At 39.3% G+C, this 62,636-nt stretch overlaps 3 protein-coding genes across 4 annotated transcripts; 2 read left to right on the top strand and 1 right to left on the bottom strand.

The window, feature by feature from the left end:
* Nucleotides 1-8,805: 8,805 nt before the first annotated feature.
* Nucleotides 8,806-29,723, top strand: lamb3 (laminin subunit beta 3). Its single transcript, XM_008303587.1, has 23 exons — nucleotides 8,806-8,851; nucleotides 8,926-8,974; nucleotides 11,195-11,349; nucleotides 15,734-15,848; nucleotides 16,072-16,145; nucleotides 16,449-16,640; nucleotides 16,830-16,893; nucleotides 16,989-17,179; nucleotides 17,693-17,813; nucleotides 19,631-19,819; nucleotides 19,949-20,104; nucleotides 21,234-21,427; nucleotides 21,837-21,933; nucleotides 22,923-23,292; nucleotides 23,503-23,663; nucleotides 23,895-24,106; nucleotides 24,927-25,133; nucleotides 25,284-25,428; nucleotides 25,549-25,756; nucleotides 26,680-26,821; nucleotides 26,914-27,090; nucleotides 27,905-28,064; nucleotides 28,530-29,723. The coding sequence occupies exons 2-23, from the start codon at nucleotides 8,950-8,952 to the stop codon at nucleotides 28,667-28,669; spliced, it is 3,495 nt and encodes a 1,164-aa protein (XP_008301809.1). The 5' UTR covers nucleotides 8,806-8,851; nucleotides 8,926-8,949; the 3' UTR covers nucleotides 28,670-29,723.
* LOC103373651 (calcium/calmodulin-dependent protein kinase type 1D-like) lies at nucleotides 29,432-44,538 on the bottom strand. Its single transcript, XM_008303588.1, has 12 exons — nucleotides 44,453-44,538; nucleotides 38,338-38,463; nucleotides 37,994-38,068; nucleotides 37,551-37,689; nucleotides 37,090-37,213; nucleotides 35,364-35,439; nucleotides 34,836-34,948; nucleotides 32,332-32,410; nucleotides 32,141-32,228; nucleotides 31,266-31,603; nucleotides 30,769-30,865; nucleotides 29,432-30,656 (listed from the first exon to the last, which is right to left on the bottom strand). The coding sequence occupies exons 1-11, from the start codon at nucleotides 44,536-44,538 to the stop codon at nucleotides 30,802-30,804; spliced, it is 1,308 nt and encodes a 435-aa protein (XP_008301810.1). The 3' UTR covers nucleotides 29,432-30,656; nucleotides 30,769-30,801.
* A 4,831-nt stretch (nucleotides 44,539-49,369) lies between these two features.
* On the top strand, nucleotides 49,370-62,294 carry LOC103373649 (ubiquitin carboxyl-terminal hydrolase 48-like). 2 transcript variants are annotated; one of them, XM_008303585.1, is made up of 17 exons: nucleotides 49,370-49,500; nucleotides 49,978-50,115; nucleotides 50,592-50,712; nucleotides 50,887-51,028; nucleotides 52,076-52,203; nucleotides 52,546-52,670; nucleotides 54,150-54,258; nucleotides 54,640-54,773; nucleotides 54,990-55,075; nucleotides 55,317-55,496; nucleotides 55,812-55,949; nucleotides 56,117-56,266; nucleotides 56,659-56,859; nucleotides 58,097-58,208; nucleotides 58,327-58,469; nucleotides 61,858-61,932; nucleotides 62,152-62,294. In XM_008303585.1, the coding sequence occupies exons 2-17, from the start codon at nucleotides 49,982-49,984 to the stop codon at nucleotides 62,289-62,291; spliced, it is 2,118 nt and encodes a 705-aa protein (XP_008301807.1). In that variant the 5' UTR covers nucleotides 49,370-49,500; nucleotides 49,978-49,981; the 3' UTR covers nucleotides 62,292-62,294. The 2 variants fall into 2 exon arrangements, with proteins under 2 accessions (XP_008301807.1, XP_008301808.1); XM_008303586.1 differs by lacking the exon at nucleotides 49,370-49,500 and having other exon boundaries at nucleotides 49,545-50,115.
* The last annotated feature ends 342 nt before the right edge of the window (nucleotides 62,295-62,636 follow it).

The following is a 62,636-nucleotide window of genomic DNA, read 5'->3' as shown; positions in this document are numbered from 1 at the left end:
AAAGAGCCTTTAAAGTCTTCCAAAAGAATAAGCTGGCGAAGTGACTCAAAATTGTTCTTTACATCATTGGCAGCACACCATTTATCAAAAAGAATGCCCTTCTCCCGTGCAAATTCAACAAAAGTTTGACCATTAGCTTTCCTGTGGTTCCTAAATTTCTGCCTATAGGCCTCAGGAACAAGCTCATAAGCACGCAAAATGGCCTCCTTTAACACATCATATTGCATACTGTCTTCTAAAGAAAGGGCAGCTACTACCTCCTGTGCCTTGCCTACCAGTTTACATTGGAGGAGGATAGGCCACATGTCTTTTGGCCAGTTCAGTGCTGAGGCAATTCGCTCAAAAGCATTGAAATATGAATCAACCTCTGCTTCTCTAAATACTGGTACCAACGAAATATTTTTACTCACATCAAAACCTTGTTTACTGGACACTGTTTCAAGAGCTGCAGACTTGTCAGATATGGTTACAGTGTTACTGGAAGAGATTTTCAGAGCTTGAATTTCAAGTTCCTTTAGTCTTATTTCCTTTTCAATTTCCAACTTTCGTATCTGTAAACGGAGATCATACTCTGCTTTACGCTCTGATTCCCTTTCCTGGGCCTCCAGCTGAAGGCGGACTAAGCGAATCTTGAGCTTAGCATCGGGACTGGACCCCGGAGACTGTGGAGAGAAAGGGTCGAAACGAGGTAAAGTAGCGGGAGCAGGTCTCCCAGCCTGTTCTACAGGAGGCGTGGCTGGTGCAGCTGGCTCAGCTGGCTCCTCCACACCTTGAGATGAAACACCTGCTGTAGTAGAACTAGCCTCGTCAACCTCAGCCACAGGCTGAACAAGAGTAACAAGGATGCCCAATTCAATAAGCTTGTCTACAACCTGTTTCTTGACTTCATCCTTAAGCCCATACTTTTGAACAGGTATATCAAAGTGTGCTGCAATGCACAACAAGTCATCTTTGCGACACACATCAAGCTTCTCAAAAGAGGGAGCATCCACAAAGTCCTGCAAGTTGAAACTCATTTTGTTTTTGTTTTTTTATCTCACATGCCAAACAAACACTAGGAGCAACTTCCTATCGTCAGAAGGAAAGCACAGGAATATATCCCGGATGAGCCCCCACTTGTTACGTTCCTGCTTACAGTACGTAACCCTTCTGTCAACAGGGAAGAACTCACAAGAGAGTGAATGGCAGTGAATAAGTTATTTATTTATAATTGTTGAATAAATTTAATAAACAACAAAATGAAGGTTTTGAGGAAAGTGTGGGGGAAGGGTCAGCTGTGGGGTCGTGCCAAACCAAAGAAATAAATATAATAAAACAGGGCCTAACTCAAATCTTTCTGAATGAAAATGAAAATGAAAACAAAAGGCCTGGCTGTTTTCTCTAAAAGTGACAGCAAAACAAAACTTACACAGTGGCAACAACCCATAACCTAGTGAATGTAACAAAGTGAACTACGTGTGTGCATGTATAGGGTACCCAATCTTACCTCTGCTGACCACCTTCCTACCACAAACCTTCAACTACTGACAGCAATATGTGAAATGACAGCAAACAGGAGGCAGAGAGTGAACCATGGAGCATGAGGGCTTATAAAGGAGAATCCTCCAACTGATTGGATAACCAGCCAAAGCACAGGCCAATCAGCCACTCCTCAGGAGCTCACAGGTGGCAGCAACAGGAAATCCACAGGTTCTACCCATCTTCCAATAATTACCTGTAGGAGAGAGGTGAGAGGGAGACACACATGCACACACACACAAATCCTCCACTCTGCACGTAACAGCAACATTTGAAATTTCTCTGTAGATGAGAGACAGTTGACAGAGTTTTAAAATATAATAACTCCTTGTGTCCACCTGCAAAAATGACATTTTCACGTTACAATTCTAAATTATTGAGTAAAGAGTGGCCTTATCAAAAAGAGTCAGTGATACTGATGTTACAGAACCTGCTCTTACATTTCTCTCTACTGTAACAATGTTGCATCTTTTTTAGTCATAGTTGAGCCTAATGCACAAAACTGATTTTACAAAGCTGTACAACGAAGAAAGAAGGAAGTGAGGCCAACTTTTCTAATAATCATAACTCACTGTTTAACTGAGTTTGGTTGACAACATGTAACTAAACGCCTACTTGAGAAATGAATTACAAGCATCAAGGGTTGCAGACTCGCAGTTTTTGAATTGAATTGAATTGAATTGAATTGAATTGAACTGTTGCGCTTTAAAGCTGCTACATGTGGGATATTCTCTTTCATACTATACACTATTTTAAATGTACTCAGCCTACCTCAGTAACCCTCCCACTTTGCACGCACACTGTAAATGCTGCTATATGTGGGTGTTTATATTGCTGTTATTTTTACTGTTCTAATTTACTTCTTTACTCATCAGCTTTAACCTTATTTTAGTACTTAGTTTTTTCTCATGACTGTACACACAGAGCTAAGATTCACTGGAGACAAGTTCCTTATTTGCATGTATAAACTTGGCCAAAAAAGTTTATTTTGATTCTGATTCTGATACATACTCTAAGACAGTTCACATCCACATGCATGAACAAGATACATGAAAAGTAAACACAGTAACACACACACTAGCTGTCAGTTTTATTTCACGGAAAATACATTTCATGAGATACAAGACAAGACACAATCTGATTCAATGTTGGCCCAACACCTTAGCCAACCTGTGCATTTTGCTAACTTCATTTAACTGTACTATTATGTCTATTAGTTCATTTGCTAAATAACAACTGATGCGCTAGAAGAAACTATGTTGGCTTTTATGGTTTGTATCGCTGTTATCTGACATAATGACACAGCTGTTTAAAGTGCATCACCCCTTTAAGTTGTAACTGTTGTGTGAATATTTTAAGTATTTACAGTATTTCTGATGGTTTCAGAGGTTGGAATATTTTGAGAGCATCTATCAAATATTAGCGACCTTTTCCTTTTCTGTATTATTCACTATGTCGTGTTTTTCTATTTGTGATGCTAGTCAATGTACTTTACCATCATGAACACAGGTTAAATGTGAGTGTACATGTTGGGAGTTTCAGGGGTTTCACATTTCTTCCTGTATTTAAAGTCTCCTCACACGATAGCTGTGTCACACGCAGCACATCTTCCATCAGTGGCCAGAGAGTTGTGGGTGAAATGCTCTTTTTTTTAAACATTTATTTTTATCTCATTTTTTTATCTCTTCTTTGAGAGTGTGTGTGAGAAAAAGTTTGTAAACCCTTTAGAATGACCTGGTTTTCTGCATTATTTGTCATAAAATTGGATCTGATCATGGTTTAGGTACAGACAAACACAGTGTGGTCAAAGTGATAACACACAAAGAGTTATAATAACCAGTGGCACCTGGTGTACCTCCGCTGTCTGCCTCTGATTGGGCAGGAAACAATAAAATGAGTTCGGTGAGTGGGGAGGTGCTGATGATTTTCTATGTGAGGCTAGAGAGACACAAGGCCTCAGTCTTGTGTGTGGCAGCACAGTTTTTCTGGGGACACAGATTTCCTGCTGCGTGTGAGATGCCATCGAAGCAGTGACCGTTCATCGTGTCTACACTGTGTTCCGCTGTCCTTTGCTTTTGTTTTTCCGCTGGTTCTTGCAGGATGGGGAGGGCTGGGGGTGCATTGTGTGAGAGCGGACTAACTCCTTTTATTTTTAATTGCTCCGTTTGTTTTGTTTGTTTTACTTACTTCCCTGTAGTGATCAGTGATCTTTCTAACTATCAGTTTTAATCCCTACAAGTCCTGAGACCCGACTAATGTGTGCTGGTTGTAGTAACATGGGAATTGTCTGCGGTGCTATTAAATATGTAGTGGTGTTTTAAGCATGCAGTGATTTCAGCCCTGGTTTATTGGTCTCATGTGCAATAGGCATTAATGTTATAGATGATCAGACCCGCTTTTGGATGAACAGGATAGTGATTTTATGATATACACTGTAAATAATAAATATTAACATTTATTTACCTTCCTTCTATGTCCTCTGATTTATTTAATGCTTGCCCTGTGGTGCCAGGTTCAACAATATTTAGAGTCTTTACTAAACATGCAAATTAAACATCCCAAGTGCTGGAGGAAAAAGTACATGAACCTTGGATTTAATAACAGGCAGCAACAGCCTCAAACCGTGTTTCTTTTAGCTGCACATTAGACCTGTACAGCATTCACAAAGAATTCAAAACTATTCTTCCTCACAGGACTGCTTCAGCTCAGCTAGATAACGATGTCTAGTGTGAGTGTCTCTTATTCCACAGCATCTCCGCTGAGTTGAGGTCTGGACTGGGCATCTACAAAAGCAGGATTTTTTTGATGTCATTCCATAGTGGATTTATTTTTTATGTATAGTGTGATTGTCCTACTGCATCACCCAACTTCTACTGAGCTCCAGCTGGACATTCATCCACTTTATCTTGGAGGATACCTTGATAAACATTTGAATTTATTTTTCTTTAGATGAGGGTGATCTGGCTAGAACCAGAGGCAGCAAAGCAGCCCCTAATCATGATGCTGCCTCCAGCATACTAAACCTTTGGAATAACAGTCTCATGTTGGTACGCGAAATGCAAGGTGGACAGTGGTTAGCACCGTTGCCTCGCAGCAAGAAGGTCGCCAGTTCCCATCCTCGCGTGGAGTTTGCATGTTCTCCCCGTGCAGCGTGGGTTCTCTCCAGGTTCTCCGGCTTCCTCCCACAGTCCAAAAACATGTTGAGGTTAATTGGTGANTGTCTCTAAGTGTAGCCCTGTGATAGACTGGTGACCTGTCCAGGGTGTCCCCTGCCTTCACCCTAAGTCAGCTGGGATAGACTCCAGCCCCCCGCGACCCTAGTGAGGATTAAGCGGTGTATAGATAATGGATGGATGGATGTTGACACGCTGTGTCCTTTTTACACTAAAACAGTAGTCATCTTTACTTTCATCAGTTGTTTCTTTTCTTTTTAGAGGAGTGACTGAAGAATACTTAGGAACCTGGGACACACTGGTTGAAGATATTTGTCAACTTCGTGGCATGTCATTTAGGACAGATGAGCACATGCAGGGTCAGACGCAAGAAAAGAATAAAGCACGACAAAATTGCAGTGCAATTCCTAAATTCAAAATAATGGTCCAACATAGGTCATTTAACTTCCAACCCAATCACTGTCAAACTAGCTTAAAATAACTTAGAATAAATGTATTTAAATCAAAGAACGTTCAGGTGTTATACAGTCAATTCAAACTATTCAGAGACAGCACAAGGCATCAACGTGCTCCTTTGTGCTGCCACATGTAGGCAGGCTGTTCCTTATCGACTTTGGGCTACACCCATCCAGGAAAAGAGAGGCAGGTATGAGTGACTGTAAATTTTCCATCCTGGGAGATTAAGACAGGTAGACAAATGTTTGAGGATTTTCCACAGCAGCAGCAACTTCCTCAGTCGTGTGCCACTGAAATCATGCTTGTTCAACGATCTGGGTATGGCAGAGTCATGAACAGCTCCTCCTTTTAATATTAAACTGATTTTTTTTTTTTTTTTTACCTCAGCAAACAAAATGTGAGAAGTCATTGTGATTATGTTTTACCGTTTCCAGTTCCATGCAACACAATACACACTTGATTCTTGTTCAACAGTTAATGATTGCGTCGATAACAAACTCCAATATGGTTGAGTTTTGATTAAAAGTTATACAAAACTGGCATTGTAAGGAATCTTTCCCAGACATGCTTTAGATTGTAGACATGATAAATGTGTGTGTGTGTGTGTGTGTGTGTGTGTGTGTGTGTGTATTGTCTGATTGTGTTGTAGTCATGCATAACTTCCTGTCTTCACTGTCTCAGGTGTTCCCAGTTGGTCTGCTCTACAGTGATGTCTAACACCTTATGATACCAATAACCAACAAATAAACCCGGCTCCAGGAAAACACCAGGCTGTTATCAAGACAGAAATCACAACTACTATCCAGAGCGGCTGAAGGCGAGACAATACTTGTCTAAAGTTCTGTGTGTACAGTAGCGTGTGCGTGTGTGTGTGTGTGTGTGTCTGCATTGAGTCAGAAGACACACCCTGTTCTTGGTCTTAGTCAGTGTGTCTGTGGCAAAAACATAATGTGTGTGTTCAGCTGGCCCTTGGGCTACTATTTCTTTACACGTAGGTGATGATCAGCAGCGGGCTGACACACAGCCTGGCAAAGTTGAAACACTGCCTGCAGGGCATGTATTGTTCTGGGGAGTTACTTCTTCTGTGTGACAGTGTTTCCTCTCCAGAGCACTGTGGTACTTTCCAGATGGAATAAAAAAAACACAAAAAATTGTAATACATACATTGTCTTGATAAAGAAGTAACACAATGATTGCAGATCAGTACTCCAGCATCACATCTTTGGACATATGTGGAGAATATGGCAGGTTTACTCTTTGTTGAGGCATGCTAGTGGAGCATTCTGGCATTTAGGGAATTCAGCAGTTTCATTCTTCCAGCTTCTGTCATTTTCTGCAAAAAAGAATCTCACCAAGACATAGACTGTGTTCACTTAAGTGAACAGATGCTATAAAACATGCTCCATGTACAAACTTAGACACATTTGGCAGATAGCACAAAAGAAATTAATGGACCATGCCACTGTGACAAAATGATTTAAGAAGTGATTTAAGAGTTGACTACTGCCCCTTTGGTTGTATACCATCATTGGATTACATTGAATCTTAAACGACAGACTTTTGTCTGCAAAATCCTTTTAATTAACTCTTGTCAGTTTATTAATATAAACTTTAAAAACAGGGTTACTGGAATTATTTGTGTAGAACACAAAGTCATTTAAGTAATTTGTATTTTTTTTCAGTTTCTATTAGAATTTCTGTTAATATTTCATTCAGCTTTTAGATTGTTTGTTACCAGGTAATGATAATGATTATGACCTTGTTTTGAATGTAGTTATATTGGTTTTACTGAAAAGTTTCTTGTTCTTACTTTTAAAAATATTGCATTAGCATTTATTAAGTTTGAGATGTTTAGATAGTTTTGTGGTTGGACTATCTTACAGAGACATCTATGGAAATGTGTTCATTTCCAAGTAAATATAACGTACACACACACTTTTGGTCTATGTAGTTTTCACAACATATCCAGCTTTTATGCCTTTTAAAGCTCTAAACAAATTCACAGACACTATTGTAGCGGTTTATTTTGCAAACTAAAAGTCTACAGTCATGTAGTGTCTCTGTGAGACTGTCACCATTTAGGGCACACTAAAAACCTGAGGGATAAAACTGACCAAATGTGGGTCAGCATAGTTTATTCTGTTATAGCTTGTTTGTATTTCTGTTAATCAGTCACAGTCATTGTGGGCAGGATTAAATAAAGGATCCCCTCAAATTATTGACAGGGGAATTGTTTGTGTGAAACATTTGCACACAAAGAGTTGAACACTGTGATTAAATTTAATTATCCAGCACAAAAAACAGCAGAGCAGCATCACTGTTCAATCCCAATCCTCAGCAAAACTTTCAGTTCTTGTTTCATTTTCAGGTTGTAGGTGTTGTTTCCTGTGGTGAACAAAACTGTAACGTGCAGATAATGGAAGGCGGAGAGAGTGCCGACTGAGACGATCAACCAGTGGGAGGTTTATACCTGCAATCTCCATCCAGTGAGTCAGGCTAGTGTAGTTCAAAACAGGGTTACCTTTACCTACTGCCAATGTATATACACCACCCTGTGTTGGTGTCATCTCTTTATGATGCTGTTGGGATATTTAGCCAGACAACAATGGTATGGTTACAACTTGATGCAGCATTCATACATTTAACCTCTGGTGCATCAGATTTGGTAGAACAAGTTCAATACCATCAGCGTCAGTAACTTGTTGTTATGGGATCTCTGACTTACAGTTTTAAATAAGCAGAAGTAAAAAAGTCAATATTCACTGGGGTTTTTAAAATATCCATCTGGGGACATGAAGATGTATTGTGTTCCAAAAACCCCCAATTTGGCAAAATTGTCTCTGATCCATGGAGCCCAAGGTTGTTATTTTGTGGAGCTGTTACTGACTGAATGCGTTTTCAGGTGAAGATGTAAAAAATAAATAAAAAAATAGACTAGGGCTGAAATGGTTAAGGTAAAATCTGAGTTTGTAATATCTAACTTAAGTTTAAAATGATCACTTTTTTATTGAGGAAAATTATCTAAAAAATAGTTAGGCATACTTACACTGGGTTACAATAACCCTACTAAATAAAGTGAAGTTGTGTGCCAGAGCTATGTCGATCCAAACTATTGAAGTTTTCAACCTGCTATAATGTTTGTGATGTGTATCATCTGAGTTTATCCTGTTTAGCCATGCTCATATTTGGAGCACAAACCACAGCGGAGACTGAAGAAAATTTTTGTTTTGTGGGTTTTGGGGAGAAACTAAAAGTAATCTAAGTATTCAAATTCAAACGTTGACCTGATGCAGGATCTACAAGTCACATGTTGACGGTTTTAGCATTCATCCTCATGGACGCTGGAAATCTGGACAAAAAACTGTGCAAACGTCTTTAAGAACACAAAACAAATCTATCAACAATTAATATTTTTAGCTGCTTCAACAAGTAAATAAAATCTTTCTTTTTTTTAACATAATTATAGTTTTCATTAGGATTCGTAACAGAATTTCCTTTTTGGTCTTGCGTTATTTTCTTGGCTCCTTGGTGTCTTTGTGTTGACTCTGTGTCTACGTCTGGTGTGTGTGTTGATTCATGAGTGCAGGGAGTGGTGGTGAAGGGTGGGACTCTGACACATACTGTATCACATCAGCCAGGTGAGACAGTGTTTATAAAGCAGCAGCCAGGCAACAGTCCACATTTTCATAAAGCAAATAACGGAGGTGTGTGTTCCCGCAAGAAATCCAATTAACCAGCTTTGATTTTTTTTTCTCTGAAAACTGCTGTGTTTTCTCAGACTGTCTTAGAGGAGGAACACAACATGAGATTACTTCTACTTCTAACTGGTAAGATTTCCCTTGTTTTTTTTCTTTTGCTTTAGTGTTTTATTTTCTTGCCTTTCTTCTTCATCAAGTGTGTCCTGCTAGTTTCCAACTTGAACTTTCCACACCAGATTTTTACATTCTTAAATCACTGTCAGCTAACTGCTTGAAGCTTTTCATCCATCAAAACACTGCAGCAGCTGATCACAGTTACACTCCATTTTCTAACAGAAAGGAGGAAGTAGCCTCACATGAACTGCTGCAGTGACTGGTTGTCATGAAAATTGCCACAATCTCAGTTTTTGATAGCACATGGTTACAGAGCTGTTAACAATGAAAGGATTCAATTAGTGTGGTTCTGCTCTGCAGGCGGTTCCACCCAAACAAGGACTCGGGGAAATCTAATTTCTTTCTTGAAAGGATTTCAATTTTTCCTTAAATGCCAACACACTGTCAGTGTCAGTTTTCAAATTGTTTATAGAAAAACACAGAGACAGCCCATAGCTAGTCAGACTGAGATATTAACGGACTCTACGGTCTCTGCTGCTCCTAATAAGTGGGTAAGGTTTACTTTAACCAAATTCAAATAATAGAGTTTATTTTTATAGTAAAGAACAAAGCTCAAGAATACAACAATGTATGTACTATATGTACCTTATACAGCAGAAGAGTGCACCTCTGCGCAATATCACATAATTGTCAAATTATTTAAAATATCACATTATATCTAAGTGGAGAAGTTTGGCATTTGCTTCAATGGCAAATGAAAAACTAGCAGTTGAGACATGTATTCACTTCTGTTATATACTGTCTATGGTTTCATTTTGAACAACAAAAGACCAGTGTTCCCCATGACATTAGTTAAATCTTTTAGAATTGGAATCAGCAGATGTATGGCATTTAGCAATACAAATTCAACAATTATCCAAACAGTTGCCAATTAAATTTCTGTTGATTAAGTGACTAAATAAATAATCAACTAATCTTTTCAATCTAGTTATATTACTACATAACCTATCGTCATTACAGTTATTTATGGCGTGTAGCTACAGTAGTGGAGAATGACTAGAGACAAATGGGCTTTTATTGCCAGAGACTAATAGGATAATGAGCATTTCTAAAACCATGGGCCACAACAATGTGTAATGCAGACAAACTGAGGACTGTTAAACTAGAAATGATAAATATGAACACAATGACTTTGTTTTAATCTGAGGTCTTGTTCAAACATCAGATTCTATGTGACATGCAAAACTATCCTCAAATCCTTATAAATGTTAAAAGAGAAATTATTATTAATTACTTGTTTAAGCTGCTCACAGATTTCACCCCTCTGATGCTTACATACATTTCCTTAGTATTTGGTAGCATTGCCTTCATGCAGTTTGACTTGGGTCAAACATTTTGAGTTTCCTTCCACAAGCTTCTCACAATAGTTTGCTGGAATTCTGACACATTCCTCCTGACAGAACTGGTGTAACTGAATCAGGTTTGTTGGCTGCCTTGTACCACATGCCTTTTCAGCTCTGCCCACAAATGTTCTACAGGATTCAGATTAGGACTTTGTGATGGCCACTCCAGAACACTAACTTTGTTGTCCTTATGCCTCCTTATAACTAATTTGGCGGTATGTTTCGGGTCAATGTCCATATGGAAGACCCATTTGCACCCAGTCTTTAACTTCCTGGCTGAGGTCTTGAGATGTTGCTTCAATATTTCCACATAATGCTCTTTCCTCAGGATGCCATCTATTTGTGAAGTGCACCAGTCCCTCCTGCAGCAAAACATCCCCACAGCATGATGCTGCCACCCCCGTACTTCACAGTTGTAATGGTGTTCTCAGGATTGCAAGCTTCCTCCTTTTTCCTCCAAATGTAACGATGGTCATTATGGCCAAATAGTTCAAATTTAGTTTCATCAGACCACAGAACATGTCTCCAAAAGTTAAGGTCTTTGTCCCTGTGTGCATTTGCAAACTGTAAATCTGGCGTTTTCATGTTGCTTTTGGAGGAATGGCTTCTTCCTCTCTGAGTAACCTTTCAGTCCATGTTGGTACAGGACTCCTTTCACTGTGGATAATGTCTATCTCTTACCAGCTTCAGCAGCATCTTCACAAGGTCTTTTGCTTTTGTTCTGGGATGGATATGCAGATTTCGCACCAAAACACTTCATCTCTGGGACACGGAACCCATTATGGCCCACTGTGACCTTGCATTTCTGTTTGTACTGCCTTTCTCCTGACAGCTATAGCAGCAGCATCACAGGCCCAGGAGGACTGCTCAAGGGGGGCATGTTACCCACCCAGCGATGACCTGCTCCTGGGAAGGGTTGACCAGCTCCAAGCATCCTCCACCTGCGGTCTTACCGGCTCCGAGATCTTCTGCACACCCTACCAACAGGTAGGAGCACAGTCCTGCGTTTAAAGGACATTTCATCTCTGTGGATTAAAGGCACATCAGACACAAGTTTGTGTCATTCTTTTGCTCGATATTAGTATCAGGCTTTAAAAAAAAAAAAGAAAAAAAAAACACAGAGATGAGACCTTCAAGGCTCTGTCAAGTTCAGCTCATTTCAGTTAAAAATATGAAAGTCATTCCAAAATTCAAGCTATTGTTTTTGAGATAAAACAAAAGAAGGAAACTAAAGTTTGGAGTAGCAGGAGTACCAGTTCTAAAACATTAATATTGGCCTTCTAAGCACCCATATCAGACACTGCCTCAGCCAGCTGTGTTCACAAAGGACACGTATGGGTCTCCACGTGGAGTTTGCTCTAGCAAGGCGAGCAGTGCAGAGGTCATGGTGAACAGACAGACAGGCAGGATGGAGCTGCTGCTGGTGGTGGTTTTGGTCAGATTCCCTGCTGTCCGTTTGTGAAACTGTCTGATTTTAGTGCCAGAGCATCATTTTGCAACTGTAATCTTTGACCGACGTCTGACAAGTCACTCACCAGCCCGTCTGCTTGCACAGCACAAACAATCCATTACTGGATGTAAAGGCTGGTTTTGAAATAGGACTTGCACTGCCCAGAACAGTCAAACCTGTAATGTTGTAACATTTATTCTTGCTTAAAATAGGAGGGAAAGGACCTCTACCTCAGATCGTTTTTTGTAATACAGATCAACTATTTTCTTTAATCAGGAATCATTTTGAAGTTAGTTTCTAGAAAACCCACCAAAACAAGTGAAACGGCATTGAAACTATAGTGAATAGGTTAAGCCTGCCTAATCTAGCAGTTGTTTTGTATTGTGTCTCTGCTGTGCTGTAAGAATTCCTAAGGCATTTAGACATTTTAAAATAGATGTTTTATAAGATATTTAATGAGTACTATTTTAGCTTTTTAATGGTATAATGACAAGAGGAGTTGTGCAATACAGAGCGAGAGGGCAGCACAGGTCACAAAGTGCCCATCAGTTCATAAACTACAGTCCAAAGTAACAAAAGATGCAACATGTAAAATTAACTTGACACTCCAGCTTCCTTCTCCCAAGTAAAAGTAGTGCTACAATACTAGAAAAAGAATGTAGTTTTGCATAACAACATTTACCCAGGATTTCAACAGGACTTTGAAATCTGCTGTTAGTTGTTTCTCCATTATAATTTCAACTTTTACAGTTGTCTTGTTTATTTGGTGTTGATGTTAAAATGAAAGTTTCAAACCTAAAAGAAACTTTAAAGACAGAGCAGCAGCGAACAGAAGATGTTTGTGTTGATGTTGCATAATGTTCATGGATGGCAGGGTGTGTCTGTGGTGGATTAGCCTTGAGGAATGAATAGTTGTGTTAGGTGTGGACTCTCTTCTTTTGATCAGTGCTTTCTCTTTTTTTTTTTTTTTTACCTGAGCCACACCTCATCCAGACAGGGAGGGGCAGGAACACAGGAACATTCAGCTGTAGCTCAGAGCTGACGCATTCATCACACACACAAACACACACAGTCGGCACAGGAAACCAGTCCTGTCTTGTTGGATATGCTGCATCATACATACTGCGGCAGGTGTCAGATTTTGCAACAAATAATTGAGTATAATAAATAAGTTACAATAACATCCTTTTTTAGCAGAAAGTCTGTAGTTGTTGTTTAATCTAGTGGTTAGTTGCCACTGGCATAGAGTGAAGATAGTATTATTGATAGTATTTCAAAATAGTTTTGATAGTAATATAACACTAGAGATATATGGGACTGCTGACAAGTTCTCTGAACAATGTGTAACGCAGATTCTTTCTGATATGGGAATAAAGTTGTTTTTAAATTGCAGTTGCTGATAGTTCAGTGCAGTCCTCTCCCACTCAGCAGTCCATAGTAAAGTAAAAGTGGTCTTAGAGTTCTGACAGATTTAAACAGACCAACTGACAGCCAAGTTGGTAAAAACCAGTTCACAAAGCAGAGCAAAAGTAGTGTCCTCACGCTGAGATACAGGCCTCAAGATGTAGCAGACAAAAAAGCCGCAATGTTTCAGCCCTGAAAAGTCATTTTATTTCTCTGTTAATTATTGATCAATTGATTATAAACAGTTTTGTATACACCATCTTTTTGAAGGATCTGGGACTGCTCTCCTCAAGTTATGGTAACAGACTGTCTCTAATCCTCCTTACATTTGTATTTTAAGTTTATTTCAGTCTCCAAAAAAGAGACAAAACAGAGAACCCAGAGAAAACTCACACAGGTACAGGGAGTACAGGCAAACTCCACACAGTAGGGCCGTGGCCAAGTAGGTGATTTAAACCAGCCAACTACCAGCTGTAAGTGCTGGCGCCTCCACCACTGTGTTAAAACACTACGCCTAGTCAAGTTTTAATTTTATGTCATCATGCAGACTAAATGCTGAACCAGAAATCCATTGCTGGATTTGTTTTGGGGGAGATTTAAAAACTGGTATTCACAGTATATTAAAGATGTGGATATAATGACTTTTAAGGCTTCAGCAGCACAAAAATGCTGAGATCTGTAATCATTTTACACTTAGTGTTAAAGTGTACTTGTCTGGTAGGGTTTTATACAATAAACGACCGATGCTGCTGTGTTTCTCAGTGTGGAGAAATGCCACCACAGTCTCCATCTCACACACTGAATCAGCATTTTGTGAAGCAGCTGCCATAGCAGCTGGTTTCACTGTACTTAACCAGTTATGAGTTCAGACAGGAAGGAGACTTGTCTGTGTCTGTTTGGTAGTGCCTTCATTATGAGTGGGACTGTGGGAGAACTCTCACTGACAGTAAGAGGGTCCTGGCTTTGAACTTCCTCATCAGCTTTCTGTGTGGAGTTTGCCTGTTCTCCTTTGTGCTGCGTGGGTTTTGTCCAAATTCTCTAGAGAATTCCCCCCACAATCCAAAGAAATGCATGGTTCTCGGTTTCTTCATGTGAGCCTTGCAATTGAACGTCAACTTCTCCAGAATGTACTCTCATCCAATAACAGCTGGGATAGGCCCAACTGCCATGCAGCCCTCGACAGGATAAAACTGATGAGTGGATGGAAGTGTGTTTTCTCTCCTATCCCACTGCGACCACTTTGTCCAGCTTCCATTCACCATTACAGTCTATGTCATACCACCATGGACCAGACCTTGTAATAAATGTTTCTACATATTTGTGGTAACTGTTTAGAGATGTAGAGGCTAACTGTTAATGTCACAGTTATAAAATGCACATTAGGCAGATTAAGTTTTCATTTATTGACATATTTATAGATTGTGTATTATGAATGCAAACCTACTGTAAATGACAGGTACACTGATGCTAGGTTGTGTTCAGTCTCCATTTTCTATGACAACAACCGATCTGGTGTCGTCTCGGGTATTTCTGTTTGGGATGTCAGAAAGAGTATGCATTTAGAACAGCAAGGTGGTTTTACAAACAGGGGCCATGGACTTCAGGGGGTCCAATGGGAAAAAAAAAACATGCATGTAAAAATTTGGGGTTTGAAAGGAGACTGGAAAATAATTAACTTTTAAAAGTTATGGGTTCAGAAAAGGAAGCATTATTTAGGCCTTTATGTTGTAACAGTCAGCAACCAAATCGAACTTTACCCTACAGGGAAAGCAGCCATGGTCTGTGTGCCAGAGTGACAACAGTCATGTTCAAAGTACCCAGCATTAGGGGAGGGAAGCAATATTCACTGGTGACAGCTATAGTCCAGCTGTCAGTGATGTGAGCACTGGTGTGGGGTAAATGTCCAAGTAACAGTTTGGCCACTAATTAACAAAGAACGCTCCTAAAGTTTGATTGTATATGTAGATTTTGATTTAGGGGTGAGTGGACACTCACCAAAAACTAATCTGTATTAGGTATCTAGAGTTTACTGTAGATTGAATTGTGTTTGATTTGTTTCAGTTAATTAAAATTTGGTGAGGTAGAGTGTTTTTGTGGACGTGACTTTGTTTTCCCTGTGCCCCCCAGGTAATACAAAACTGATTTTACACATACAGGGTCAGATTTAAATTAGAGCAGCACATTTTCCCTCTTCGGCTTCCACTAGGACACAGTTTGTGGCAAACTCGATTAAAACACTGTTTACCACAATGCAAAGCTAGAACGGCCAGATCAGGCTGCCCATCTGATACATATAGATTTTCTGTCCCTATGGAAGTTGTGTGACCTGTTTCGCGGCACATGCTCATGACAAAGAGACCAGTTTGGAAGTTGGTCTTGGGTACATGGGTCAGTTTAGAGGCAAAAACTTTCCATTTAATGACACAACTCCACCCATACTGTATATGCCCCAAACATTACTCTGTGACCCTGCAAGTAAACATTGCATTACTTTTCTTCTCTTTTTTTTCTCTACAGAGAGCCATGAAGTGCTGCCCATGTGACTCCAGGAACCCAAACAGTCAGCTGGCCCACACTCTCCAAAATGTCCTGTCCACCTCTGGATCAGACAGATGGTGGCAGTCCAGGAAAGGTGGGAGGGAAAGCAAGAACTTCACTAGTAGTCATGCAAAAAACTAAAACTTAACATATAATCTTGAGGTTGTTGGCATTTGCCTGTATTTTTTGTTCGTTGATGCATATTCTGAGCTGTCTTTAGTAAGGTTGTGTTATATAACTGTTAACTGACCCTAACAGTGACATTTGGCAGCAAGAAATGAAACAAACTGATCTACTTTTTAATGTTTGTCCTGTAGGAGAGAATCCAGTTACTCTCCAGCTGGACCTCAATAACCTGTTCCAGCTTGACAACCTGATTCTCATGTTCAAGGTATGATACAGTCTGCTGTCGCTAAAAACACCGTGTGACCTGCACAGATACTGTCATTGCGTTCTTCGTTTCATCCCAAATTACTGCATCTGAAGATTCATGTGGTTTTAAATTTTATGGACAAAAAAATCAAATGTAAAAGTGTAAATTAATAATGATATTGCAAACAAATATTGTGTATTTGTAAACACACAAACATAATGCACAGATAGAGACACAACATATTTTGTTGGTAACTACGTTGGAAAAACCTTTACCTCTGATGTCAGGTGTAAATGTGGGGTGTGTTACTTTTCTCTGCAGGGTCCTCGTCCCAGTGCTTTGGTCATTGAGAGGAAGCTGGATAATGACAGAACGTGGCAGCCTGTTCTCTACTTGGCTACAGATTGTGAACAGGCGTTTCCTGGTGTCCCCACAAGAACTCCTCTCACCCTGGACCAGACATACTGCTACACACTGCCCCCTACTGGAACAAACCCCTACCAAGATCATACAGTAAGAATGACGGCTGTACCTTGTGTGAACTTTGGTTGAGTGAGACTGTAAAAATACTACTTGCAGGACATTCCTCAAACTATCTGCAGTTCAGTTATTTGAAGCGCATTGTCAGATTTGTCAGCTTTATGTATCATTTTGTATACATTATGTATAAATTTTAAAAACATGTACATTGTTCTTTCACAGATTGAGTTCAGTCCTTTGCGTCAGTATGCTTATGTCCCAGCTCCCAACAGCCAAAAAATTGAAGGTAAGAGTTTTCTTATGTCATGAATGACTCCCTGGGTTGTAACTGAGAGGGAGTACAGTTTATAGTTCTCTGGCTGACAGCTGTTCCATCCACAGGTGTGTCTGGGCTAACGGGCCTGAGGGTAAGGCTGACAGAGCTGGGCGATGTGCCACGTCTACCTGGCAGAAGTCTCAGTAGGTTTTACGCCCTAAAGGAGATGAGAGTGATAGGTAGCTGTATGTGCCATGGACACGCCAACCGATGCCTGCCACAAGAATACAACAACCAATTGTCTCCTACCGTACAGGTATGATATGCAGAGAACTTTATTAAAGCTTACTGATGACCAGATCAGACTTTCAGTTTTGGAGGTGATACATTCGTCATCAGAAACTCAAGATTGCCAGGATATACATGGACTTTACAAGTGGATGTAAACTTTTGTTTGCGGCCCTGCCTCTGCTACTAATACCAGACATTAAAAGAAAAAAAACATCACTGCTTCGTGGGACATTGAATTTTAGTTCCATAACTGGTATACTTAGGTCAACAAGCCCAAAGAGAAGTTGTAAATCATGTCTAAATCATCTACATATGTTTTCTAATTTTAACATACTTGTTAGTATTTGTGAACTAAACGTGCTGCTGATTTCATTTCAACTTTTGACTTTATGCATACTGACAAAACTTGATGCACATTATTTCATTTTAAAATGCTTGCTGCAATATGGCAGCTTAATGGAAATGCCCATGTCTCTGATACCAGGCTGATCACAGCCTAAGACAATCACCTTTTGATTTTTCGTGCGTTTCCTTTAAGGTGAACCCTCAGTGTGACTGCCAGCATAACACAGCAGGTGTGAACTGTGAGCGTTGTGCTGATCTTTACAACGATCTACCATGGAGACCTGCCGAGGAGGGCAACACCCACACCTGCAAACGTAAAACCACCTACACCTGTTCTATGTCTCTTTAAACTTTAATACTACAATGATAGAGCATTAAGTGAACAACAAAAATCATTGGAAAGACTCCCATTTTTGTCTTGTGAAAAAAAGAAAATCTCCTGAAAACTGCAGTGGTAGAGGTTCAGCAGTGTATAACTGGTTTATTTCTGGTTCTAATGAAGCCTCAAAGTCTGAATTGAAAACCTGAAAATTATATCCAAAGGAGGGAAATTTTATGATGATTGGAGCTCACGCTCAGACAGAAACAATTAATATTTTTATGTTGCAGCTTTAACACAAGAGGATGATGTAGACTATTAGTATGATCCTCCTGTTAAACTAAATGAATATAATAACATTTAGAAATTAGCTTTAAATGTAAGGAACATAGCTCAAGCCCCTACAGAGGATAAAGTAGTGTAATGGATGGATGTACTGTATAAAAATAGGACTGTAGAGGAATAGTACAGCATCTACATTTATAGATATGTCGCAGCAATGCTTGAACTTATTCTGAACAGGTAAGTTAGGTGTTTATAAAGAAATTTAGAAACCATTTCAAGGTTTATTTAGGACACAGTGATGTTGGGGTTGTCTTTCCCAGCTAACTTACTGGGTGCTGATTACAGTTATTAAGTGGGGAAAAAAAACAACTGCTAATGTCAATATACATCAGCTTCCTGGAAAGACAAACAGACATTCCTGAGTTGTGATCAGAGAGAAAATGAGCCACAGTGATTCTCTGTTTTACAGGTCCAGTCTGTGAAAATCAGGTAGAAATCGTTTTGTAATTGTAACTGCTGAGATATTTGTTGACCATCAGACCAGTTGGAGCCACAAAACTGTGCAACTTCCACTGCGGCCGAAAATTACTTGTAAGAATGCAACTGAACCACTATGCAGCAGAAACAGCAGCTCAGCTGAGTGCATCCTGACAAAGCGCAAGAGAGCGTATGGAAGAGAGAACTTACAATATGAGATTTTGTCAATCCAGGAAGCTATTTTTAAAAATATTTTTCACTGACCTAATTTCCTAGTTGTTTCCTAAAAACTCCAAAATATCAAGTTGGTACTTAACAGTTGCAACCCTTTCTCAATTTTCTTTATTGTAAATTAACAAAACTGTGCAGGACTTCCTTGGAAATACTCTAGTGTTTTAGCTGAAAAATAGCTGATATTTTCTAAAAACTATGAGACGACTTTCAGGTTTGGACAATACAGGGCCAATAAAACAAACAAAAAAAGATCTTCTTTGGCACAGTATCAAACCATAATTTGTAGAAAAATATTGTCTTACTGTAGTAAGACAAACCAGTTTTCTGACAGTAACCCCTAAAGCGTGAGAGACTCAGCAATACACACACCAGAATACACTTCTCTGTGAACCAAAATCTGTGAAATAGTGCTTTCAAAATCACAACCAAGACCCACATTACAAGAAGTGTCGCTGAGAAGTGAGAACCGAACTTCTCTTGGAAAAATACTAGTAACTTTTAAGACAAGTTGTTGTTTGTTTGATTACTGTCTTATTACCTTTCACCTTCCCAGAATAGGTCAGATGCAGTATATTGTCAACCATAAATCTGCTTCTAATTCCTCTTTATAAGATGCCGGTACACACATAAAATTAAATCAAGCTTCTATCATGTCTAGCAGAGTGGGCCATTAGTATGGGCCAGAACTGACCCACAGTGTTTACAGTCTGCTACATTACTTAACATGTTTTTCTTTGCTCCTTTTCTTGTGTTCATCAATTCATTTAAAATTCTTATTGCACATTCTGTTTGCCAACCCCTTTGTATGGTCCTCAGGCTGTGAGTGTAACAGCCATGCCCAGCGCTGTCGCTTCGACCAGGCAGTGTACGAGGCCAGTGGGCGGAGGAGTGGAGGTGTGTGTGAGGGTTGTATGCACCACACCACAGGGCCCAAGTGTGACCAATGTGCCCCCGGTTACCAGCCAAACCCCCGCAGCCAAATGGACCGTCCTGATGCCTGCATACGTAAGTGAAACAGAAATCCTTTTGAACTTTCAGTCTTCACACGCCACATCAAAAATCTGTCAGTAAGTTGTGGCAAACTAAATCGAAAATTGATGATGAGCAGCTCATGTTTGTGTTGTGCTGTTGCAGGCTGTATCTGCAGCGCTGAGGGAACAGTGAATGGAGGCCGTTGTGATGACAGCACAGGCTCCTGTCAGTGCAAAGTCAATGTGGAAGGCCCTCGCTGTGACCGCTGCAAGAGAGGATACTACGGCCTGAGCACCTCCAACCCGCTCGGCTGCACCAGTGAGTAAACCAGCACCTACACAGAACACATCACAGTTTAGCTTTAGTTGTGTAATTAAGTACAAATAGGAGATACTTGTACTTCACGTGTATTTTATTTTTTAGATTATGTCTAACTGTTGTGCACTATAATTAAAGCTGAAATGTTGCACTCACTTAGCTACATTTATCTGACAACTTTAACTCCTAGGTTCTTTACAAAGTAAAAATGTTTGCATCCAAAGTATATAAGGAGCTTATAAAGTGTCGTGCTTTGTTAGTAAAAACAATAAATACACTGCTGAAACATTTATTCAGATTGTCATTCTTGACTGACAGAAAACTAATTGTCAATCATTTATTTTCATGCAAAAACACACGTTTTCTATATTTTCAAGTGTGAGTTTTCTTTTTTTGAATTCATGCATTACTTTATCAGTGATATTCAACTGACTCAATTCATAATGACTAGTGAATAGTCTCATGAATAGTCCTATAGACAACACTTTGACTCAGCCAAATAGTCTTATAGTTTTGCACCTTTAGTGTTTTTCCGTTTTATACATTTCCGATATGAGTACATTTTCCTGTACTGAGATATTGTCAGTGCAGGATTTTTACATATAAAAGAGTGTTGTTAGAGTGTATGATTAGCATTGTTTACCGAGGATCTGACTGCTTGTTCTTCCACTGGCAGAGGGTAACACATTCACTTCATGCTCCTGAATATTAAATAGGTCACTGATCCCTCCAGCTTTGGTAAAAATGCACATTTGACTAAATTTTCCTCATTATGTTGACCAGTATGTGTCTTTAAGATAGTTACTGATGCTGATGTTTTTTAAATGAATTCTGTAAAATCTAACAGTTAACAACAATTGTAACGTACTTGTAATTTTGTTGGTTGCTTCCCACTGTTGCCGACTGCTTACTCAAAGGGAATCCAAAGGCAACTTTGGATTGTTGGATTCTTTGTTTAAAATTCGTAAAGTCTTCACCTCACTATGTGAAGTGCTGTGAGATGACATGTGTTGTGAATTGGTGCTATATATACAAAATTGAATTGATTTTAATTGAATTTAATGTCTTTGGACGTGATGTGTGGAATGTTCAGTACTTCTTCTAACTCTGACTTCCTCCTGCTGTCCAGGGTGTTCCTGTTCTCCAGATGGCTCGCTGTCAGATGTGTGTGACCCGGTGACTGGTCAGTGTCCCTGCCGTTCCCACTTCCACGGCCTGACCTGTGACACGTGTGTAAAAGGGTACTGGAAGCCATCCCTGTCAGAACGCTGTGAACCCTGCAGCTGTGACCCCACCAGGTCAAAGAGTGACACCTGTGACCAGGTATGACCTTTAAGCCACATCAGACTAGACCAGTGTGCTACAAACACAGTTATACTGGTATTTTCCCAGAGCCACATGACAAGACTGATATCAAATATGTCTCTTTGCTTCCAGTCCAGACACAAACCTTGAACATGTTTTGACGAGCATAACACTGGAAGTTGTTCTTTCTACTTTGCTACAATTCAAAACTGCATTTGGTCAAAACAGACCACAATCAAATGAATCTAAATACTATTTTGACATATAACTGACTGTAACCTCTAAAATGTAAAACAGAGGCTAAAATTTAAAAAAACAAAACAGTGATCAAAAACACACTGCAGTGATTACAGTCAGGCTAGTTAACAGTAGCTGGCACTTTAACTAACAGTAATTCATCCACTTTTTTTCTTTTGCTTTTTTCCAGCTGACAGGTCAGTGTCAGTGCAGACCAGGCTTTGGAGGCCGAACATGTACCGAGTGCCCAGACAACACTTATGGAGACCCTCTCATAGGCTGCCAACGTGAGTCTGCCATCACTGATTCGTCTATTTACAGTCTGTATTGCTGTACCAGCCATTTAAAAAGTTTGCTTTTGGTTCATGTAGGATCTACACTTCAGTAATGACACTTGGTTTGTTATCTGGCTTCATGCACCATGCTCAGGTTAATGAAGCGTCATTTAACATGCTCATACAAACTGCAGTCACAGTAATGTCTAATACTGCCATGGCAACGTGTCGGAAGTTTGCTCCTGTCGTTTCACATATTGGCTGCTTTATTCATGTCCCTTTTAAAATTTGCACTCACCTGAAAAAGATGAATAGAAATATGTAAAATGTATTTGGATGCTACTACTCAGATTACAGTTTGATGTGGTCAATGCCTTTAACACAGACCCACATAGATGGAATTTTGTATTTGGATCACCCAATTACTATTTTGAATTTTTTTTATTGTCTTAGCTAACCTCTCACTAAGTTTAACTAAAATGATTAGAGATCAATAGCAATAATCTTGTCAAATTAGAAAAAAGTTTAGCACTGGAAACCTACTCTGTTGTCATAAAATTATAAAAATGTTAATTCATTCAGAAAAAAAGCAACAGTTGCATTGTAAAACTAAGCTATAGGATGGACCATACATGCCAAAAATAGCTGGCACAAGTAGTATGAGACCTATTTCTCAATGATTAGCAGTGTGCTGTTATTACTTAGCCCCGAATTTTGATTCCTGGAATGTGCACATATTTACCATCATCTTCACAGTGGGTTGTCTCAGTTAGTCAGTGTTGTTGTTGCTTCTGTCCTTTAACTTAAATAACTGTTGTCTAAAGTTTAGGCCCAAACAGATTCATCATTTTCATTTTACAACAGTGCTACCTACAAACCGTGTATGACTGAAGGTCTTCTTAAAATTCTTAAAATTCTGCATTAAGGAGGCTTAAAGCCTTTCAGACAGAATATTATGGGGAAATTCTTGTCCTCTGATCTTCTCTTCTCTATCTCCTCAGCGTGTCGGTGTGATACTGATGGAACCCTTCCAGAGTTTTGTGACAAGCAGACGGGGGTGTGTCTCTGTCGGCCGGGCGTCACTGGGACTCGCTGTGACTCCTGCAGTCCTAAACACTGTGACTCATTCCCTGCCTGTGAGTTGTGTCCCTCCTGCTTCTTTACTCTCGATGGCCAGCGTCAGAACCTAAGCTTAGCTCTGGAGAGACTTCCTCCCAGACTTCCTACTGGAGCTGGTGGTGATCTTGCAAACTTCGGGCCCCGCATTTGGACCCTAGAGGCCAGCCTGAAGCAGATCCAGGACTCCATCTCCCTTCCACCAAAAACTGCTGGAGAGATTGATGATGCTCTTTCCCTGCTGGAGAAGCTCCGGTGAGCAAAAAGTTGACATCTTCAGAAAAAGAAACTTTCATTTGAATTTAGGAAACTGCTTTAAGATAAAAAAGAAAAACACTAGTCAGTCTTTAAAAGGCTTTCCATTGTTGTTGGTGGTGTGTTTTTTTATATTCATGTGTGGCATTTCTTTACCAAAGATTCTTTTTTTTCCCTGATGCCTGAAACAACAACTCTCTTGTTTTGCAGGGACCAGATGAATCAGGTTGATAATGACTTCTCACCCCTGACAAGAACTCCAGGTCTTGACTCAGAGCTGGATAAACTGGAGGCTCTGCTGGACAGCCTCATTCCGGTGTACAATGCTAAGAAAGATGGTATAGACAACTCCATCACGCCCAACAATGAAGGTAAGGAATGAAAGCATTCTAGTCACTGCAGTACTCAAGCAGGTTTACTGATGCTCTGATTGCAGGTGTTTTGATGTATACATTTTTGTAACAGCAACCTATAGTAGTTCTTATTAACATAATCTTCTAATCTTTCTATCTAAAATAAGGCACAAATATCAACATGTTTGTGATATGTGATACAGTGACCATCTAAAATATACTTGTGGTGTCTTTTTCTGTCTAATGCAGGAGCATTTACGGCCATCAAGGATGCTTACAATAAGTCAACTGATGCTGACAAGAAAGTAAACGACAGCAAAGACACAGTAAAGGAGTCGGCTAATGTCAGGGAGGAGACAAAGGACATTCAGAACGAAGTACAGCCAGCAAACACAAGAGATCTGGACGAACTAAACCAAAGCATGGCCTCCCAACCTGACCTTACTCCTGTTGCCAAAGAGGTACCTACCAGAGCTGACCTCACTTTAGTAACACAGGACCAGTTTGTGTTCTGTTTTGTGACATAATGAAAACTCTAATTAGTGTTTCACCTTGAAACATCTTTTGATTTGTAGCATATAAAGGGATCAGTTGTTATTTGAATTTAGTCTAAATGTAACTGTTCTGTTATTTGGAAGAGAAAAAAAAAAGAAAAGAAAAAAATAATAAAAAAAAATGCATCTATGCTACATTTATTTTCTTTCTTTAAAGAAAAAACACATAAAAGAATTAAGTGAAATGTTTGCATATTTTGGGTAGTACTACGACAATTAATTTGTGCCTTTTAGCATGAACTTAACTTTTACCAAAATCTTTTAACCTTGTGTGCAAACTGGTTTCTTGTGAAGGCTGCAGTCGGGAGGGTTCATAACCTATCAAGGTGGAAGGGGTTCATCATCAGGAGAGCATAAATGTTCCAATTTTACAGGAATCTCCCTGATCGATTTTTATGTGTTGATACAAGTGGTTTGGCATGACCAACTGTAGAACGAGAGCAAAGTTCAGACAGTCACAACATTTGGGCTCATCTTCTGTGGACTCAAATGTTCACTGCACATTATATGGCATTGTGTTTGGTAACTGTGTTTAAACTGAAAACTATAGCATTCAAACATTCAACATTGCAGTTTTTGGGCTCCACCCACTGCAAGACAAATTAATTGGTATAGGTGGATAGTTTTTTGCAAAGCAAAGCACAGGATGGAAAATTAGGCATCATTTTTGTTTTGGGGAATTCTTAGATTGTTCTGCACTCACAGTATTTGTCACTCTCTATTTCAGGTGTGTGGTAGTGTCCGCTCAAAGCCCTGCACCCCTCTCCAGTGTGAGGGTGGAGACTTGTGTCCACCAAAGGGAACCCCACCTTGTAAGAAGGGGGAAAAGTGTATAGGTGCTCTGCCTCTGAGCGAAAGGGCAAACACTGATGCAAAGGATGTGAAGGACCGACTAGACAAGCTCAGTGGGAAGATCACTGAGGCCGCAGAGAAGGTACACATTCCCTCTGTCAGCTCCACAGGCACATCACTGAATGTCTGTTGCTAAAGCACAATCAATTTTACATTTCTTGAAGATTTTAAAAGATTGTTTTTCAACAGTTTACAGGTTTTAAATCCTTTGTTCAATTTCATTTCATCACAGCTCGAGAAAACACAGGAGACAGCCAATCAGGTGAAACAGTCTGCAGAGAAGTTGTCCAAGAAGACGAAGCAGGCCAGAGATGAGCTACAGGATGAGTTAAAAGACACACGCGAAGTTGTGAAAGCACTAAAAGACTTCCTATCAGGTACAGACAGTTTCATGAAGTTTCATTTGGCGTCTGGAATACCTTTGCATGAATTTATGTAATGTAATGGTCAGGCACTCCTTGGTTATGGTTCAACTGTTCCTATTTCTATGTGTCCAGATCCGTCTTCCAACCTGACGCACATCCAGGAGGTGAGCAATGAGATCCTGAAAGCCAAACTGCCCCTCCACATAGATGATTTGAAGAGGAAGCTGGAGGAGTTGAAGAATCTGCCAGCCTATCCACCAGATATCACAGCTGTGCTGAAGGATACCAAGCCGCAGCTGGACACTGCCAGGAAACTGCTGGAGGAGGCCCAGGATGCCAGGTAGGCCCTCACACAATAAACACCAAACAGCTTTGCACATTTACAGCATCTGTACATACCACAACTTTTTTTTTTCTTTTAATAACCTACAAACATTGACCACTCTTCTAATCAAAGCCTTTTGTCCTGTACCCTCAACACTTTTTCACAACTTCTTGCAGTATAGTATCTGGTAAAGATTATTCTAGTTTGTTAAAAACGATTCTAGCTCTACATGCTTTTTGTAAGGATTTTTTTGTTTTATTTATTTTTTATTTTTTTGTACGGAGCCCGTCTGGTGACATTGATAAGAAATAAAAATAACTCGTTCCCACGCATTAGTAAATCGTGGCCACGCGTTATTAATGTGTGGGAATGACATAGTTGTCACACGGTGTTTCATCGCAAGAGATCGCAGGATATCGGTGTAGTTCATTCCAAGGTTAAAATAAAATGAAATCAAATCAAAATGCTCCATGTTTCATGCAAGTACGCTCGTTATCCTTAATCGACAGCTGGTATGACTGCACTGTGAAACAGGTCGCCAGTCTATCGCAGGGCAACAGAGAGACAACCAAGCACACTCACATTCACACCTACGAACAATTTAGAATCACCATTTAATCTCAGCATGTTGTTGGACTGTGGGAGGAAAACTCACACAGGCACAGAGAGAACATGCAAACTCCTCCCAGGCCAAGATTTGAACCCAGGACTTTCAAAGGTCCAGGGAGGAATCAGTGCTAACCACTGTATTATCAAGCCACCCAACAGGCAATCTCCATATAAGTTATCTGTATAAGAGAAAACACATGGTAGGATTGGATGGTAGGATCAGATCTTGGCAGGTGTCAGTGCAGTTTATACAGAATATTCACATTCTAAAGGAAAATATTGATTCAAGAGTAGGATGTAAGGATGTTAATCTTGTTGCACATTCCCAGGGACAAGGCACTGGGAGTGAAGGCTGACGTAGACGGGCTGATTGCAGGCTTCGACTCAACCGATGGCCTCCTCTCTAACCTGGAGGAAAACCTGCAGGACAGCATGGATCTCATAGACAACCTGGGAAAAAACCTGACTAAGGTAGGAAGCATGGATATATGAAACAGCAGATGACACTATGGCATTTTTATTCAAATTAAAGTGCTAGTGTTTGTGTTGTTCTATCCGTCCAGGCCAAAGAGCAACTTAAACCAGCAGAGAAGGCTTTGGATGATGTCTCAAAACTAGTAAAACCAATGAAACCCCAATTGGACGAGCTCAAAGATGTGCTGAACAAAGCAGACCAACAGACCAAGGATGCACAGGATAATGCAGACAAAGCAGAAGATGAAGCAGATGCTGCAAAGGAGGTGAGAGACCTGATGTAGCAGGTTGAAATATGAGCAGTTGCCTTCACAAGTGGTTTGTTTAGAACCAGGGCTTGGAGTAATGGCTGTATGTACTACATGTGCTATAAAGATATGAAGCTGTCAATATCAAAGTCATGTTATGTTTCTAATTCTTAAACAAAACAGCGATGGTCTTTTTGTGGTACATTTCAAGTAAAAATGTTTGTATGTTGGTTGAGTCTTTGGAAATTACCTGCAAAAGGATTTGATGTGGGAACATTTTTAGCATCTTGGAGAGGCTGCCGCAGTTCTTCTGTCTCTTCATTTAATCCCAGACCGACTCCATGATGTTGAGATCAGGACTATGTTCGGCTCAGATCATCGGGTCACGACTTGTTTTTTGTGAAGCTGAAGTAGTTTTTTGACTCGAGCCAAGGCAAGCCTTTTTAACATTTGCTTGGACTCATGTGAATGACCTTCAATTTGAGTTTCGACTCCCCCAAATGTAATTTCAGATAATTCACATTTTCATAGGCAAAATAGAATTACAGATGTTTATTTTATTTTCCTTCAGTGGCCAATGCTTACTGGCAGATCTTTAAGTCAAAATTTGACTTATTCTAAACATAATTTGCCTGTTTGTAAGAAAGCATTGCAGACTGTTATGTTAAAAAGGGCTTGCCACATTCTGGCTGTGCTCACTGTCCTGCTGCAGAATGAATTTAGGAGCAATCTGACACTTTTCTGTTGGCAAGTGCCTAAAACCTTTGCGCCCTACTGTATGTCGTTAGCTGAATGCCTTCATATATGTATTAATACTAATATGTGTTTGTAGGACCTGTTGGCTTTAGAGGAGCAGCTAGATCGTCTTAAAGCTGAAGGTCCACCTGGGACAGGTGTAGAGCCAGGGCCACTGGGGGATCGACTGGCAAAGCTGAAGCAGGATGCCGGAGCTCTGGCTAACACCACTGAAAACATGATGAACGCCCTAGAAGGTAATCCAGCAAAATCACACCACTACAAGTCTGTTTTTCCTTTACTAAGCATTCTCAAATGATCCATTACGATTATATTAAGTCCTGTGAGAAAAGGAGGATTTTCAGTCTTGTAACTTTCAGGGTACTTCCTGATTCAAGATGAATATAGCTCAGATTAGTCTTCCATGTACTGCCAGAAATCAGCATCTAGTAGGGAAACTGTAGGGACAATTCAATTATTTTCTCTTTGTTCCTAAACAGAAACATTCAGAGTTAATAAGATAGTTTTTTTTATGTTAAAAGCCCTAAAAAAAAAAAAAAAAAAACATCATGTGTCCCAGTTGCAAAGCACAAATTGACAAAGGTCAACAAAAAGTCCAAATGCTCAGAAAGAGGAGATGACAATGGTGTCTTTTGTGCAAGCTCTGTATAAGTTAGACTACAGCACTTCAATTCACTTCATGTCCTTTTATCTTTCTCCAGGAAAAGCAGATTCCCTCAGAGGGCTGCAGGACGAAATCCTACAGAAGTCAACAAAGCTTGAAGGACTTGATGCCAAACTTAAAGACCTTTTAGCAAAACTTCGGAAGAAAGCCCATGATCTCAGCACCTGCCAGGGCTGAGAGTCATCATGCCAGACTACATGTGCAGATGTCGCTACAACACCTCACAGACTGTCACTGTCAATTTTCCTTCTCAGAAATTTCTCTTTGGTACAAGTCAAATTTCATTAGTGATGTAGGCCTGATGTATTACGCCTGAAGTGGAGACAGTCTGTCTTTCCTTGGGGAACAAACATTTATTTGAAATCATGATGTCTCAATCTGCAGGATGTTTACATATGATTTAAATAAGATTAATTCAAAATGAATAATATCATCGTCCTGGCTGCTAGTTTACTGACAGTTTGTCAGTTTTGTTTGTAACTGATACAACATATTATTGTCATTTTATTGGCACAGAACTTCTCTTGACAGTGTAACATCATCTACTACAGTCTATAACAATCTCTCTTATAGTATCACATCACCGACTGCATTGCTTGTGAAAAGTGTCTTTAGAGGGTAATTCAATAATTGTCACAGTACAACACTATGTGAGGACAATGGCTGGTAGCGGAACTGAACTCAAAAGGAGTGAAACGTGTGAATATGGTCATTTTGGGGGGTTGATTATGTCAACAGTCAAATTTCACAAATCACAGCTCCCCATGAACAGTTGGAATTCATCAGACTCGAACAAGCAATGTATGAGCAGGTTTTTAAGTCAAGAGGATTCAGTAAATGCAACTTGAAAGACCTGAATGAACAGCCTCACAGGAAAAAATCTAAAAAGTTTACAGTACAATGTGAAAATGGGCCAGTGATGTATTTTTGGTTTCCTTTAGAAATCACTACGACTTTATCAGTAATATACATGCCACTATAAGTATTGTGCCATTTTGAACATTTCACATTTTATCTTGAAAAATGCCTCAGCTTCTCGCTTTCTGACAGCTATGCAAATAGCCAACACAAACTCTTATCTGTCAGCAGCAACACATTCCTCAATGAACATTGCACTACAGTTTTTAGTGTAGTTTTCAGAACTGGAGAAAAGGTGAATGTTACATTATTTATTTTCTGTTTTGCATCTGATGTTTGTGCAGTATTTAAATAAAGCCTGTTAGTACTTTCATTTGTGTTTTCAGTCTTCATGGGAGAGACCAGCATGGCACTACAGCTGCTTAATCAACACAAGAAGAAGCAGGAAGACTAGTTACTGCATATTTATTGAGAAAATAATACAAAAAAAAAGCATATATTTCACTAAATTTGTGATTTCAGAATCATCAGTGATATCACTAGTGTTGACAGCATCTTAACACAGCTTGTGGCACTTGATCAGTTCAGTTGTTTAACAAGAGAACAGTTTATGGACATATCAGAGAAAACACAGAGCAAGACCTCACCGCTGTATGTCCATCACTCCGCCTCAAAACAAAGTTTAATCTCATGAAGAAAAAGTACATCTTGAATCTCTCATCTTTCTGAAAAGTGGAAATTGGACTAAAATCCATCAGCATAGACATGATTGGCAAAATAAAAATACACGACCAAAACTCTTCCTACAGTTAAAGGTACATTCCCACATCTTTTTATAGTGGCAGACTTCAAAATTAAATACGTATCTTTATAAAGATATACAACCTATACAAATGGCATTACTCTGAAGTGATCAGAATTCAAAGTTCAGCCATGTCAGTCAAAATAGAACAAAAAAAAAAAGAAACAGATATCAGCTCACACATTACATAACACCAAAGTCTAATCAAAACAAATACATTTCAATAAGTTAGTTACATGTTGTTGACAGTAATACACAATAAATAATATTCTTGAGAAAATAAATGTCATCAAATATAAGTGTATGAACTTGAAATGATGAATTTCTGCTTTTGTCAGTTTTCCTGCGACGTTCATAGTCATTCCACTTTTTTTGTGTCCTCCATGTACGTCTGTACATGAGGGTGGTTTTTCTTCAGCAGAGTACCACAACAGAAATGAGAAAACTGAGCAGCGGTTGGGACAGAGAGGGAGGCCACTGAGCACAATCCACTCAAAAAACAACCTGGAAAAAAGTTTTGAAAGGTTTTTAAAAACGTGTTATCAGTTACAGGCAAGTATAAGACAGGAATTTGCATCGTCTGCTTTTAAATTTAAATGGAGAAAGGCCTGTTTACCTGCATAGAATTCATCTCAGGATAGTTAGTCCATCACATGACAGAACACACTCCAGACTGAAGCGGCTGGTCCGTCCTCTGAGCCACAGCGTCCAGGCTGCAGCACATCACACAAACAGGATCCATTAGAATAACATGAAGATGAACAATAACATGCTGATGACAAAACAGGTGATTTTCTCTGGCTGCATGTATATCTTGAGAATGAACAAGACTAAAAAAAAAAAACTTTAATGATTCCCACAGGGGAATTGTTTTGCAACAGTTGCACAACAATATATATCAATTAAATGTTTTTAGTGAAATTAAATTCCTAAATTAAAAAATCAGCAGAAACAGGAATTATATAACTGCCCCCGCTGCTGAAAAAAAAATCCTAGACGAAGCACTGTCGCTCCATATCTAAATTACTAGTGTTGTATCATGCTTTTCTTAGTTTTCTGGACCATATGACATGTAAACTTTTCCAGCAGTTGGAACAAAGCAGCAGTTCTCACCTTTCGGATGCAGCATCACTCTCCAAATGGAAGTTATGAACTTCTCTTGACTCATCAATGGTAAGGGGGTTGCCAGGTTCGCTATGACTTGCTTTCAGTGGTTGACAGACACCTCTGCTCGACTCAGACTTGTAGCAGGAAAGATGACTGGCAGCATGGACAGGATTCCCATTGGGGTCAAGGGGGTCATCCTCATTATGGCAGGGTGGCTCCAAGTCATTCGGAGAGGACGTATGTACTATAATGTTGGGCATGGAGGTGGGGGACGGGGTGGTCTCATTTTGGGATAAATGCAGTTTCTTCATGTGGTGGATTACTGAGGTTGCATTGAAGGCTTGCTGTTGGAGATGAACACACAAAGAAAGATGATTACTCTGATGCTGCCTTTGAGTTAACTGGTACAGTTTGGAAACTTGCTAATGATATAATTAAATGTCAAAATATCTAATGCAATGACAGTGCTACTTAAACTGTCCATACAGAGTTTGACAAAACATAAAGAGATTTGACACTGTATTTGAACCTTGTGCTCCTTTGTGCACCACTTTAGCTTAAGTCCCTGTAACTTTGATTGACCCAGTCATCATCTTTTTAGTAGTAAACATGCTCTACTGCAGGCTTTAAAGCAAACTGGAAAATTCGTTTGTTTTTTTCCTTTATAAAGAACAGCAGCTGTGGTCAATTGGAATGAATGATACTAAATTGTGCATGAAAGACTCTTAAACAATTCTGTGGCATAATCCACTTTTTTTGCAATTTGCCAATATTCTCAGTATTTTGCTCATATTTTCTAATTTATGGCCATAAAACTTTTTGTGTTTGTATTTTGAGCGGTTCGCTCAGCTTATGTTGGTGCCAACAGTTGTCTCACTTACCTTCCATTTAGATTTGGCAAAGTTTCTCTCCATCTGTTCACAGACAGATTGATAAATGTCTAAGTCTTTAGCTGTATCTTCAGCAATCCTGCAATTCAGTAAAAGACAAAGTGTTGAAAAAATACAAAAAAATAAGACCAAAAAATGCACGTGCAGGCGTGTATGGTTGTGTGCCAGAGAGAAGGACTAACCAGGGATGTCTGAGCGCCTGTTCAGTGGTGAAGCGCTTTGTGGGGTTCTTCTCCATCATATTCCTGATGAAGTCTTTGGCTGTTGACACATGACATGGACATCTGTTACCCACCAGTAACAGGCTCACTTCACTGATCTGATGCAACCATACAATGCTGGTAATGCTGTATTATTGATACCCGAGTGTAACATTACACATGTTCCGTCTTACAGATACACAAACTATTAACAAAACCCTCAAAATATAAACTCATCAAGCCCTCTATTAGGAAAACCTATGCACCTGCTTATTCATGCAATTATTCAATCAGCCAATCGTATGGCAGCAGTGTAGCACTGATACCTGCAGATACATGTCAGGCGCTTCAGTTTATGTTTGCACCAAAAATCCGAATGAGGGGACAAATGTGATCTCACTGAGTGTACTGTTGGAGGCAGATGCAAAATAATGAAAATGAAAAACTACGCAGTGAGCAGCAGGTCTGCAGATTGAAACAGCTTGTTGATGAGAGAGGTTAGAGGACTAACCACTTCAGGTTCCTCTCATATCAGCCAAGAACTGCTATATTTACCACCAACACTGGTACAAAGTAATTGTTGTCTCAAACTGGTTTCATGAACATGAGAGTGAGTTCAGTGGCCTCCCCAGTCAGCAGGTCTGAATCCAGTAGAACACTTTGAGATGTGGTAGAATAGGAGATCTACAGCATGAATGTGCTGCCAACCAGTCTACAGAAACTGTGTAATACTATCATGTCAACATGGAGCCGAATCTCAGATGAAAGTTTCCAATGTTTTGTATAATCCCTGACACCATGAACAGAGGGTGTTGAGAGCAAAGAAGGCTCTACCTAGTATTAGTATGGGCTCAGTCAGTGTCTTAGTTGCTACTGTTATGCTTAATAATATTGTCCTGAAGGTGAATGCAGCCCCATTACAAAACATGAAACAAGCATCCAAAAACCAGTAATAAAAAATGTATTACAAATAAGTTTAGACATTTTAAAAGAAAGCAAAAAAAATAAAAAATAATAACTTAAATGAGAGCAAAAGAGAAACATCCAGCTCAAGAAAAAATGTTTTTCTCTAAGGCATTCTAAAACAGGAGTCAAATGCGGGATGATAATCCAAGCATTCAAGGACAGTCTATTTTTATTTAACCGGAGCAAGGCCACTATGACAGTCCATAGTTTAAAAATAAGAAACTCTGTATAAATTGTTTAATGTAGTAAAGAACTTCACAATTTAGGATGAACAGTAAAAACAATTTAAAAATTTATATAATTTTAATGTTAAACAGGCTATTCTCAACCCTTCAATACTGTTTTGTGTAACACGTTATTTCAGTTTCAAGCTAAAAGTCATCTACCACAATGCACTGCTCCGACTGACCAAACCCACAACGTACCTGTTGCCTTCTTTTGATATATTATATATAATTGTATTGCTTCTTCACTCTCAATATGGCATTTAAAAAAATATTTCTTTGTGCCATCCTAATGTCTCAGGCCTTGGCCATTTCTATATGCTATATCTTCCTACAATCTGGTGGGGTTTAGTAATGCAACAGTGTCTGTAACGTAATGCAGTTAATGCCAAATAATTTAATGCCATAGGCAAGTGAGAACTGCCCTTGACCATTTAGTATATGTAGTAATTACATCTGACCTAATCCAGCAGGTCAAACTAGTAACTGGAGATGATGTCAGTATGCTGGTCTATTTCTGGTTAATCTCTTGGACTATATGAACAAATCCTACTTTATACTTAGCTACTAAGTATAGACACTATTTTGGTCAGATTTTGTGAAACATCTAGAGCCGATGTACGTCTTTAGAACCAAGTCACGGAGCAAGTTTCACGACTTATAATAAAACTGCCAAATAACAGTATAGAAATATAATGCTGACCTATCCATACATCCATTATCTATACATCCCTTAATCCTCACTGGACAGGTCGCCAGTTTATCCCAGGGCTACACAGAAAGACAAACAAGCCCACTCACATTCACACCAACAGACAATTTAGAATCACCAATTCATCTCAGCATGTTTTTGGACTGTGGGAGGAAGCCAGAGAACCCAGAGAGAACCCACGCTGCACAGAGAGAACATGCAGGCGTCCTAACCAGGACGCAAACGCAAATCTAGCTGTGAGGCGATGGTGCTAACCACCGAGACACCGTGCAGCCCCATGCTGACCTAAAGTTCTTGCTTTCAACGGACCCATTTAAACAGTTCAACAGTGCAATATGCTTTGATGTATCTTTCAAAAACAAATGAATTAAGTTACAAAGTCACAGAACAAATAGAAAACTAGTCACTCAAAAATTAAACTTATTGCAAAGATCGCTACAGTTGCTCAACAATTTCCAGTCCTAATTTGTGAAATTTAACTGACACAAGTCCAAGTCATTTGCACTGAAGAGAAATGAATCAAACAGTAAAAGAGGGTCATTGTTGAGGGCTGAGTGGTGAAGAGCTTTCTATTGTTTTCATACCTGACTCAGAGATGTCATCCCAGAAGGGTGAATGAAAGGCGTACTCAGCCCTCATAATCTTTGAAAACAGACGAGTTTCATTCTCTTCAAAGAACGGAGGGTAGCCAGAGAGCCTGCAGCAAACAAAGTTAACTCAGCAAACCCTTTACATACACCTTTTATCAGTCAATATTTTGGATCAGCTTCGGGTCAGCAGCAATGATCAAGTATTATGCTTCGGATTATAGCAACAAAGAGTTATAAATGTGCGATAAACCTAGTTTCGCAAACTTGGTGTAAAGCTTCCTTTAAACCCTGAGGCTAACGGACCATTCCACAGCTGATGGAAAAATGAGGATTTCTCAGAAAGTGCTATAGTATTTACTGTATTTCTTTGTATCCACAAATGATGCATTAGACATATGTTTCTGATATTTAGGATATTACTGACAGTCTCCAGAACTAATGGATTGTCTCAGTTCTCCAGCAATGATCAGTATATAATATATAAAGTGCTATGTTATTGTTAGAGAACAGAACTATACTTACAGAATGTAAGTGATAACGCCAATGGACCAGCAGTCCACTGTTTTGCTGTAGGGTTTCTGAGCCAAAACTTCAGGTGCTGTAGAAGGACATTGCAGAGAAAGGACAAACACAATTAAAATTTAAATAATTCTACCATTGATGTCCAGCTGCAGAACGGTAATTGCATGATTACACTGTGAAAATGACAATTCAAGATTACTCTAACTACATAAAGTTAAACATGTTCTGGAAATAACAAGATCATTTAGTCTTGAAACCCTTAGTTTCTGCATGGGTAGAAAATACTTAAACAAATGTGTAACTCATGTTTCATTGGCGATTTAAGCTATAAACTGTAATTGCAATATTACTTCTAATTCTTTTTGAGTTTGTATATAAATAATCAAAAATCTAATTCAACTTGTGGTAATGTCTGCATGAACATGTGATTTGATTTGTGTGGCATTTGATACACTTGCATATACACCAGAAGTGAGAAAACTGTCCTGTGTAATATCACTGAGGAGTCAAATGATAACTGAATTATTCCAAAGTAGAACAACAGATTATTTCTTCTTGTGAATAATGAAAGCAAACACTATATAGCAGAAAGACTATATAGGAATACTGCCCCCCAAAGTAGTAAACCTAACGCAAAAATACACCTGTGACACTAAAAGTGACACGTAAGTTAAAAAATCTGTGACCACTGAAACAAAATGGAGTACACATGTGATTTCCAAATAACCTCATTGCAGAGCCATGGTTAAAAAATGATCAGCAGGACTTCCTCAACCTTGGTCCTTCGGGATGTGTCAGCATCATGGCTCCACATGAAAAAGCGTTGCCAAAGGAATTCTGATTATAAGTCTTCACTAAGATAGAAAAGATACAGTAATTGTGCTTCATACTTGGCACAGGGGTTGTCAATGCAAATCAGTCTCTGTGTCAGCTCAGACATCGTGAAGGCCGGTGCATTATGTTATCCTCTATGGACAACATCAAAGAAAAGTGCCTGCACTTCAGCACGAAATTACCAGATGAAATGTTATTGCATAGTCCAACCAGTAAAGCACAAAGGTGAAAGTGTGATGATATATGGTTGCATGAGTGGAAATGCTGTTCAGCACCATGGATGCCTGTGGATATATCAAAATATTAGCTGACAAGATGCTTCTCAGTCTGCAGAAGCTTGGCAAAGGAGGAATATCCCAGCACGATAGCGATGCAAAGTACACTGCTAAAGTCACATAACACTTTCTAAAGTAGAACAAAGTGAAAACTATGACCTGGCTAAGCTTGTTGCTATAAATAGTCTCTGAAGAAGGACAGAATATCTCTTCAGAAATTTGTGCTACATCGATACCCTCCATGCTGAGGTGGCTTGAATCGGTCATCAAAAATTAAGGTGAACGTTTAAAGTAATTTTAAAAAACTGAAAGACGGTAATTAAAGATGTTTTGACTTTTTCTTTTGTGGGGCCTTTATTTTTAGTAGAGTGTATCTAAATGAAAATAAATATCTACTGCTCAATTTAGAGGGCCAATAAGGTGATACAACTTTGAATTTTAAACTTTTACATTTGATATTACACCGGGGTATACTCACTTATAGGTATATACCATATAGTAGCTCATATTTGCTCTGATATAAATACTGGACTAGCATACACACTGTATATTGGAACTTAATGATTCCTCTTAAAGTAACTTTCACAATATGTGCATGCCCTTGACCTTTAACTCACCAACATATCCAGGTGTACCACAGGCTGTAGACATTACACCATGCTCCAACGTCTTCGACAGACCAAAGTCGCTCACCATGATCTTAGCATTTTCATCTGTGTTGTAGTACAGCAGATTCTCAGGCTGCTCAAAGAGCAGGAGAGAGAGAAAAAGAAAGAGAGAGAGGTGTGAACAGTTATCATACAACTCCTACCTGGATAATATCCATTTGTACATTTTTTTGACTCATTCAGATGCATTGGGAGTAGATGTCACGCAGGATATGTGCACTAGCTGATGCCATGTTGACCAATTGTAAGCTGTAAAAAGGTCAAATTTTATGATGGTGTCATTTTGGCAACGATACATGTTTTCTTGACAATAATTTGACGCTAAAATGTAATAAAAGCATGAACAGGTTAACGAATGTGTGAACATGGGCAACTTTGGGCATTTTCCATAGTGTGACTGTGAGTCTTACCTTAAGGTCCCTGTGCACAATGCTGTTTTTGTGCAGGTAGCTGACGGCCTGCAGCACCTGGTTGATCACTTTGCTAGCATCCTTCTCTGTATAAACTCCCTTGTCTATAATGCGATCAAACAGCTCCCCGCCTGACACCCTGCACACACACACACACACACACACACACACACAAAGATGATTTTTAACTTCTTATAATTGTTTTTGATTATGTATGGGATCCTGTAACTGCTATTTTTCTGGGATGTTTTTAACTTTACCATAACTTGAGAGTAAATTAAAGGGGAGAAAACATATTACTAAAGGAAGAAGCACATTTACATTATACAATGACCACATGTTATTGTAAACTTTTATTGCAGTCAGTATGAGACCCTTTGCCATTACTGCATTATTTTAAGGTGCTAGTTTGGGGGCAATGTGATACTAATGAGTCCACTTACAGTTGCATGACCAGGTAGTAGTGTGTCCGGCTCTCATAGAAGTCCTCCAGTCCTACCACATTCTCATGGTTTATTCTGAAATATTAAAAACAGAATAAGGGGTCTTTGCTGTCCTTTGTGCTGAATATTGCCTGTTTATAATGTTGCAGATGCTGCCTTGGGAACATGGAGTCGGCTGTTTTTATGATACGTTAAGAAGTCACTACATGTAAAATAACAGACATTGAAGGAGAAAGTCAACACTGATTTTATGTGGAGTAGAACTGCTGTTGCACTACTTTCTGCTGCCTAAAATCTAATGGAAATCGGTAGCATGAATGTGTGTGCAAGTGTGCGTGTTTTACCTCCTCAGCACTTTGATTTCATTTTCCAGGTTGCTATAAGCAAGGTGTTTTTTCTTCAGACATTTCAGGGCATACAGTTCCCCTGTTTTCTTCTCTCTCACCATGAAAACCTCTGAAAAAGACCCCCTGCACAAAAACAGCAAAGAAATAAAAATAAAGTTAGAATAATTACAAAGACCAGTGCTCAGACAGGCTTAGATATTTCCAACTATAATAGATACAGCTTTTTTTATTTGTTGTTTGCATTTCATCATCAAGTGTTCAGAGAAGTAGTTTTATTGTGCTTCACTATTCCACTGCTTCTTGCAGTCCTCTCACTTACTCACAAATCGGAGACCATTATCTGCACATACTCCTCCACTCAGCAGATACAAAATGTTACGGAAAGAAAGCATTTAATTGCACACTTCACATAGAAGAACCTCAGGTCTGCAAGCCAATGAGAAGTCTGAGAAGTAGGTTCCTCAGACTTAAAGTGTAACACTTTAGTTAGAGGTCTGTTTTGCTTCTGTTGTTTACATTTGCCACATTTAAAAATGTTCAGTTACCTTCCCCGCTCAAGACGAAGTGAAAACTTATGTATGGTGTGAAATCACAAAAATAAAAATCCTAGTCGGTTACATAAAGAGATGTACTTGCGTCGTCTCATCCGACGAGCCACAAAGATCCGATGACCCCGCCCACCCAGGACACTATTTACCAGCCTCTCCTCTGGCAGACTCTGACAGTCATGACAGCCCACACCAACAGACTAAAACAGAGCTTTTTCCCCATGGCTGTGAAGAGACTGCTGCAGGAACCATGACACTCCCAGTTTACGGACTCATCCTAACAAATGCTCTTTTGCACTTCGAATAGAGCGTTTATTTTAGATTTTAGATTTTATTAGTGTTTTATTATTTCTATCATCTTTTAGCTTTTTTTTTTTTCTTGTGACCATATTAGCTGCTGCAAAGATGATGTCAAACAAAATTCTGTTGTGTTTCTTGTACGATGACAATAAAGCTTCTTCTCTTAAAGGTTTAAAAACTGGTGGTAATCATTTGTTGTAGGAGCCAACATTTATTGTAGTGCTATAAAACCCCTTTGATTCTAATATAGAACATATACCTCTGTTGTGTAGTTAAGGTCAGTCTTCACATTTTATTAATTATGCATCTAAATTAGGATAACAATAAATACTGCTTTCAAAATCTGTACATTACATATTGAAAAAAACAACATATATTGGAGTATTCTTTAACCCCATCCTGTTCAGGATGAAAGGCATCAATTATCAATACTGACAGTTCATTTAGAAAGAAAAACAACAAGCAACAAATGTTAACAACAAGTAATTTAATGTTAGTATTATTTTCTCATGTCTCTGTTATTTTCTATCTCTATTGTTACACACGCGCGCGCACACACACACACACACACACACATATATATACATACATACATATATATATATATATAATCTATATATGTATACACTGTTGCCCATAGAGTTAGAATATTTCTTGATTTCAGACACATTCCTCTTATTTATTCCTATTTACACACATCAGTAATCCCTTTTGATCAGGTGCAATGATTACATACTGAGTCCCAGTTATCAGGTGAAACAAATTCTGACTTTGGGATCTGACTGAAGAGTGGGACGTCCTGCCCATTGACACCATCAACAAGTTTGTAGACAGTATGCCACGATGTCTTAATGCATTGATCCATGTCAGGGGTGGCCATATTCAATACTAGTGACTGAATGAGATTTGAAAGAGTGATATTGGACATCCTAATGCACGAAATTCCCTCGAATATGTGTTTCCTGTTAAAGAGACCAAGATTGAAAAATTGAACCCTTCATCCTATTTTTCAGTACTCCCAATTTAGCTGATTAATTGATTGTTAATGCACAGTTTGCAAAAGTTAACTGTGGTTTAATTTTTACTGTGATATGTATTGGGCATATATTGTAATAATTATAAAGTTTTGAGAAGAGATGCACTTCATCTATCAAGAATAAATTGCATTGTCACAATCATTTCATGAGAAAAGGTAAAAAATATATTTTATTCCAACTGTATGGGCAACACTGTATGGCCATCTAGTCCACAGCTGGTGGTGCTGTAGTTTTTTTTGTTGGTACGTTTTTTTGGTTCTGCTTTTATTTTTTTTACTGTCTCTTTAAAGATTGTCATTTTTGAAAACTGATGCATTGAGCTAAACCAGGCACAGGGCACGGCAAATTACCCTTTATACAAAGGGTAAGTAACACACACATTGGCATCTTCTTTTTAGCAGAATACTGAGCAAATTCAGGGAAGAAAGGCTAAGAGTTGTTTCATACTCTTCAACTTGTAGCACAACAAAATAGTTTGAGGCTTTTTGATGCGAGGGAGCTAGGAAGCTACTTCAATTTTTAAATGTGACACTTCCATACGTTTCCATTAGCACCCAAGTATAGATTTCAGTGCTGCAATCTTGCTGGTTTGAACTAAATAAAGCTATTTTTCAAGGTTTCTGTGAAAAGTGCTCATGTTTCTGACAGTGTTCCCTCTTTAAATATAATTATCATCACTCATGGAGGTATGCTAGATGAGGAGAATCAAAATCATGCAGTTCCGAAAGATCTATAAATGTAAACACTTACATCACATACTTGTAATATGGATGATTTGAGCACAAATACTAAAAATAGTTATGGGACTTAATGTAATTCTGAATGTGTGAGCTCTCACTCCACAGCCTCAGTTGTGGTAGCTCTGGGAGCTGTACTGATCCAAAATATCTGGCTACCTGCAATGCTGATCCAGTGATCAACTGGTCACCTGTACTCTACTCAGCATCAGTTTGAATTTGCAATGGCTGTATTCAATGGCTTGTTAGATGCAGCATGTTCAACATCAGCTTTAACATTTAGTTAATTTGCTTTGTCCTTGAGTCAGTAATGAACTAATCTCCATTTTTTTTTTTAAATCAAGTTTTCTTATTGTGTTGCTAAATTCTAAAAATAGTTTAGAATTATTATGTATCACTGCTTGTAGTATTTCACAAATGATAATACATGTGTATATGTCAATACACTTGTATAACCTGATTGAAGGCATTTATTACTTGAGTGTGCTTTGATTGTGTTTTATTACCTATGAAAATGCCCATCAGCCTTTTATTAAGGCCTGACCTGAACCTTTTGTAGCAAATCTCTGAAGACTGCAGTAGCATGTCGTGTTAAATCACTCTAAGCCAGGTTGCCTCGACATCAGTGCCATGTAACCCAGACAGTCTTAGCTGGGAATCAACATTTGAACTTTTTTTTAGCTCACTGAGACGGCAGTCAAGGTGTAATCTGACATTTTGGCCACAGAGTTGAGCATCTGTACTCGAGATACTGACCTGCAACATCTCAACCCAACATGGAGAACTTAAACTCACACATTATAAATGCAATGTCCCTACCTTGGCCTGCGCTTGTTGTGGTGGTTTTGTAATTGATGTTCTCAATTAGACTCATAACATACCAACAGCTGCTGCTTGTATTTTTCAGTGTTTTAGTACAAGAAATGCGCAATTTCTGATCCAAAATCTTCATTTGGTATATATGTAATCTTACATTTCGGCAAAATAAAATCATCTTATCAGCTTTCAAAATCTGGGAACATCACTGCAGCCCATCTTCTGGCTTTAATTAGTCATTATTTAAACTTCAGTGGAGAATTTGACTGTCCTGTGAACAGGCTGCTTTGCAGATATTTTCTACCTTGAAACATATTTTTAAAAAGAAAAAAAGGTTTAAAAAAGGTTTTAAAAAATGGCACAGAAAGCCCGCTCATTTACTACTTAATTTTACAACTAAAAACTAAATGCAAAGCAATAACAGTCCAGCTCTGATGGATTTACGAAGTAACAAATGCGTTGACTGAGCCATATCTCTGTCTCATGTTTGCATAAACACACACCTGCACATGCTCATACCACCTCCCTTTATATACATTCAGTACACCCATACACCAATATAGTCAGCCAGACTCTTAATCCTATAATGAAGTGGTGCTAGGATGTTCCTGCACTGCTGCTTTGACGTCAGTGCTCAGGAGCCACACACACATAACAGAAGCCTGATTCATTCACAGCCAGTCAAAGAGAGAGCACTTTAAGCAGCTTTGACACTGTAGGACAGCTCATTCAGTTGACTTAACAACTGTTGGTTGCAGGTGATTGTACTGAGTGTGAAACCTTAATACCTTAATGGTATATTAATATTTGTGCAGTTTTATTGACTCATTTGTATTCTTTGATAATTCAATATTATTATTATTATTATTATTATAAGAAGAAGAATTATTATTATTAGTAGTAGTATTATTCATCCATTATCTATCCATCCATCCATTTTCTATACACCGCTTAATCCTCATTAGGGTCGTGGGGGGCTGGAGTCTGTCCCAGCTGACTCAGGGTGAAGGCAGGGGACACCCTGGACAGGTCGCCAGTCTATCGCAGGACTACACAAACAGACAACCAAGCACACTCACATTCACACCTACGGACAATTTAGAATCACCAATTAACCTCAACATGTTTTTGGACCTTGTGGGAGGAAACTGGAGAACCCGGAGAGAACCCACGCTGCACGGGGAGAACATGCAAACTCAACGCAGACGAATTCCGGTGCCCCCACCGGGACGCGAACCGGCAACCTTCTTGCTGCGAAGCAACAGTGCTACCAACTGCACCACCTTGCAGCCCCCTTTCTAACCACTCTTTCATAAATTATTATTATTAAGGTTCCCCCTCTTTTCTTTCTTAACTGGTCCAATATTCTTACATTACTCGTGGTGACACCTCCTAATGTTAATAAATGAGTTATAAATGAATAATGAATAATGAATAAATGATTCAGTGTTTCTCATTTGTCCAAAGGAAAGTGATTGTCTTCTCCTTGTGCATGTGTGTGTGAGATTAGTCTGGACGAGCTAGCTGTCATTTCACCAAGCTCCCCTCACATAAGGCAGTGGGAGGTACACCAGCCTTTCTCCCACTCCTGCCTCGTCACCACTTAAACAACACCACATATTGTGCATTGTGCATTCTCAGTTCGTGTGTATGCATGCATGCGTGAGTTTCTAAATCTGGGTATGTAGCTTAACATCTGTGCTGTGTTATTATTATTGTTGTTGTATTAAATTGGGCGTGTGAGAGAGAGACTAAAAGAAGTTACTGCTACATTTTCCATAGAGTAGTGGGATAGTGGTGTTCACTAGCTCCTTCCTGACTGTGCCATCACAGAGGCCTTGTACAATATCTGAGTCATATTTCTCTGAAAAGTAACCTGACTCTAAAAATACAGACTTTGTAGAGTGTCCCTTAGCAGGAAACTCAGAGCTTTCAGTAGAAAAACAAGTTTATACTAACCCGTAGTGAAAAAATACTGTGACAAGTCATGCCACAAGTCCACCTGCAATCTAAACTCGATATCATCTAACAACAGAAAATGATTCATGAGTCCTGACTTCAACAAGATTCTGTAAAGGTTTTTACATAGCATGACAAAGATACTGTTTAAAACAGTAGTTTGGTGTAGACACACAAATAAACCAATGACAATCCTGCCCACACCAAAATCACAGGGACTCATGTGGCACTTCCGCATGTTCAATTCAGTTCAATTCAATCTTATATAGCGCCAATTCACAGCATGTCATCTCATAGCACTTTTTTGGATTCTCTATGAGCAGTGGTCAGCGACGGTGGGAAGGACCCAAAAAATCCCTTTAACGGGGAGGGAAAAAAAACCTCTGACAGAACCAGGCTCAGGGAAGGCGGCCATCTGCCTCGACCGGTCAGTGTGGCACTTCACATCAGCTGTGGGTCTCATGAGCCCTTGCAAACTGAGACAGTCACTACTAATGCAAATTGAATCACATTTATCCAAATGAGATTTTTGTCAAATTTGTTCTACAACGTCTGCCTTAAAAGCCTATTATTAAAAGACTGATGATAACTGAAACCTACAAAGACGTGTCATTGATCGTTGTCAGTCGTATGCTACACTCGTCCTTCTCTCCTTTAAGCACAGAGCCACCTTCTCTTTCTCTTGTTTGTCTTTATTTTCAGCAGCAGTACTTACGATCCCATTTTCCCCTTGAAGTCAAAGACTTCCTTGATGTTACTGGTGCTCTTCTTCCAGCTGCAGATGATCTCCTTCCGCCCCATTTTGGCTCTGACGTTGCCGTAGACTCCTTAAGCACAGATGGCATAAATTGTTTACATTTTATAGGAGATAAAACAAACACAGCATGTGGATGTAGAACACACTTGACTGTGGACACTGACAGCTGTGTTCCTGCAGCTTCTGATTCATTGCAGAGCTGCTTTTTGCTGATTCTTGGTTGACTCTTGACCATCCTGACCAACTGTCTCTCAGCAGCAGGTGATAGTTTGTATTTTCTTCCTGATCGTGGTATAGACACAACTGTACCATGCACCTTATACTTTTACAATTGTTCGCACAGATGATTTTGGGATCAAGTGACTTTCCTGACATGTTCAAGTCAATGATTTGCTTTTTCAGATCTGCACTGAGCTCCTCAGACTTTTCTACTGTTAAGTCTACTGAGTGTATCAAATAGGCCCTGTTTAAATTGGCTCAGAGGAGCTCAGAGGAGTCATAATCACTCTTGAGAAGTTAAGAGCTCATGCCACTAAGAAAGTTTGATTAGCACAACTGTCTACATCACCAAAACTGATCATTGAAGTTGCTGTATAACAAATATTTTTGAGCCAGCAGATTTTGTGATGTTCTTACAACACCTATAATAAAACTATGAAACAGCCAAACTGCATGATTGTTTTTTTTCTTGTGACAAAGAGGTATGTGTTTCAATTATGCCCTCTAACCTGTGTTTGCAAGTGTGTTATCTGAAAAGGCGTTGTCACAACACCAAAATAGAAATGACAGGGTGAGGATCAGTTGAATCGCTAAAGAACTAAACGTTTTTCTTAATTAAAAAACTACAAAGAATTTTGGGCACATTCTCGTGGAGGATGTTGGGATCAGGACCTCAAGTCCATCCCTGTTCTATGAACCTTTAAGATATGACCCCACCTTCCCCTTGTGTTCTGGTTACATAAACAGTTGCATGTCCATGACTGAGGTCAGTTCTCTCTGGGTAAAGCCCATTTGTCCCTATCAGTTACACAAGATTCAAAAAAGCAGAGGATTAGAGAGGTAAATAGCAGTGGTGAGTTAATCTTCCCAGCCATCTCTCTTGCCCTCCCTTCTTCTCATCTCCTGTGCTCCTTCTTTGTGTCTGCTGCAGGAACAGATTAGCAGCTGATTCCCTGACAGAACAGAAATTGGGTCGTTTTGTAATCCTGGCATTTTAAGGCCAGTGACCTCTGGCCTTCCAAAAACATGTGTTGAAACGTATCGATATTAGGCAGTACATCCTAAAATAACGTTTCAATGAGGTGTAGATTTATTGAATGGAACATTTAATAAAATGCAGCAACAGAATGTTTCACAACCACTTTGTATGTTGCTATATATTCCATAAAAGTTAGTCAGTTGTAATTTAGTAAAAATGAAAACTTTTGTTCATACTCTGCTACTCACTGGAAAACAGAATCCTTCCATCATTTGTTTAGAAATTCTGAACTGAGAGAACGCAAATGAAAAAACGATGGAGCCACACTTAAGATAGCGATTTGTGTCCCCAGTAATTCCACAAACCAAAACACTACACATTATTAGTTAGAATGTTTAAAACTGACATTATGTTAAATGAAATGCTATCTATGTAGTGAAGAGTGTCTCCAGAGTGGGTTTTATGAAGCAAACTTCTTTCTATTGAAAGTATAACTACCATAAGCTAATAAATGCAGTTTGGCGTCAGACAGCATAGAAATCAGGGCACAAGACAGTTTGTGTTTGAAATGTACGAGTTTAGCTTCTCTAAGGGTTCAACTTTAAAGATTCGTTATTAAATTCAGCTCTTGGATACAAAGAACAAATGCATCTCATTATACTTAGATTTTTTTGTACACAGATATGTATGTATATATGTGTACATTTCTACCTGCTTCCTTACTTTTTTAATTATTTTAATATTCTGTTTTTGTACTTTTAAACTTTTTACACGCACCAACTAAAGCAGCACGTATGCTACACCGCGACAATAAAGGCATTCTTTTCTATTCTATTCATTCGAAGACATGTTTAAGAAAAACAAAATTCCTTCCTCTAGTCTTTAAAGAGTAATAAAGGTGTTTTTTTTTTTACCTGCGGAGGCCGGGAGGAGGTGTCCGAGCGTCTGCCCTGCTCGCTGCTTCAGGTGGACTGCTGCTCTCCACGAGCGGAGGCGGAGCTTCGTCCATTCATGCGGTGCCGCTCCGTGCTGCGTTCAGGTGTCTGAACAACAGTCCAGACACTACGCTTTTATAATCTCAGCGATAACGTGAAACCGAAGGGCAACAGGCTTCATATTCAAGAACAACCAACAAACGAAGATCTGTAACTTGTTCAGAAGAATGACAAAATATTATTGGGTAATAAAAATGGTCATCCATTCATTTCTATTTTTTCCTCCAAAGTGTAATTTGACTAATTATTTTCATCTCTATGTTAGCTGACCCTTTTCTAGGTCTGTTCATTATGTTACTAATATTCGTATTTCCCACAGACCATCCATCCATCAAATATTCAGCTTTGATGTTACTGTTTAGAATCAGAAAAAATAAATAATGAAAAGGAAATAACAACCCTTTTTGTGCCTGATAACCATTGATACAATAAATGTGATACAAGAAAGTCAATTTGGTAAAAGAAGAGGCTGTGGTGTTTAGTGGACCAAAGTTGATTCCTAAATGTTACATGTGTTCCTCAGTTCATTTCAGATACATAATATAATGGTATAATAACAATTTATAAGACATCAAACCTTGATTAAGAGGTGCAGAGAAGGCTGATGATCTCATTATAGCTAAAAGAAACATGTACATACATCATGAGCAGGTGTTTTAGGACAGGCTGTATTAGTTTAGATTAAATGCTCTGTGTAATGCTTCTCTTGAAATATCCCATCAGAACTGGGTCTGCTGTTGAGTCATTTTAATCATCTGTTTGTCTCTAGCTAACACGTTTTCAATTTATACACCTTAAGGACACACGTGCTGAGTAGCAGTGAACAGCGGAGGCCACTGAAGCAGCACAGCGATAATACTGCATCGGATTATCTCATTCACAGTCAGCAAACTTGCCACAATGTTTAGATGGCTGAACCATATGGCTAACAGCTCTTCAGGTACAGCATCTCTCTAATGGAGTGCTTGAGTAATGATTTCTGTGTGACTATGTGTTCTCCTCACAACCCTTGAAATGTGCTATTATCTCCACTTTTCTACATTTTTACATATCACAAAAGATATGGAGAGGATTTCAGTTGTTGCAGCCCTCTACTAGATCATGTTTCATATCGGCAGCAGTAAGAAGATATGTGGTACTGCAGTACCAGATATGTTTCTCAATGGCAGGGCACAGCTGAGCAGATTCCAACAGTCAGTAGCTAATGCAAACAAACTCCTAGTATGCCATGTGCCTGCATCACTAGTGACCATCATTAGATTGGTGTTTATACAGAATGTGGATATACAAAATATACAGTCAATATGTGAGAGCAGACCAGGACATGAACAAGCTATGAGGGTACTTCTAAAAGTTCTCAGGCTCACCCACAAGAAAGGGGCGTAACTCCCGTTTTCGGTAAACAGTCGACAAAAATACATGCACTCAGAACAGGCGGGAGTGTTCGAAGCAGCCAAATGTGGCTTTGAACTGTTGGCCCAAGACAGTCTGCATGTGTGAATGGGCGCATTGTCCTGAAGCAACAGTACTCCAGCTCAAAGCTTCCTCTCCTTGCAAAGAAAAAATGATAAACACTGGAGTTTTTGTGGACAGTGATATAAGGCTTTATAGTACATTGTTATGCCCCAAAAATGGAGTTACACCTCCTGTTTCCAAGTGAGGCCGAGAACTTTCTGAAGTACCCTTGTATTATCTAAATGCAAGCTGTTGTTTAAACATACAGAGTATTAAAAAATGACGTTATTTCAAATATTTGGCCAGTTTATTCCAATAATGCTTGTGTTGAACTCTGCGCTGAGACCAGCCCATCATTTTGGGGAGTCCTGCTGCTGATGAGATGACTAGCTTTATTATGTAAATGAACCTCGGTAATTTTAATGTTAAGGTTAAAATCCTCAAATATTACACATAATACACATCCTCACTAGCCTGAATGTTAGGGTTAAGAATGTACACTATTATATACAATAAAAAAATCTGAATAATTAAAAAAATCATGTTAATACCCTATAAACTGATACATTGAAAAACCATAAAAATCCAAAGATTCCCTATCAGCCAGCACCTGGCAACAGTGGAGGGGAGAAAGACAAGGAAAGCAGCCACAGGTTGGTGGGACCAAAGACACATCAAATTTGTGCAGGTCCTCAGACACAAATAACTGCAGACAGGACAAAGCACAAACTAAAGGAGAAATGAGAAGTTAATAACATGCAATGGTGTATATAAAAGCCTGGAGATGGGTGAACAGAATCACAGGAAATTCAAGTATACACACATGACACACCTATTTCAACAGAATAGCCACGGTAAAACTCATTGGCAAGATTAAAGGAAGTAGAACCACAAAATGAAAGAGAAAAATGAGTAAAATCGGGGAACTGTTCAACACAAAACAGTGGGATGATAAAAACCAATTGAGAGTAGACCAGGGCAGGCTGGGCAGCTCTCTGTCACTGTAATGTTTATGTATGCTGCATATTTTGGTCCTTCACACAAACACGTCAGACGTGAACAGAACGTTTGACACAATATGTTATTTTATTGCTGAGCCTACACACAGCAAATTTGGAAGCGAGGCTCGTGTTCCCTGGACAGAGAGGAGGCCTCTGAGCGCAGCGTCCGCGTCTTCCGCTTCCTTCCTCCACTCACAAGACAGAGACGTCGCTGCGTCACTGATTGACGTCGTGTTGATTTTGAGCGGAGAAATAATTTATTTATAAACTGACGCAAGGGCGCTAAATCTAAAATAAACCGTGAATAAAATGTGAAAATACATAAATATTTAGGTGAAGCAGCTGCACGCATGAAAGGTTCGATAATATTTGACCTTAACACAATAAACTCGTTACGTTAGCGTCAGACAGCGTTAAATAGAAAGTACAGGCTAAAATGATTGCTAACACTGCCGGTCGGGCTAGCTACATTGGAGCTAGCTAGCTAACATTAGCACGAGTCTAGTTCTTACTTCTGACGTTATCCTGCAAATATTGTGTGTTTTAACTGATCGTATTTCAGCAGTATGTGTTGTTACGATGTGTTTTCATATGCTTTTTTCAACAGAGTAGTGAGATCACTACAAAGCTAACATTAGCTCGTCAGGTTAAGCAGCACCACAAAGCTAACGGGAGGTTGCTTCGTAAGAACTAGGCTATGACCTACAGGAACTTACTTAGCTCCTGCTAGCCGGCTATGTTAGCATTCGTGGGAAAACCTTGGCGAACTTTTATCATTTGCTTTCTTGATTTGTTCGAATCACACATCTGACTGCGGTAAACGTTACATCGTAGGATTATGGCGCCCCGCGTACAGCTTGAGAAAGCGGCTTGGCGTTGGGTGGAAACGGTGAAACCAGAAGACATCAGGCAGGAACATATCGAGCTAGCATATCGCATCAATCTTCCGGCCTGCAAGAGAGGAACCTGCAGGTACAGTGGTAACATTTTTTAAAATCAATGTGCTTCTGTTGCGCTGCCATGTGTGAACAAAAACAACAGTATTAAAAGTATATTTGATGTTTACGTAGAGGGCTGTAAAGGCCGGCCCGCACAGAGATGCTAATCTGCATCAAACGTCTGTTTTTGTTTCCTTGTGTGCGGACAAGTCTTCATAGCGTGTATGGTAGATTTGTAGACTTTGTGTGAAAAGTCATAAAGATTCCCTCGTCAGTTCGACATGCCACAGATTTGCTCAGACATACACGATAATCATCACTAATTCCTACAGTTGCTGAATTTTAGCTTGCTTGGGCTTCTAACTACTAATATAAGGCTCGTTTCAAAATTTACGTTGCTTTGTCTGCAAAACCTCAGAAGACCAGATTCTGATTTTGCTGAAGTGCAAAACTGCAACTGCTGAAATTGATTGTGGAAGTAGGGTTAATAATTGTGACTTGCTTTTCCAGGAGGAACTGCAAAGGAAATCCTAACTGTCTTGTGGGTATTGGTGAACAGGCGTGGCTGGGGGAGATCGATGAAAATGCTTTCCACAATATTGATGACCCAAATTCAGAACGTAGAGACAAGGTATTTCTTTCATAGTGAAAATGATTTACTCACCTGTTTTGTTTTGTTTGTCCCTGAGTACACTGCCTGTTTTTGTGGGTGGACTACCTCTAGGTAGTCACAAGGTCAAGTATTCTAAAAATCCAGTTCATCCAATGTCTCTCATTCTCTCTGTCTGTCTCTGTCCCTTTCCAGAACACATTTGTTGGCCTGACCAACCTTGGTGCAACATGTTATGTTAACACATTCCTGCAAGTGTGGTTCCACAACCTGGAGCTGCGTAGGAGCCTCTATCAATGCCACAATTCGCGAGCACAGGAACACAACAATAAATCTGGTATAACAGCAAACTTAATACTGGGATGCTTCCTCATGCTTGCTTCTTCAGTGATTTATGCCAGCATGGTTCAGCCAACTTTTGCCTTTTGTTTTAATACTTGGTTGTGCATACATCTTAAGTCAGGGGTGCCCAATCCTGGTCCTCGAGAGCCCCTATCCAGCGTGTTTTAGATGCTTCTCTCTTCCAACACACCTGGTTCACATGATCAGGATTGTTATCAGGCTTCTGCAGAGCTTGATGATGAGCTGATCATTTGAATCAGGTGTGTTGGAAGAGGGAAACATCTAAAGCATGCTGGATAAGGGCTCTTGAGGACCAGGATTGGGCACCCCTGCCCTAAGTCGAGCACATACCACCAGCTTGCCATATGATCCTGGGGTTTCGCTGCTGTAATAGTAGACACTTGGGCTTTCTTCTTTCCTCAGTACAAATGAGTGAAACATGTCTACAAAAAGGATTTAGGGATGTTGTGGAGTTGAAGTCTAAGTCAAAAGTAGAATTCATCAAATCATCACCATCGTCATTACAGCGGAGATTCTTTTGCATTCATTTATACGTAAGGCTCCAAATCAGGAATAAAGCAATATTTACACTTTTGAGAGGATTATAGTTGGGTTTAAGCCCTTCTAGAATAGAGTAATCTTAACTTAAAAATATTTAACCAGACTGAGAGATTGTTAATCTTCACTGATGTACAATTTGTCCAGATAGATTTTATACATGAAGAAATGAAACCAATTACCTAAAATGTTACCCCCTGCCAGTTTGATTTAGTTGTACTTTGCATCAACTGAACTGAAAATCCTAGATTGCTTTTTAATTCATTTGTTGCTGGGGGGAGTTGGCAAGTTTGAGTTTGTCTCAGATATTTTCACATGATTGACATGATATGACAAACGTAAAGGTCACTTTGGTGATGACAAGTGTGACAGAGGCTTGCATGACAATGTACCTTTTTGATGTAATGAATGCCAGTTGTCCTCACAAGTAGATATCTGTGTTGTGTGTGTGTTTTTTTGTTTGTTTGTTTTTGTTCTTTCCCAGATTACGAGCCCCAGTCCATCTGTGAGCATCTGCAGTATTTATTTGCTCTTCTGCAGAATAGCAACAGAAAGTACATCGACCCATCAGGGCTGGTCAAAGCACTGGGCCTGGACACAGGACAACAACAGGTAAATTCAGACATAAAGCTACTACTTCAATTTAGAGCTCAAGAGCTGGTTTCACAGTTTGAAAGATAACTATTTATTTCACTGGGGTTCCAGCCTCGTGGATTTTGCTCATTCTGAGAATTGTGTTGAAAATTTTCTTTTTGTAAGGATTATAAAAGTGCCACCCAACAGAAGTTACCAGTACTCAGAGTCCTACAATTTGCCAAACTCTGTAATAATTACCAGAGTTTTTGTTTTCTGATTTCAGAATTCCACAGAAGAACAATGGTTTAATAGGCCGTTAATGATTATAGGCTTGGTTTAGCTACACAGCACTTAATTCAAACCTTTGATTTTTTTCAGGATGCCCAGGAGTTTTCAAAGCTGTTCTTGTCTTTGTTGGAGGATACACTGTCCAAGCAGAAGAACCCAAACCTGCAGAATGTCATCCAGCTGCAGTTCTGTGGACAGTTCTCCTATGTTACTGTGTAAGGCCACTCAGTACTTAAACCTGACACAAGTTTTTTTTCTGTCTTTTTACAGCATCAGTTTGTTAACTGTGTGATACCATTAGCTCAGAAAGGGTGTGTCCAAGCAGTCTGTCGTTACCCTCATTTAGGGTTGGGCATCAGGGAACATGTTCCAACATGCAGTTCAACATTAATCTCAGTAAATCTGCTCAGCCGTTGATTCACAGGTGAACAGCACAAATTCTGTAACTGTCTTGTGGCAATCATCTCAATTTAGCAAATGCTGCTACAAAACACTCTTCAAGAATGTGGCTGGACTCCGCTGTTGTTACAATAGCCACAACAGACACCAGCATCCCTACGTTTACCATTACTTTAACTGCCTCTGTGTTTCTGCTGCTAACATTAATCCATGGTAGGAAGCATTCACACAACTCTGCTGTGAAAAATGTTGGAGGACACTGTAGTAAATAGTAAATGCTCCACACTTCAATGGCATCTTTTGACCTTAGGGTTTCCAAAGCACCTTACAATGTATTATTCATTCAAACCCTAGCTCTGCCAAGTGTTCTCAGTGACATTCAATCTACTGTACGATGTCGTGTTTGACTTTACAGGTAGTAGTGTCAGGTGCAGATAGACAAAATGTGTTAACTGTATGTCAAAACTGTCTTCTTTGCCTGATTTCGAATGACTTGTTGCACAATTCTTCTTTGCTAATGTAAAAATTAGGCCTTAGTGTGTCACCTTGGGAACCTGACAGAAATGCACAATTGTGAGTGAGGGGTCAGGCCTTGGCTCATAACTGACAACTGTATAGGTTGGCCTTTCTGTTTTTCACATAAAAACTGAACAGTTGTTTGGATAAAGGACATTTACATTTGGATTTCTTACAAGTTCCTTTTAGACTGTGTCATATACTTGGCTCAGGCACAGAATGCAATAATATGGAAGACAGGGAGAGGTTTTTGCAGAGGGGAAGTTTTCCTGTTGCTCAGAGAGATGTTCTGTTCTTTTTCTTACGGGCATTTTTTCTTTTAAAGTCACACTGTGGCGGTGTCACACTTAGATCAGACGTGGTACTAGTCAGAGGTGAGATTAGCTTTAACAGACATTTATTTAACATTCCTTAGGGAGATGCAAGGCTTGTTGTTGTCATGTCAGTGGAGCAATGTAGATACCAGAAGGCTGTACTACTAAGCAAGTTTGACATAGTCAGACTTTCTGTGTGGAAGTCGGCTCAACAAAAACTAAAGCCCCAGTCAGACATAGCGAGTCTCACGAAGGTGGTTTTCAACTTTCTTCGTGAATTCAGGCTTTCTGCCTCAGACTGTGTGCACATTCACTTCAAAGGGGGCATTTAATGCGCCATGTGACTCTTCTTCTGCACAAAATGGACTAAACTCATTTTTTAAAAACTGCTCTGACAAACTAACTTTAGACCATACATGCATTTAATATAAATGCAGTTCATTTGGTTTGACTTATGTTTTCTAGGTGTAACCAATGTGGACGATCATCTGCACTGCCGTCCAGATTCTATGAGCTGGAGTTGAACATCCAGGGCCACAAGAACCTCACTGAGTGTGTCACAGAGTTCTTAAAGGTAAATTTATTCTTTACCAAACTCAGTGTGTGTGCGTAATTGGCACAACAAAGGAAGAAAAGGCAGCACTGGACGCACAAAATGTTGGTCGACACACTTTCAGAGTTTCTTTCAGTTTCTGTGAAGAAAGAATGCCACAAAACATGTGTTTAATATAATCATGAGAAAGTGTGAGTCATTAACAGAAGAGGAAGCTAAAAATATTTTCGATTCAGTTTATTTACATGTGTAATAACAGAACAACTTCAGATCAATTAATCTGTACAGTTTTAATTAGAACTCTATTTATTTGTGTGTTAAATTACTGCGTCTTTTATAATCTTGTAATGCATCTATTTCTGTGTCCTTGTCCTAATTGTTACCTTGTGCCTCACCTTAAAGGAGGAGAAGTTGGATGGGGAGAACCGCTACTTCTGTGAGTGCTGTCAGAGTAAACAGAATGCCACCCGAAGGATCAGACTGCACAGCCTTCCTCCAACCCTTAACCTGCAGCTCATGCGCTTTGTCTTTGACAGGTCAGCCATCACTTTGTACTGCTTTCCATATGTAAACAGGCATGGCGTTAGTAAAACAGGCAACATGACTGTGGAAAGGCAAAATAGTTGCTTGTTTAGTTTCTGTTTATGATAACAAAACCAAATAAATCCAATTTTAGTTACTTAAATGCTGATGCCATTTGTGCCAGCTAGTTTAAGAACAGATTCTTTACTGAACTGTCTTATCTTCTTCAGACAAACAGGCCACAAGAAAAAACTCAACACTTTCATAAGTTTTCCAGAGCAGCTGGACATGGGACCTTTCTTGGAAGGAAAAGAAGGTATCAGAAGTATTATTCACTGTATCTCATTCTCACACTTTCCCTCAACAATCACAGCATGTTTTCATGTTAACAACTAAGACCAAGTCCTTTGAATTCACTGCTTGCTTAATTTCAAGTATTTACTGAGCCAAACATTGCTTGCCTGATGATGCAACATGTCATCCCCCAGCAAGAGCAGACATTTATTACTGATAATTCTATTATATGCTGTTGTTTGTGTATGCTTTGCCTTCTCCAGACCAGAAGTGTGTTTATGAACTGAGTGCAGTGCTGATCCATCGGGGAATCAGTGCCTACTCAGGCCACTACATAGCCCATGTGAAGGATGCTCGTACTGGCGACTGGTACAAATTCAATGATGAGGAAATCGAGAAGATGGAAGGCAAGAAGCTTCAGCTTGGTATTGAGGAGGACATTGGTGAGTTGTGTTAAATGGATGCTGTACAGTTCCATCTTCCTGAAATCCAGATACTCTATCTAATGTTATTTTCTAGGAATCAGTATTGTTTTAATGCACATTAATGTTCTTTACAATTGAAAACATCATATTGTAAACTAGCTGAAATTTTTAATCGCAGTCAATATGTTTTTTTAAAAAGCTCAAGTCACCATGACAATGGTCCTTATAAAGAATTAAAGAGAACTATCTTTTATCCACCTCGGCATCATGTGTATAACTGTAAACACTTTGTCAAAGTTGTTTCTCTTGTTACTTGGTCTTCTTCCTCCATAGCTGAGACAGTGAAATCCCAGACAAGAAAGCCGAAGTGCAGTAAAGGCTACCACTGCTCCAGAAATGCATACATGCTTGTGTATAAGGTCCAAGAAGAGAAGAGCTTAGATCCCTCTATGACTAATGTTGAGGTGCCAGGTGAGTAGTACAAATGTCACAAATTGCTTTGCATGTGTGTAACAACAGCAACATACCTTTTAAGCAGTTAAGCTGCATTATTTATTTCAGTAGGTTTTAATAAAAAAAACACAACCTGGTGCGTGCTGTGTTGTCTGATGGTTTTCCCTCTCTGTCCTGGCTCCCAGCTTTCCTTCAGAGGTTGGTAGACCAAGACAACCATAAATTTGAGGAGTGGTGTAATGAGATGGCTGACATGAGAAAACAGAGCGTGGATAAGGGCAAGGCCAAACATGAAGAGGTGAAGGAGCTCTACGAGCTTTTACCTGCAAGAGACGGTCGGTAAAACATTCCTTAATCACTCACAGCCAACTTAGCAGAAACACTACATGGTCCACACGCTTGTCATTATTTTCAGTTCAGAACACTTAAGTGCAGACAGTAGTGGCAGGAGATTAGTTAAACTGTACAACAGCTCCACTGCCTGTTGTAATATTGCTAGTACAACTCCCTGCTGAATCAACAAGTGATTGTAATTTTTATCGATATGCAAATAATGTATCTAGATATTGTGTAACATAATTATATGCATACTTAAAGCACACACTGAGCATTTGTTTATAAAGCCTATCGATAGGTTAGCAACAACATACAGAGAGCAAACTGTTGTCACATGTTACTTGGTTTTGTCTGTCTATGTTTGATGTGTTCTTGTGCTTTCCCTCCACAGGCGAGCAATATGAGTTTATCCCCCTGGACTGGCTGAAGAAGTGGCTTGATGATTCCACTGCCACAAAAGAAATTGACTGCTCTTTCTTCCTGTGCTCTCATGGCAAACTGCACCCAGACAAGGTGGGAGAATCCAAGAGGGTTTCCTTGCAAGCTGCACAACTTCTTTACGAGCGTTACGCTGGAGGGCCAAGACTGGATGGTTAGTCAAACACAGGGACCTGCTCTCTTATCAAATCACAAGCTGCAAAACAAATAATTTATCAGGACATCTTTTCACACAGCCATCACAATGATCAATTTATTGTTCTAAAATTCAGTTCAATAATTAAGCCACAAAAATGAGCTTCTGCTGGCACTGAATGGCCCTGACAATGGTTTTTAGCTTGTTTAAAGTTCTCTTCACCTCACCTGTCTTTCCTTCACTTTACTCATTTAGATTTTGCTTAGCTGTGTGTGTTTCATACAAGTTTCCTCAAGTCTATATAGGTGGTATGTGGTCCGCTCTGGTCCACAGCAGGGAAACATTGGTAAAAACTCTCACACTGAGTTGAAATGAAATGTAAAGTGTCCATAAATTAGTTTAAAAAGCATGCATAATATGTGTTGTTTTTAAATTCTTCAGATGTGCGATGTGGGAAGTTACAGTTTCAAAAGGAGAGACTCACAGAAGCTCGGATTACAAACATAGACTGTGTATTAAAGATGGATAATACAACTGTGATGCTACTCCATGGTCTGTGGACTGCTGTTGCAAAGCTTCAGTTTTGGAATTTGGTCTGCCCTAAAACACGCCTTGCTTTATTGTGTATTCTCCTGTAAATGGGACCATAATTTCCTAAATGAACATCATGCTGTATTGAAATAGACTTGTAACTAGTGATTGAGACCATAAACTCATGCGTAAAAAATAGTCTGCAACCATAAGATAATGAATCAAGTTAGAAATAATTTTCTCGTTAGTCTGACTCAGTAGTGTGTGGGTAGAAGCCAAAGCTCATTTCTGCAACTTTGTCCTTCTTTCCATTATCTGTAAATAGTCTGCACTTATATAGCACCTTTCTGCCTTAGTGGTACTCAAAGTGCTTTACAATGTGTTTCTCATTCACCCATTCACACACATTCATACACCAATGGCAAGGTGCATTGGGAACAACTTCAGGTTCAGTGTCTTACACTTCAACTGTGGAGGAGAGATCAAACTGCCAACCTTGCGAATAGAGGATAACCTGCTCTGAGCCACAGCCGCCCTGTGCGTTGTCATTTTCTTCACGATGGAAAACAACAACAGGGATGGAAATACTCTTCTTTGTCAGACTGGAAACTTTATATACAAATCACAGTCAGTCTCTGGTTATGTTGTTAATTCTTACTGATCCTAAAACCATCATGTTGATCTTCTACATTTTTATATACCCCACTTTTGTGTGTTTGTTCAGCCTCGTCTCTGTGTAGAGAGTGTGTTAGCCAGCGATGCCGAGTGCTTCGGCTAAAGAACCAGCTCAACGAAGACTACAAGGAAGTCTCCAATCTGGTTAAACGAACGCTCAGGTAAACACACTCAAAATAAGCGTTAGGTAGATGAAGTGGAATGTTGTGCTTTCACTCAAATGTAGATAAGTTTGTCGGTTTAATTATTTGTGTGTTTGTGTGTGTGATTGTGCCACAGTGGGGAGGGCTATTGGGCGGGCAAAGCATCTCTGCGTAGCTGGAGGCAGCTGGCATTGGAACAGCTGGAAGAGGATGAACATGAAACCAAACACAGCAATGGGCAGACCAATGGACAGGGACCACACCCAAACAACATTAAAGGTAGGGGGAATGAATGTGATTTGATATCTCTGTGTCTTTTAATCCATTGTGGCCCCTGTAGTTTATTTTTTAATCTGTCAGCCAAACTAAAAACTGAAAATGGCCAAATTACATTCATGACATTTGCTGATTTTTATTGTATCGCTACAAATCAAATACATTTGGCTTGGGGCTGATATGTCAGTAAGAATGATCTATTATATTTGAAATCAATATGACAATGTATATATGTATACAAATTGTACTTATGGAAAGGTAATGGGAAATCACATGGCACAATACAAACTGTAAAAGTAATAAGATCAATAATCTACAGCCATGCCATAAACTGCACTTGAGCACAATCGTGCTTTTGAGCTAAATGCTAACATGATCAGGATCATCATTAGATTTGCAGGTATTTGCTCGTGAACTAAAATATTGCTAAAAATTACATATTGACCTGATGATGAAGCTAGACATAAAATTAGGGGGAATCGTCTTGGTTTTGGAAAACGTAAATTCAAGGTAAGAAGCGATTTTTAGAGGTTTGCATCAGCTCTGAGCTCTGGCAAAGGAATCACGTGGAGTCTATGGTATGAAATGACACGAGTTTACAATACTTACTGACTGGGTTTTTAGAATAGTTGTAGCTCATTTTTTTTATTTGAAATAAAGTATTTTTCATTTCATTCATTATTCTCATTATTTACGTCATTTTAGCTGCCATATTATAAAACAAAGCCTCCATCAGTTAACAGTGATGCTGCTAAGATGCAAGGGAAATCTGTCAGCTGGAGGACAACAGGTGTTCACAGTGAAATGTGTCAGTGAGACACATTCAGAGGCGTTGTGTTGAACTTTATTGCTGTCAGTGATGTTCTTATCAAACAGCTGCGTGTCTGTGACAGGTGTCAGTGAATGCAGACCAAACGTCATAGTCGACAGTGTCAGGCTTTAGCTTGTCGGTCTGGGGAACGACTAGCTTGCCCGACTCCACCACCTTCCCTTTAATGCAGTCTTCCTCCAGAAAGTGTTCCCTACAAACCCTGGAGTCGGAGCCCATCGGAGGTGCATCAGTACTGTTTGGTTTCAGCAGCAGGTTATGATAGTGGACTGTTTCGCCCCTGGCTTTAACCCTGTAAAATCCATTCTTATATCCAGGAGTAATGCAGTAGTGGCCTCCCTTCTGTAGCTCCTCAGTCTCCATCTTTCATTGTCTTATCTGTCTTTCATTGTCTGTCTTTTACTATCTTGTCTCTAAACCTGTGAAGCTGACACACCTGTGATGTCACTGGTTGTCCTACTCCAAGATGGCAGCACCCTTTGGAGAAAAGACTCAAAATCTTCTTTTCCATTTTATATGCTTACATTTTTTATGGTTGTTTTTCTATCTTCTGATCCGAGTGGAAATACATGTACTGAATTATGCTAACTTGACTGAGTGCTTCATTTTCCCTTTAACTCACCACTTTATTGAGGGGCTCAAAGAGAATTGACGGGTTTACAGTCAGGGGTCAGCAGAGTTCATTCTCTAGGAACCATGGATGCCCCACTGCTAACGTAGCTGTGTATTTGTCATATTAGAAAAGGAAATTGAGACACTGATATTATAAATAATAATAGTAATAATTATATTAAAGATTATTTGTATAGCACTTTTAAAAACTGTGTTTCAAAGTGCTTTACAACAATCACAAAAATACCCAATAAAACACAGTCATCTAAAAGAGGAGTAAAAATGAAAACAATAGTTGATTAAAAACCATGAAATCAAACACGAACTATAAAATATATCGCCAATGGGTGTATTTAAACTTTAAATAGAGCAATGTAAGACTTAAGTGCAACATCAAGAAGGAGATACAGTGTAACTCAACAGCCAAGAACAAAAGTAGACGCACAAATTCAAAGGAAATGTAGAAAAAAGCCATAACATAAAAATAAGTCTTTAAAAGAGATTTAAAAGGCAAAGGTAAATGATTTTTACTTATATGGCGCTTTTCTACCTTCACAATGTTTGTCGTTCACCCTTTCACACACATTCACACACCAAGCTGCCATACAGGGTGCCTGTCAAAGATACTTTGACAGGGGCAGGGGACTGAACCGCCAACTTTGCAATCAGTGGACAACCCGCTCTACCACCTGAGCCACAGCCGCCCTAGTTATGTAGTTAGGCAGAGTTCCTCAGCCAGGTCATTTCACAACCAAGGAGGCCGAACGACAAACACTGTGTCCCATTTCGTCTTTAAATGTGATGTGGGAACCAGGTTTATTCCTGAGAAATTTCTAGTTGGTAAGAGGACAGTCGTTCTGATATACTGGGGACAGGCCATTAAGGGCTTTAAAAATAATCAGTAAAATATAAAGTCAGTCCTTCAACAAAGTAGGTAGCCAGTGTAGAGTCATTATAATCTGTTTTTCTTTGATAGGAGTCTCATCCTTGCTTTTTGTACAGTTCGGAGCACATTCAGGTTCTTGACATATGGCTTAACATTAACTGATGAAGGGACTAAGACAAGACTGGATACCAGAATGCAGATTGTCAGCGATCTCAGTTTTATCTGAGTTCAGCTATGGAAAAGTTGCTAGCATACTTTTTCATGCCAGACTTGGATATCGGAGAGGTTTGTAGTCTCAATGGGCTTTACTGGCAGAAACAGCTGCATGTCATCAGCATAGCAGTGGAGTGAAGTTATGTGTTTATGTATAATGTGACTGAGTGGTAGCATATATAGAGAAAATTAAATTGGCTCAAGTATTAAGCCCTCAGGGACTCCACAGTTCACTAACAAAGGTGATTCACCAAACGAAAAGAACCTAATATCGAAGGCCATCATTCTAAATTTGTGATCAGCTGTATCAGAAGCTCAACCACAAGTACAAGAATGGAACATTCACAACAATCAGATGTCCTTTAGCAGTTTGTCACTCTAATTAAGCTCAGTACTGTGATGCTGTCTAAAACCTGACTTCATAGATGGTGCTGACACTTTTAGAAGATGTAGAGCAGGGGTGCCCAATCCTGGTCCTCGAGAGCCCCTATCCAGCATGTTTTAGATGTTTCCCTCTTCCAACACACCTGATTCAAATGATCAGCTCATCATCAAGCTCTGCAGAAGCCTGATAACGATCCTGATCATTTGAATCAGGTGTGTTGGAAGAGGGAAACATCTAAAACATGCTGGATAGGGGTTCTCGAGGACCAGGATTGGGCACCCCTGATGTAGAGTGACAGTCTTCTCAAGGAGTTTGGAAATAAAACGTAATTTTGAAATCTGGCTTATTCACAGCAGGCCCAACTGAATCAGTGCAGGTTAGTGTCCTTGTATTTTAGTATTAAAATCAACTCAAGATTCCTCTGGATTGCTAGTGTAATAATTCTCGGTGAATTCTTTGATTTCAGAGTTCGGCCCAGAGCTCTCAGAGGGCACCGAGGATGAGATGAAGACTTTCAATGAAGACATCGTCTGCAGCCACGGTATTTCTCACTGCTAGCATCTGATATTGTAAAACCTTTTTGACAATGACACAGTTTCTAATAATAATAAGAAAACAATTATATTATTTTTAATAAGCTTTATTTAAATAGTACCTTTTGAAACTGGAGTTACAAGGAGTATATATTTTTTTAAATGTGTACTGTTATCATTGCTGTTTTATATGCTCCCATAAGTTAATTTGTATGTTCCCACTGTAGGAGGTCTGAGTATTCTGGAGACTGAACGGAAGCTTGTATCCTCTGAAGTTTGGACCAAGCTTAGGGAATACTTTCCCAAAGCTCCAGAATTTAATCAAAACCAAGAACCCTGTCAGCAGTGCTTGGTAAGTGGTCCCTGACAAACTTTTCACTGTACTGATCCTTGCCTTGTATCTTTAATCTTTTATTTTCTGTTTTTACATGGCTACTTGCTGTCCTTCCACAAATGCCTCTGGTGTAGTAAGCCTATAGTAGACTTGGAGTTCATCATTTTACAGTACCACTGCAACAGTAGACCACTGTGTTTATATTAGTGCATCTCCAAAAATAAAACACTGATTTTTTTTTCTTTTCATAATGTTTCATAACGTTTTTTTTTTTGTTTTAAATTTGTTGATTATGGCTTTTAATTAATGAAAATCAAAAATCCAGTATCAATGAAAAAGTGCATTTTCATAACCGAAATGTGCATGTTCTTTTATACA

Source organism: Stegastes partitus, unplaced genomic scaffold (genome assembly GCF_000690725.1).
Source record: "Stegastes partitus isolate 25-593 unplaced genomic scaffold, Stegastes_partitus-1.0.2 Scaffold2039, whole genome shotgun sequence".
NCBI classification, from domain to species: domain Eukaryota; kingdom Metazoa; phylum Chordata; class Actinopteri; family Pomacentridae; genus Stegastes; species Stegastes partitus.
The sequence above is the reverse complement of the archived record's forward strand: the minus strand, read 5'-3'. Positions and strand labels throughout refer to the sequence as shown.

Coding starts and splice junctions, on each gene's coding strand:
- LOC103373651 (XM_008303588.1), bottom strand. CDS start 44,538: ATGGGGCGGAAGGAGATCATCTGCAGCTGGAAGAAGAGCACCAGTAAC. Junction 38,069..38,337: donor GAAATCAAAGTGCTGAGGAG/GTAAAACACGCA, acceptor TTAATATTTCAG/AATAAACCATGAGAATGTGG. Junction 32,411..34,835: donor GGATGACATCTCTGAGTCAG/GTATGAAAACAA, acceptor ATGTGTCAACAG/CCAAAGACTTCATCAGGAAT.
- LOC103373649 (XM_008303585.1), top strand. CDS start 49,982: ATGGCGCCCCGCGTACAGCTTGAGAAAGCGGCTTGGCGTTGGGTGGAA. Junction 50,116..50,591: donor TGCAAGAGAGGAACCTGCAG/GTACAGTGGTAA, acceptor TTGCTTTTCCAG/GAGGAACTGCAAAGGAAATC. Junction 58,209..58,326: donor CTGGTTAAACGAACGCTCAG/GTAAACACACTC, acceptor ATTGTGCCACAG/TGGGGAGGGCTATTGGGCGG.
- lamb3 (XM_008303587.1), top strand. CDS start 8,950: ATGAGATTACTTCTACTTCTAACTG. Junction 16,641..16,829: donor ACCCCTACCAAGATCATACA/GTAAGAATGACG, acceptor GTTCTTTCACAG/ATTGAGTTCAGTCCTTTGCG. Junction 17,180..17,692: donor AATTGTCTCCTACCGTACAG/GTATGATATGCA, acceptor GTTTCCTTTAAG/GTGAACCCTCAGTGTGACTG.